At 44.4% G+C, this 60,948-nt stretch overlaps 1 long non-coding RNA gene across 1 annotated transcript; it reads left to right on the plus strand.

Moving 5' to 3' along the window:
* The first annotated feature begins 19,591 nt into the window (after positions 1-19,591).
* LOC147702519 (uncharacterized) lies at positions 19,592-57,878 on the plus strand. Its single transcript, XR_015297235.1, has 3 exons — positions 19,592-19,623; positions 56,395-56,510; positions 57,534-57,878. It is a non-coding gene; the product is annotated as an uncharacterized LOC147702519 (long non-coding RNA).
* Positions 57,879-60,948: the final 3,070 nt, after the last annotated feature.

Here is a 60,948-nt window from a genome sequence, read left to right on the forward strand (position 1 = left end):
CAGCTCCAATACGTTTCTGAAAAAATACACTTATTTCACAGACTTTAATCAATCTAATCCCGAGTCATTTTATTTTAAAATGACACAAAAGTCCATGTCCAAAGTTAGACTTACCGATACAAAATTGCTGTATTCGAAGTCCTTTCTAGACAGGTTGGCTGTAGATGGCTACGAGTTTTGGAAAGGAACAATTGACCTTAAATCGGTTTGGGGTACCAAAGGTTGGCAGGTACAAGGCACTGAGGCTTTGCACCGTGCATGTCTCATCCCGAATCACATGTTGTTTTTAAATTCATCCATTTTCCAAACAACATGCTTTGGATTGGCTACTTCTAAAAAATTAAATACACCGACCATCCCAGATTTAGAGGAATATTCAGGTTGGGGTAATTTTACTGATTTGTCCATTCATGAGTTGCAAGCTCTTTTGCACAATTCATCCTTTAACATTTCCAGTTTGGATTCCAAGGGTTGGCTGATGTGGCATAGGAGTGCTGATTCTTGCCAACGCCGTTTTCTGGGTTTGGCTGAAGGGTTCACAGAAATCAGACCCGATCCCCGTTTTGAAGAAGACTATACTGTCACAACTTATTATGTGGGGAAGCTGTGTCAGAATTGGTTGCAACATTCCACATTAGCTGCAGTTAAACTACATCTGTCTCAATTAAATGATAATGTGGATTTGAACGATTTTATAAAAGGCCCAGCTAAAGGTAGATCTAAACGATGGCTGTATGCGATTTACAATGAAATTTGGAAAGTTTCCCAAATTGAGGCTGCTAAACGCCTGAGAGCTATTGATCAAGCAAATTTAGAAAAGGTGCTTGCAGTTGTCGATAACAGTATTAACACGCTTTCTTCCCAAATTTACACGTTGAACAATATTGTGTCTTCTGTTGTTGACATTGTACATGATGAAGTGTCCATGTTATATCATGGTCAAAATCAATTGCGTTCTGTGATGCAGTTTGCTTGGACACTACAGACTCTGAAGTCTGGTCGAGTGCCTTGGAATTTTATGAACGTCTTATCACTATTTGCCCCATTTAATTTGATTGAAAAACAGCGCATGTTATCAATGAGAGATGCATCATTTTCTATGTTACTGTCAGGTTTCCCCGGCCGCTGGTAAATCACTGCCTGCTATGCGACTCTGTATGGAGTAAAAAACTACATTTCCCATGATCCTTCGCGCGGCGCGCTAGAATGACGCTGTGCGACCGGAAAGGATATCATGGCGTTTTCCCAGGGAAGCGCTGCCGATTATTTTGCTTGGCGAGCAGATTTCCTGCTTGTGTTTCCTGAATTCTAGCTGGCGTTTCTTGGAGGTGGTCTGCGGAAAGCTTGTTATCGCTATACCGGATTTGTGGATTATTGAGGTGGGGCTTAGGAAGCGCCCGCAACGTGAGCGGATTACCGGTATTCTCATACACCTGGACTATGGATTACTGTGGTGGGGCTTAGGAAGCGCCCATATCGAGAGCGACGAACATTGTATCAGGTTTTCATAACTTCGAGTGGTGTGCTTGTTTAAATGCATTTTCTGTGAAGCCTGGGGTTCGATTTATCGGCTCCAGAACTTCCTACAGGGAGCGCGTTGCTCCCGTCATTGCTGGACACCTAGGCTTAGGTGCCGCTTGTTCATTTCTGGAAAGTCACTTTACTGTTTGCGCTTGCAGAGAAGGATCTGTATAGACGCTGTGCTTTGCTTTATGCTGGGTTTATTTTTTGTTACTGTTATACCAGAAACTTACTTGGTGAACAAACAATATAGGGGATGTATGCGTCATATTGGGGTTGACACTTTAGCTTCCAGCGCTACCCAATTAACATTCTACTCACACATATCCTCGGAGAGGGAATCCTTCATAATAAACAGGAAAATACCGAATAGGAGTGTTATAGACTGAGTGTATGTCCCGGGCATTCTGGTTATCTTCATTCCCAGTTCTGGGTAGGTGTAGTTACATCTTATCTGTCTGTATAAATAGAGCCACAGGAAGGGAGTGGGACTGGGGTTTTTTATGCTTTCTTTTGTTGTGTCTTATAGTAGGAAACCAGGGGATTTAGAAGAAGCCCTTTATATCACTCCTTCGTTCCTGCACACCTGTAGGATTAGCAGGTGAGGTATACGTGTAGTATAGTATATAGTAAGTCTCCAAGCTGAGGGTTATCATATCACTCATCCCTTGCTTTCTGTATCTACAGGTTTTCGGATCCAGTTGCCCAGCAGTTCCCCTCCGGACCTACATTTTCCCCCGCTTGATCTCCTTAATAGTCTGTGACCTTGACAGCCAGACTTGGGATGATCTAGAGGTGGGCCCCTTTATAGCATCGATCCAATCCTGAGGAGCAACCACGAAAGACCTGACAGAATAATCGGCCCAAGAGTTTTGCTCCTCCCGGTTGAATTGATCCAAGGGATGGCCACCTTAGATGAGGTACTGGCCGCACTAGGCTTAGTGCAGGTGGAACTAGCCGCCTCCCGCCAGGAAACCGCTGCGTTACAGGCACGGATGGATGCCTTGCAACGGAACCCTTTTGATGCAGGGAACCCTGCCCCTCCACCCGCCTCAGTAGTGGTTGAAATGCCCTCCCCTGTTCCCCTAGCTCCCCCGGAAAGATTTCTGGGAGATAGAAAGAAGGTGCAGGTATTCATGACCCAGGTGATGTTACACTTCACCTGTAAGCCCAAATGTTTTCTTACTAATCAATCCAGGGTTTCTTTTCTTATTTCCTATTTGGGTGGTGAAGCAGCTCAGTGGGCGGTCCCTATCGTCAAGAATAACAACGCGATCCTTTATGATTGGGATTTGTTTCGTACTGAATTTGAGAAAACGTTTGATAGGAGAGCAGAAACCTTTTCCGCTGATAAGGAGTTGCTTGTCCTCAAGCAGGGCAATTCCGATTTAGTGACATACCTGAATCACTTTAGGAGATTCATTGCGGAAACTGATTGGCCTGAGGCCAAACAGATGGTTCTGTTCTACCAAGGACTCACAGACAACTTAAAGGATGTCATAGCCCAAGTTGAACCCCAACCTACCACGTGTGCTGCCTTTATTGACTTGGCCTTGCGTTTGGACCACAGGTTAAGAGAGAGAAAAGGAGAGCTTGGAAGAAAAGACAGACCCCTGTTGTTAGGGGACAAACCAGCCAGTGGGGATAAGTCTGAGGGAAAATCGGAACCCATGGAAATAGGAGTAGTACGTGCATCCCTCACATCGAGTGAAAGAGAACATCGACGCAAATTCGGGCTCTGTCTTTACTGTGGGAAAAAAGGACACTTCCTGCGTGAATGTCCAGTGAAGCCGAAGGGAGGACGCTATCGTACAGGACAAGGAGTGGTCTCCACAGTAGATAAGGAATCGGAAAACTCCACCGCTTGAGTTCAAAGGAAGGGGGGAACTCGAGCGCACACTTCATCCCTTCAGTAACAGAGGAGGTCTTAGTTGGAAACCAGCTGTTCTATGTGGACATAGAATTATGGATTGACCAAAATCCCAAGAATATCCGAGCCATGGTAGACTCAGGAGCGACAGGTTACTTTATGGATTTGGCAGAAGCCCGGAAATTGGGGGTAACTCCTATCGCTAAAACTGTCCCTGAAGAAGTGTTTGCTGTAGACGGTCATGTGCTGGAATCCGGTCCTATCACCCAACATACACCGGAGTACGAGTTGTGGTATGGGGGTTACCACATGGAACATCTCTCGTTCAACCTCATTCAGGCCCCTACCTATGGAGTGATATTGGGACTCCCTTGGCTGAAGAAACATGAACCCTCCATTAAGTGGAAGGAGCAGACTTTGGAGTTCTCCTCCCCTTATTGCCAAAACCACTGCATCAGAGAGAATCTCCGACCCTCTAGAGTGCTGGCTGTTACCCACATGGTCTCTACCGCCGCGGAAAAGGAGGTGGCATTACCCAGTTGTTACCAGGAATATGGAGAGGTTTTCAGTAAGGTGAAAGCAGAAGTGCTCCCTCCTCATAGGGAATACGACTGCCGTATCGACTTAACGCCTGGGTCGGTCATTCCATGTGGCCGAATATATGCCTTGTCTCAACCCGAAACAAAACATCTCCGGGAATATTTGGATAACCTCCTTGCTTTGGGGTTTATTAGACCTTCTAGGTCTCCAGCAGCTTCCCCACTTTTCTTCATTCCAAAGGCTAATGGGGAATTACGCTGCTGTATTGACTATAGGGCATTAAATGCCATAACCACAAAGAATCAATACCCACTCCCATTGATACCGGTATTATTGGAGCAAGTGAGATCGGCTAAGATCTATACGAAATTGGACCTAAGAGGAGCATACCACTTAGTGCGTATGCGATCCGGCGATGAATGGAAGACCGCATTCAAAATGAGGTATGGGCTCTTTGAGTACCTGGTGATGCCCTTTGGGCTTTGCAACGCCCCTGCCTCCTTCCAATTTTTCCTCAATGAGGTGCTGAGAGACTTCCTAGATATCTTTGTAGTAGTCTACATTGACGACATTTTGATATATTCCAACGATGAACCAGAACATCAAAAACATGTGTGTCAGGTGCTTGAGGCATTAAAGCAAAATCAACTATACTGCAAGCTAACGAAATGTGAGTTTCACGTTAATACTGTTGAATTCTTAGGGGTCATGCTCACACCATCAGGACAAATAATGGCGGAAAGGAAGGTACGAGCCATTGTGGAGTGGCCTAGACCCAACTGTGTTAAAGACATCCAAAAACTCCTTGGATTTGCAAACCTCTACCGGAGGTTCATCTCGCACTTTTCGGACATGGTAACCCCACTCACAAAGTTGACCCGGAAGAACACCCCCTTTGTGTGGGGCGTTGATGAACAAACTGCCTTTGATCGATTGAAAACCGCTTTCACGTCGGCACCGATATTAATCCATGCTGATCCGAAACTCCCATTCGTGGTAGAGGCTGACGCGTCAGAACTAGCTGTGGGGGCCGTTCTCTCGCAACGGAGGGAGAGTACAGGTTATCTCCATCCCATCGCGTTCATGTCTCGCAAGCTAAATACCGCAGAACGCAACTATACAATTGCTGAGAAGGAACTGTTAGCAATCAAGGACGCATTCACTGAATGGAGGCATTGGCTGATGGGCGCCTCTCAACAAATCACGGTATACACCGACCACCGAAACTTGCAGTTTATGCGAGCCGCTCGCCATCTCACCCCCAGACAACTTAGATGGATGCTTTTCTTTTCTGAATTTAGTTTCGTGGTTACCTTCCGTCCGGGATGTGACAACCGGAAGGCGGATGCTCTCACGCGCCAGGAAAGTCACCCAGCATTGATGGCTTCACCAGAGAACAGCATCATTGAACCTCAAAAAGTGGTAGGAGTAATACACACTGAAGAGTTTCTCCACAAAGTCAAAAGAGGAAGTCAAACCTTCGCTTGGAAGACTTGGATCCGTCTACATCCCGAATGGAAAGTTCGTCAGGGGTTGCCTAGAAAAGGGTCTCAGTTGCTTCTCCCCACACTAGCCTTGAGACAACAAGCCTTCAAATGGTGCCACGATCTACCGTGTGCTGGACACACTGGAGGGAAGAAAACCTTGGAGAAATTGCTTCGCACCTATTGGTGGCCAACCATCCGGCCTGATGTGTTTGCTTGGGTTCAACGATGTGACATCTGTTCACAGGCTAAGAGCGATCATAGACCTGCACAAGGGCTGTTGCAAACCCTGCCCACTCCTGTGAGTCCTTGGGAGAGCTTTTCGGTGGATTTCGTGGTGGGTCTCCCTAAAGATCACGGGATGACCGCTATAGTGGTAGTTGTGGATTATTTAACCAAGATGGGTCACTTTATAGCCTGTAAAGGGGTTCCCACAGCTAGCCAGCTCGCCCATTTCCTACTCCTTCATGTCATCAGGTTGCATGGACTTCCTAAGGTTATAGTTTCAGACAGGGGAGCACAATTCACCGCAAAATTTTGGAAGGTCTGGTGTGATTGATTAGGCATCGCCTCTTCCTTGTCCACCAGTTTTCATCCCCAAACGGATGGGCAGACCGAAAGGTTAAACCAGACCCTCAATCAATACCTAAGATGTTTTGTTGATACCACTACTGAGGCATGGGTGGATTGGTTGTGGTCGGCTGAGGTAGCCTACAATGATGCAGTCCATTCCTCTACTTTGTACACCCCATTCTTCTGTACTTATGGGTTTCACCCCAGATTTGCCCCATTGAGTGTGCCGGTCGCTGAAGCCCAGATTCCGCAGTTACAGTCCAGATTAGTGGAGTTGCGGAAAACAGTACTGCAAGCTAGAAGGAATCTTGAGAAAGCGAAGAAACAGTATAAGACTCAGGCTGACAAACATCGTAGGTGCTGCCCAGTGTACAAGAAAGGGGATTGGGTGTGGTTGTCCACTCGAAATATCCGTTTCCGACGGTATAGTGTCTTCAACCCTAGGTTCATAGGCCCTTACCAAGTGATTCGCCATGTCAACCCTGTGGCGGTGAAATTGAGACTTCCATCGCATTTCCGGATACACCCGGTGTTCCTGCTCAAACCTGCTCGGGGTCCTAGTTCTAAGGCCCCGGCGCCTGTGAATGTACAACAGGAGGTAGAGTACGAGGTGAGGTGCATCTTGGACGCTCGTAGAGTGAGAGGTAAACTCCAGTACTTGGTTTCTTGGAAGGGTTATGGCCCTGAGGAGGACTCTTGGGAACCTGTTGGCGCTGTTCATGCTCCCAGACTGGTGCGGCGATTCCATTTGTCTCATCCTGGTAAACCTGGTGGCAGTCAGTGAATGTTGTGAGAGGGGATGTACTGTCAGGTTTCCCCGGCCGCTGGTAAATCACTGCCTGCTATGCGACTCTGTATGGAGTAAAAAACTACATTTCCCATGATCCTTCGCACGGCGCGCTAGAATGACGCTGTGCGACCGGAAAGGATATCATGGCGTTTTCCCAGGGAAGCGCTGCCGATTATTTTGCTTGGCGAGCAGATTTCCTGCTCGTGTTTCCTGAATTCTAGCTGGCGTTTCTTGGAGGTGGTCTGCGGTAAGCTTGTTATCGCTATACCGGATTTGTGGATTATTGAGGTGGGGCTTAGGAAGCGCCCGCAACGTGAGCGGATTACCGGTATTCTCATACACCTGGACTATGGATTACTGTGGTGGGGCTTAGGAAGCGCCCATATCGAGAGCGACGAACATTGTATCAGGTTTTCATAACTTCGAGTGGTGTGCTTGTTTAAGTGCATTTTCTGTGAAGCCTGGGGTTCGATTTATCGGCCCCAGAACTTCCTACGGGGAGCGCGTTGCTCCCGTCATTGCTGGACACCTAGGCTTAGGTGCCGCTTGTTCATTTCTGGAAAGTCACTTTACTGTTTGCGCTTGCAGAGAAGGATCTGTATAGACGCTGTGCTTTGCTTTATGCTGGGTTTATTTTTTGTTACTGTTATACCAGAAACTTACTTGGTGAAGAAACAATATAGGGGATGTATGCGTCATATTGGGGTTGACACTTTAGCTTCCAGCGCTACCCAATTAACATTCTACTCATACATATCCTCGGAGAGGGATTCCTTCATAATAAACAGGAAAATACCGAATAGGAGTGTTATAGACTGAGTGTATGTCCCGGGCATTCTGGTTATCTTCATTCCCAGTTCTGGGTAGGTGTAGTTACATCTTATCTGTCTGTATAAATAGGGCCACAGGAAGGGAGTGGGACTGGGTTTTTTTATGCTTTCTTTTGTTGTGTCTTATAGTAGGAAACCAGGGGATTTAGAAGAAGCCCTTTATATCACTCCTTCGTTCCTGCACACCTGTAGGATTAGCAGGTGAGGTATACGTGTAGTATAGTATATAGTAAGTCTCCAAGCTGAGGGTTATCATATCACTCATCCCTTGCTTTCTGTATCTACAGGTTTTCGGTTCCAGTTGCCCAGCAGTTCCCCTCCGGACCTACATTTTCCCCCGCTTGATCTCCTTAATAGTCTGTGACCTTGACAGCCAGACTTGGGATGATCTAGAGGTGGGCCCCTTTATAGCATCGATCCAATCCTGAGGAGCAACCACGAAAGACCTGACATTACACATTGAAAAATTAGAATCCTTGCCCTTTTCTATGGCTGAGGTGACTGCTGCTACATGGCTTATCCATGGTGTTATTACCTTACCTTTTGCTTTGTATAAATTTACAAATTGTATGAAATATATGGCCATAGGGCGATAAGAACCATTAGGCAGTGCTTTCTTCCATGAGACATGGTCTTTACTATTATTATTATTATTATTGGGACATTTGTAGAGCGCTGTGATTACGCACACCGGCGTGTCCACGCGCTGAAAGTGGGAATAGGCAGAAGACAGGGAACACAGGAACTACGCGGGCCATTATTTACTGTAAAGATAGGTTTTTAGTTTTGCCCGGAATCTAGCCTCCTCTGGTTCCAAGCGCAGGTCCGTTGGCAGTTTGTTCCAGTTGTACCATACACTTACAGATGCCTAAAAGAGGGAAATGAAGTGAATCTGAATGGTGAAGAATGTACACAGTCGCCTGACCGCTCACTAATATGCAGACACATCCAGTTGCATGGTTCTTGTAATCAGGACAAACCTAATTTGGCCTGTGTTTTGAAAGGGACACCGGTTCCTGCAATAGTTCCCACGTTCACTTTATTGTCCAACGGTAGTTATTTACTTTTGAATAACGAACTGTGTTGTGGGTTACAGGTCGGTATCGCTTATGTGGTAACCGTTTCAGAGAGGGTGGTTTGTTGCAAGAATGTGTTATATCCACCCACGCATGGGAATTCAGATGTTTCAATTTGGCCACGAATACCAACCTTGAAAGCCGAGTTCAATGGTTTAAGCCGTATAAGAGCCCTATTGTCTCAGAAGCAAGTGGCCCTGAGCTCTGCCCGCGAAACTTATGTCCTTCACATAGCTAACACACGCACAGAGGTGCAGGCACTTTTAAATACTGATTTGCCGTTTCATTTCTCCGAGCTGGTTCATCAAATCTTCAATGCCTCCTCCACAATAGGCCTGGCTCATTTTTTTAAATTGGTTAGCAGTGGTCTCGTGACTACATTTGAAAAAGTATTTGGTATTATCCCTGCGTTCTTTCATTCTATATTCGCAAGCCTGTTTGGCGGATTTCCTGTTTTGCTGGCTTTGGCTGCAGGCGTTCTGGTGATATTTTGCTTTCTAAAACATGGATGCCCATCCTGCGCAAGGAAACGCTCAGCCCCTACTGATGCAGTTTCGCAACCGGATGCTTGATTACTATGGCTCCTTGCCGCTTGTGACTTTAAGCACGGCTTTTGGATTATCGTTCAGATTTTCCTATTTCACATGTGTCCAGCCCGTGTTTCATTGCCTGAGCTGTGATTTCGACTGGGCCATTGATTTGTGTCTCTGCTTACCGACTTCTCCTGACGTCAATTTCGATCAGCTGATGAGCCCCGTAGTTGCTCACGAGTTGGTTTGTTCTGGCGAAAGGGTTATGGCTGTGGCAGCGATGCATGGACTAATGGGTCAGTGGGACATATTCGCAGCGGCGTATGACTTTCTGGCACATAGCGTTCTCGAGAACCCACTGAGTTGTCCTCTGATGTTGCTAGAGGAATCTATGTTGGAAGAGCACGTATGTTCTTTCCCATTGCTTAATTGGATGGCTGAACTGTTTTCGGATGATGACAGTGATTTCATGTTGGAAGCTGTAGCTACCTATTTTGCATATTCATTCAACCCATGAGTGACTTTGAAGACTTTCATTATTATGGCACGTGACTTTTTAGTAATTCTGAATGGTGTCTTTTTTAGTACGAACATTCGACTTTCATATGTTCTGGGCCTATGAACTGGGAGTAGGCCTTAAGTTCGACTTTTATATTTTGTGTGGCCACTATAGGCATTCATACATATTTTTGTTTTTAATTTTTATATACATTTGCATACATTTAGCTTGGCTCAGTATCATTGAACTCTGCTTTCATGTTTTACCTTTCATATGGTATTAGCTTGTGTTTTCTCCTTTTTAACCGTCCTCTGATCATTGGGGGGGGGGTCTTATGGTTATTACGTTTCTATATATTGTGTTAAGTTAGCATGAGCTTATTAAATGTTTAAACGCAATATTTTCTTTCAGCTTGAGTTTGCACACGACACCTAATTGTTATTGTAGCTTTCAACCTAGACGAAAGATGTGATTTATTTGAGAATAATATGTTATTGCTCTAGTATCAGTCGTGCTTGGTACACTTGGTACAACTGTCTGCACACCGAGAACTGCACACTCTAAGAATAACCTAACACAAGGTTGCTGAAGGCCTGATCCTCGCACCACGTTAGACATAACACAAATAATGTTGCTGCCAACATTGGGCTCTACGCGGGTTTAAGATACAGTTACAGGGAATGAATCAACACACTTGATGCTTCGCATGCAGAGAGCTGGTAGCTGTTGATGTGATCTCCTCCTACTGAGAATTAGAGGTATGGGCCCGCCCTGCTAGAACCCAGATGAGACCTTCTTAGATATAATATAATATACTGAATAGGGTGCGCGAAATATAGGTGATACAGAATTCTATAGATCTTTGCATCATAACCTGCTATCACCTTTTACTTATTATGGCTTAGTGACTATGCTGCTAACTCTGATTTTTATAATATGTATGTTGATATTATACAAGACACTGCGTTTGAGAATGCTGCATTGAAAAATAAACATTTCAAACTTGCACGTGTGTTCTTTGCCTCCCAGTTTCGGTTTGTAATGATTATATAACGAAAGAGTGTTCATGTGTTCCACGATACCTGAGGTACCCTAAGTTCATGTTCTGGATTGTCTAAGTCATTGGTAAGTTATTACTACCGATGAGACACTGTAGCTAGCTTGGTAAGGGGATTTCTGGAACAAAGGTGAGTTTTGGGTCATCCTAACTCACCCAGGTGCTAGATCTCTGTGCACAGTTCTGTGGGAGAACGGAAACCCTGCTACAGTAGATAATAACAGAAGGGGTCCCAACCAGAATGATGACACTGGTGGTAAATCACTTACAACTAATCTAAATAACCAACACATTGTAAGTGTACTAAATGGAAATTCAAATTATATCCACAAGGAAGTGTCTAAAGAGAGTTCTGTACAGAATAAAGTTAAGCCTGTTTCCACCACCAATTGCGATAAGATCCCAAGGGAGAAATCGAATGAAGGGGTTAGGAATTTGCCTGTAATAGATACAACTGGAACTGGCAACCTTAACCCCGCAAGCAAAGCGCCCCTATCTATCAATCTGCCACCCGAATGTGGAGCTTATGTGGCTGTTCTGGTCAATGTACCTAAACTGGGAATAGAGCAGCGAGAAAACCATGCCGCACTTAAGAATAAAATCCTGCATTGGTTGTCGAATAATTGCGGCTTTCCGGCAACAGGGGCAAACCAGATACTACTTACACAACAGGTGGGATGGATCGGACCACTTAAGAAAAAATTTGAGGGTGACTGCATTATCATAAATTTCAAATCCCCAGTCTGGGCACGGAATGCCTTGGCAAATGCCCCCTTACCATCCCAATGGGAGTACAATATGACCCTCTTGCCATTGGGGTATTTTTATAGACACCTAATGATGAACACCAACCTGAGCACATCAAATAATAATTATAATACAGCTAAACACGCACCTACACTAGTACCTCCACCTTGTCCAAGTATCCCTTTATTTAATAGGTACCAGATACTGGGTTCAATGGAAGATAACGATTGACTTATTCCAGAAGAGGGAACAGTACGAAAGCTTATTCCAATAGGGGGCCAGGCTGTAGTTTCCCAAAAAGGAGTACAAGAGGTTAATTTGCCAACTGATTTACATATTAAACACCAAGACCACAGGAAACCCAAGTCCAAATTGGCCATAACTTTAGCTAAACAACAGAATTCAGAGGGGACGTTAGATAGCCAGATTTTGCCCAGTGTTGCAACTCAGGTGCCTATAACCATTGAGAGTCAAATTGTCCAGCATCCATCAGGTATCCCTACATTAATCAATGTAAATGAAGGTTATACAATCATGACATGGAACATAGCAGGCCTTAATAGAAAACTAAATACACCATTTTGAAAAGACCTTATTACATCAAATTATGATATAATATGCCTGCAAGAGACCTGGTATAAAGATCCAATCTATGTAGAAATGTATACATCGAATTGGATTAAAGCCACTGACTCTGTGTCGGGTAGGGCTAAAGGAGGTCTCATGATACTTGCTTCCAAGAAACTGACGGAAGGCAAAATAGTAAGTTGCGTGACAATAGATTCTCACTGTCAGTTAATGAGGCTTCGGTTTCTTAAGGGTAAAGATCTGCTTCTAATTAATTATTATAATAACATCTTTAATTATAATAGGGGCCGTGTAATTTTCAATTAAAAAAAAGAAATTGATAGGGCTCTGGAAGCGTCGAATAGACAAGCCATTATTCTTTGGGTTGGCGATTTCAACATCCAGGCGTGTCCATTGGCCCATACAAAAAATTGTGGGTTTACTAAGGGTCACACCAGAGAAGACATTGTTGGTTTTATGCATTTTGTTCATGATGAATATGGCACAGTATTACATTCTGTAATAGCCAAATATGACCTTGAACTTTTGAGTTGCACCATGAATAAGGACAAGACCATATGCCCAACTTTTACCGGTAGGGGTGCTGCTACAACTATTGACCATGTCTTAATATTGTGTAACAGTGACTACGCTAATCTTTGGATCACAGAACAGGTTGTCAGTGATCACAATAGTATCTCGTTGTCACTGTTATGCTGGGGTAATAGACAACCAACTAGTCCTAAATGTATCACCAATATTATCCCAACAAGAACAAATGGAATGAGGTTAAAATGGGCAGGCGTTGCTCCACAAAAAATTCATAAAGACGTGGTTACTAAATGCAGACAAGAAATAGACCAGTGTCTTAACGAAGGGGCTAACTCAGTGTCATTGATTTATAATTTTCTTAGGATTCATGAAATCATAGAAGGTCTTTTTACTAAGAATTTTAAGACAAAAGAACAAATACCAACTGGGTGGTTTGATAGAAGCTGCACCCAGGCCCTACATAATTTGAAGATGGCTCTAGCAACTAAGCCACGTGACAGAGCGTATATTCAGGAACTACCTTTTAACTACAAATGTACTATTGAGGTACGGAAAAAAGAATTACAAAGCGAAGCATGTGAGAAACTTAGCTTAGAAGCAGTAACTAATAACAGTAACTTTTTTGGGAGACAGTTAATAGTCACTTTTTAAAGGATGATTGCCGACCAGAACTAACCTCGTATGTAAATAGTAATGCTTGGACCGAACATTTTACCAATATTTTTAATCCAGATAGAACCGATATTTCCTTACATAATGATTCTACTTGGCCCATTCTACCGCTACTGATTAACATTGAAGAAGTCTATGAAGGGTTAGCAGATAGCAAAGGGGGTAAGGCCCCAGGGCCCGATGGGGTGCCCATTGATTTATATAAGAGCAAAATGGATTTATGGGCCCCGATTTTAGTTAGGATTTTTAATGCCACCGCAGAAGGCCAGTTTCTGCCATCTTGGGGCCAGTCATTAATCATTCCCCTTTTTAAAAAAGGCTCTAAATCAGAGGCCTGTAACTACCGACCAATATCGCTGCTGGACTCGTCTATTAAAGTTATGAGTAGGGTTATGTTGAAAAGGCTAGAGATATGGGCCCTAGATAACAAAATCCTTTCACCAGCTCAATATGGGTTTAGGAAGGGTTTAGGCACTTTGGGACAGTGTGATAACTTGGATTTTCTTATTAGTAAATATACACTGGCCAAAGGGGGTAATCTGTTTTTATGCTTTGCGGACCCTAGTAGCGCCTTCGATCTTGTGGACCACTCTATACTGTGGCAAATTTTACTGGATACTGGTGCGCCGAAAGAAATTGTATTTTTTCTGGCAAGGGTATATGAGAGATTATCCAGTAAAGTGCGCTACGGCCCGGCAGGGGAATGTACCCCTCTGCTTAATGTTAAAAGGGGCATCCAGCAGGGTTGCGTCCTTGCTCCACTGTTGTTTTAATTATTTATTAATCAAGTAGATGCGAAACTAAAACAGATACCCACGGATGCTCCCGCGATTAATGGCCAGCCTATTCCAATTTTATTATATGCCGATGATGCGGTTTTAATATTACGAACCCCTATTGGCCTACAGCGTCTTATCAATAATTTCTTACTATTTATTAATGGCAGAAAACTTTTAATAAATAAATCTAAAACTTTTGTCATGATTTGTGGAAAAACAACACCCAGATTATGTAAGGCTTTTTTCCTGGAAAATACAAAAATGCAATCGGTTAAATCCTTTTGTTACCTTGGTGTCACATTTGCAGGAAATGAAAAATGGTCATGCGATTTGAGAATATTCGCCATAACATGAGCAGGAACACCAATAGTATTTTCAGATTTTCTGCAAAAGTTGGAGCAAGAAGAATTAAAGATATGGTAACAATATATAATGCCAGATGTGTATCTTCTGCACTTTATGGTGCAGGAATTTTGGGCCATCACTCTGAAAAGTCATTACAGCAAGATGAAAATAATTTTCTTAAACGCTTGCTGAGTGTCCCACCATCGGCTTCTACAAATTTAATACATCAGGAAGTAGGACTCAATAACATTTCGGATTTAGCCGCTTTGCGTCCCATTTTATTATGGCGTTCTATATGGGTAAAAGAGGAGACCGCATTCACGCAAAGTATTATTAAGGCCTGCCTTGAGCTTGACCACTGTGTGTGTATTCCATGGCTAAGCTTCATCCAACAGTGGTTAAGTCTTTTATATAATTGTGATATTTATACAGAATCAGAGTACGTAGCCTCAATTGGGAAAAAAGAGTTTAAAGAAACATTCCTAGCCTATAGAAGAGAGACACGAGGGAGATTACCTATGCATTACCCCACCCTCGTATTTTACCAGCAATTAAATCTCAAAATGGTTTTCATGCTTATTTGGATGAAGTTACAAAAACCTCCCACCGTTTTGTCCTGACACGCCTAAGTCTAGGGATAGCTCACCACCTTGTGGCATTCCCGATTATGAAAAGAAGTACTAGCTCAGTATGCCCATGCGACAATATATCCAAACAAAGTTCCTGCCATTTTTTAATGTTCTGTAAATTTTACTACTTTTAAGGAAATTTTATCTGAAACCTTTGTTTTTAAAATATCATGTTCAGTCCACGAAAAAATGCAATGAGGCTAAGGAAAGTCCGGATATTTGCTTTTTCTTTGCATCCTATATTTTAAAATGTATTGCTGCTAGGAAATCCATTACTTTTAAATTTTATATGGTAGAATTAATTCTCTTAATCTATGATAACTTGGACTTTACACATAATCTGCACATAAAAAGGAATTCTAGTAGGCACATGACACCTTATAGCGCTATTTGCACATTGTATATAATGTCAGTAATTGTACATTTTATAGCGATTTTTGCACATAGTATATAATGTTAGAACTGCTGCTTATGACTGCACTAGTATGATATGCTCTAAATGTGTATCCTAAAAGCACTAGTCACTTTGTGAAATTTGCACTTTATGCCTAAACAGCTAAGCATAAGTAATTATTTTATGGTTTGACTGTTATGTACATATATGACATTACAAGAACTGTATAGTTCTGTAAACTGTTTTTGCGAATATTTGCACAGAGGTAACATACATAGATTGTTTTTAATGAATTGTTTCTCATGTTAAGCTTCACTTGATTCAAATAATGTTATGGTGGTTGCAAATGTGTTTTTTTATTTCACTTATATGGTTGTATCACAAACCGAATAAAAGCGTTTGAACTGAAAAACTGATTTCCCAGTCACATAGTCAGTTCCCTGATGGTGTGCAACTAATTTCACAAGAGCAATTTGGGCTGGCAACTATAGTCACTGCAAAAGGTTCCTTACAAAGTCTCCATTTCTAATTGGTGATCCAGCAGATGTCATAAACCCACGCTGAGACCACAGTGGCCCAAAGTCATGTACAACTCCAAAGCTATACTGACTATCAGTATAAATAGTTACTCTAAGCTGTTCTGAAATAATGCACTCTCTTGTCAACACTACAAGCTCTTCCAATTGCGCAGAAAATACACTTTGCACCATGAGGCTTCTACAATTCCTCCAACTGTACAGACTGCAAACGCAGTTTTCAGATTTCCATCATTGTCTCCCAGGCAAGATCCATCCACAAACAGGTGATCTGATTCGGGTAATGGAATGTCAGAGATATCAGGACCCAGCTTTGTACACTTAGTCACATCCAGATAATCATGTTCCAGTTCCTCCATCACATTGTCCTTTCCTGGGCGTGGCTTGATGCTCGGCAAGATGGCTGCACTGTAGTGCTGCTCTGCCGGTCGCCAAATAATATCCTGCAGGTATCCTGTCCCCACATGGCCATCCGGAGACGAGCATGGTGGGAATCGAATGCACGTCTGACAAACCGTACAAAAAGTTGCTTTTCTGGCCCGTGAAGCAGCTGGAAGGCGGCCGACTACGTAAGAGAAGCCCCGGCCGGGTGAAGATGGCGGTGATGTAATCCAGGGAGATCAGCTTGGCTGGGCTCTTCTTACACTTCGAGCCCGCCTATCTATCGCGGACCCCGGGGCGTGACGATGAGGGGCTGCGCTCGCCGACGGAGGGGAGAGGTGACGGCACGTCTGGTGCGGCAGACTGAGGTCGCAGATACCACACCAGCAGGTACGGGGGTGAGCAGCGCCGTGAATCGGGACACTGCGGCAACTTGAGCGCCCGGTTCCAGTCTGTTGTGCGAGCCGCGTGGAGGCCGCGATCTCTGCCCAACACCTGCTTACAAAGTGAACTACACTGTGCCCGACGAGCAGACTTACTTTGCCCCACGTCAACTGTGGGTCCGGCCGCGAGGCTCTGCGGCTATCGAAAGAGATGCTTTAATGGCGGTGGAGGCCTAGCAGGCAGTCGGGTGCTGGGTTGTCTAGTCCCGCCTGGCACCAGAGGCGCTGCGCTGTACACGGCTGTGATTTGCTGTGTAGGAGCTGCTGCGAATAAGGTGGGCCGGCGGTGAGGGGGCACAGGGAGCCAGAGTTGAATGAGCTCTCCTCACACTGGCCCAGATGGAGATCGCCTTCTGAGACCACTACACCAGCCTCCTGCATAGCTGGGTGCACTAACTGGGCTGCTGCCAAGTACCAGGAGCACTCAGGACTGACATTGTGCTCCCTGATGTGTTGGGCCTGAAGTTTGCAGATCGCGAGGTCCAGACAAGTGACGTGCAGCAGCACTGTTGAGCCATGACTGGACATGTGTAGATATACTTGGTGGTCGACATAACTGGCGTCTGACTGTTTCTTACGACAGGTCACTATGGGGAAGCCGGAAAAGAAACAACCATGCCTGAACTTCAAACAGCGGAAAAGCAGTAAATCATTGCACACCGCCGATTCTGATTCTGAACAGGAGGCATCATCACAGGGGACCCAGCATTGGAGAAGTCAATGGCCGCCATCCAATCTAGTTTGCAGGCCATAGACGGGAAGATAAAAGCCCTCAATGGAAGGATGGATCATTTCTCTGCGAAGCTTAACAAACAGGCTACAAGACTTGGTGAGGCTGAACAACGCATCACAGACGCGTAAGATGGACTACAGCAAGTGGCGTCCAAGACAGAGAACATCACGAAGATACTTGCAGTAATACAAGACAAAAATGAGGCCATCGAAGTGCGCTCTAGGCGCAACAATATCCGCGTCCTGGGCGTCCCTGAGTCGACAAATGTGGGGCGCCTGGAAGACTACATGGAAACAATGCTGCGCTATATTTGTGGCAGCGGAGAACTATCGCCTCTATTTGCAGTTGAACGCGCTCATCGATCTCTAGCAGCCCGGCTGCCGCCCGGCTCCCGGCCGAGGCCTATCATTGCGCGACTATTTAACTTTCGTGACCGGGACACCATCCTGCGTGTGACACGTCAGCGAGGCACCGTAACATATCAAAACAATGTACTGTCGTTTTACCCTGATTTTACAGCAACTGTTCAAGCAGCTAGGAAGGAATTCCAAAATGTCAAAAAAACCTTGATAAAGGGGCAGATTCCATATGCCATGCTCTATCCTGCGCGGCTGCGCATCGGAGACGCTGAGGGCGGTAAAATATTCACGGCACCAAAGCAGGCGATGGACCATGTGAAGTCCCTGCGACGGCGACGGAAGTCACCAGACCACACATCTGATATTGATGACTGAATAGTAAGGAGACCGAGAACTCATGCCCCATATCTGTACATACCCCCGGCGTTGAGTCTAGCAGGGGGTTCGGAGGGGACTGTGGTACTGCCACGAGGGGCACAATTTATGGCATATTTTGCTCCACTGTGTATAGATATGACACCAGCCATCATTACCTGCATTTGTAAGCCGAGAGTTGTGGTCTTTCTGGAGGGATGTTGGGGTGTACAAGGCTGCCAGGCATGTGTGAAGACTATTCCCCTTTTCTCATTTGCGTGTTGTATGGTTGTAGACTGATGCTTTTCATTTAACTCGGGCAATAGGGCGGATGGCTCTACTGGTGGGGTGGGGTGTATATGATGGCGGCTTCCTTCCTAATCAATCTGGGAGTAGATTTTGCCACTCCGTTCCCGCATGGGTATTCCCCATCTGATGTGTTTAATCATGTCATTCTGGTTGGGGAGGGTTTTGTCTTGGGGTCAGGTATTTGGCAATGTTGGGCTGCCGAAGTGAGTGGGGGGAGGGAGGGGATGGTTTTCTTTTGACTCAAGACACAGGTACTGCAGAGGTTTGTGTGCTACTATTACGCAATTGATTGCAAGCAGGTCTTCATGCACCAAGATGGTAGTTCGGTTAATATGTCCTATACCTGTTAACAAATAAAGGGGGCACTGTATAAATACATAACATGGAATGTCCGTGGGTTAAACTCACCTATAAAGACGAAGCAGGTGTTGGCTCAGCTAGACCGTCATGTGGTGCAGATTGCCCTACTGCAAGAGACACATCCGAGCAAATTCACAGAGGGAAAAGTAGCACGCAGATGGTCGACGTTCCGGTTGGCCTCCTCTCATTCCACTTATGCTAGGCGGGTCCTCATTCTCATTAAAAAAGGGGGTTTCCTTCCAGCTCATTGAGACATGTGTCGACACAGAAGAACGGTGGGCCATTGTACATGGCAGACTGGGACTACACAACAGATTTATCATGCCACTAAGCAGACCTATCATTATAAACCAAACTGAGATAGCGTTTGTATCTATAAAGTTATGGAGTGTCACTATCGAACTACAAATATTTCTTCGACTGATGTCATTTTGTAGTCCAAATCACCACGGGTAATGAGGACTTGTATAAGGTAGCACGCCTGTTCAAGATACACAACAGCTTCCTTGGAAAACACATGACATGGCCAAAATAATAAAGATTTTCGCCCACCAATTTTATTCGTTTATATGATGTAGCAACTCTTGTCTTGAAAGTACGGAACTACAATTTCTAACTAAATGATGTCACGTTGTAGTTCACGTCTTCTCGCGAGATTACGGACCGAAACACTTTGGGAAGTGATGCTACGAGGTAGGGTGACCAACCGTCTGTAAATTTCATGGACAGTCTGTAATTTCGGCCGTCTGTCCGTTGTCCGTGAAGGATTGTTTAACGGACGGCATTTGTCTGTAATTTTAACTGGTCGCACAACCGGCACAGCTGAGCTGGCCCCCACCTCCCTTCTTGACTGTGATGCTGCTGAGGTCGGGTGTAACAGACTCGGAGGCAGTACAAAAGCTCAGATACCCATCAGCATTGGCGAGGCACAGCGGGATGGCAACCCTCACACCTTCAGCCCTTGATGAGCTGTTAAGAGGTGCTTGAAGGTGACAGAGGGAGGGGCGGTAGCTTCGGAGCAGGGGCATCTATTCAGATGCAAACAGCACTGAATGCGTCTTGTATTTTCAATTGGTGTGAGACATTCCCTTTCGGCCCAGGGTTCCAAATATCCTAGAACCGCCCTGATTACACCGAGGCAGCACGTGGCTCACTTTACAGAGCTTAATTACTGTCACTAAATTGTAAACAAACCTCGATTCTTCAAACATGCAGTCTATATTGTAATAAAATAGAGAAATGGCACAATCACACTCACACTGATTAACAAAGTATGGAGGACAATCAGTTAAATCAGTTCTCTTCGGAGTATCTCCTTTCAGTACTCTACATCAGTGTGGGGGGAGGGGGGCAAAACTAACTTTTTGGAAACAGAGCCTGTCTTCTCGTTGTCTTATCCAGGAGGGGATAAGGAGCCCTCCCCCACCCTGGAAGAGACCAAGATGATACTAGAATACTGCATACCCACCCCTGTGTTCACCCTGGTGGATCCTGTTCCCCCTCCAGTGATGGCTCTTGTCCCCCCATGTGGTGGCTCCTGCCCCCCCCCTCCCCCCTGCCTGTGATGGCTCCTGTCCCCTCCTGTAGTGGATCCTGTCTCTGCCCTGGGTGGCTTCTGTCCATGTCCTGGAATGTCTCCTGCAGGAAGGGTGAAGTTCTTGATGGGCCTCTTCTCAAAAAGGCTCAGCTCAAAATTAATATGAAAAGGTGGGCGAGTGAGTAAGTGAAGGGATGGCTGGATGAATTAGTGAAAGGGTGAATGGATGAATGAAAGATTGAATAGATAAATAACGGGAGGGGATGGATGGATTGATGAGTGAGTGGAAGGATGGAAGAGAGAAGACGGAAATAGCTGGATGTATGGGTGGAAGGGTAGCTGGATGGGTAAAAGGGTGGATGGATGAGTGAAAGGATGGATGAGTGAAAAGGTGGGTGATGAGTGAGTGGGTGGATGGATGAGTGAAATAATTGATGAATTGATAAGTGCAAGGGCGAATGGATGGACGGATGAGTGAAAAGGTGGATGTAAGGATGGATGAGTGAGTGAAAGGGAAGGTAGATGGACAAAATGATGAATAGACCAGTGAAGGAGTGAAAGGATAAATGGATGATAGAAAGGATGAATGAGTGATAGGGTCAATGGATGGATTCATGAGCGGATGAGTAGATGGATGGGTGGGTGGATGGATGGATGGATGGAAGGAAGGGTGGGTGGATGGATGGATGGATGGAAGGAAGGATTGCTAAGTAAAAGTCTATGGAGAGAGAAAGGGAGGATGATGGATGACTGAAAGGGTGGATGGGTGGAAGGATCAGTGACTGGGTGGATGGATGAGTAGGTGAAAGGATGGCTGGAAAGGTCAAAGGGTAAATCGCTGGATGGATGAGTGAATGGATGGATGGGTAGAAGAGTGAATGGCTGAGTGTACAGATGGATAGGGTGAAAGGGCGGATGGATGGATGAGTGAAAGGATGGATGAAGGGATGGATGAGTGAAATGAAAGATGGAAGGATACATGATGGATAGGTTTGCAAATGGCTGAATATGTCTAGATATGGCTGGGCTTACTTATATACAATTGCGCAACCTCTGATGTGTCTGTAAAACTTATCCAATTGTCCTGCCGTTTTGTCCTGAATTTTGACCTCCTGTCCTGAATTTGTGTCCTGAATTTTGACCCTTTGTCCTGAATTTTTACACTCACCGTCCTGAATTTGCACCAATGCCAGTTGGTCACCCTACTACGAGGACGAGCGTCTCCTTGCCACTTTGCGGGCTATACAATCTTAAGATGCATGCAGCTTACACACCCCTTTGTGGGTAAGTTCCTAAGTTTGTTGAAACATCAGCTGACGCTTAGGAAACTAACACAGAGCAGGCTTGATAGGTGGAATAATGAGCGCTCTGATTGGCCACTACATCTTACTTGGTTTAATCTAGTTGGACAAGCAGGCAGCTGAATTAATAGTTATGCCTGTTAAAAGACAGCCTCCGCCTCTCGTCAGTTACCTCCCCCAACCTTAGGAACTGCCTGAGGTAATGACGGAGAGGTAAGGAGTGGCTGAATCTACAGGTCTATTTGCTTAACCTTTGCATCCTAAGGCAGATATAGAAGGAAGAGAACACATCTGTCTTCATGTTTTGATTACTTAGTCAGAAAGGCTGTAGGTGAGCCTGGGAGAACGCAGAAAGTTAGGATTTACTCTGAAGTTAAGATCATCACTAGGTACTCTTTAGCAGTGGAAAGTAGCAGTTTTTCTTTTCCCTCACAAGAGAGCATCCCTTTTTCTTACCTTCATAGAGCGTGGCCTCCCTTATCCTGAGCTTGGTCCAGGCGAGGTGAGGCAATATCCCCAGTCATTATGGGTGAGTAAGGAATCTTTGGTGTCCTTTATATGTTTGACTGTCTATTTTTATATGGAGTAATACCCAATGTACTCACACCACTTTGCATTCTATTGTAGGTGAAAGATACACCATTTGACATGGAGGAATAGAACACATATCCTTTATGCTTTTGCTTTATTCACAGTTTATATTGCTTTCTGTGTTTGTAGTACGCACTAGCAGTGGCAAAAAACTTTATTAGAACAGAGGCCCTGAAGAAAGCCTTGGGAGGAACCCCCCCCCCTTTTGGCAGAAACATGTCGGCCCTCGAGCAGTTATTTGTTGACACTGCTTCTTTGCGCTGTTATTGTTTTTAATTGGAAAGAGGCTTACAGCTATTAAAGTTTCTTTGCTGTTCGTTTTCTATTCTATTTTATCTCACACACACTCACTTTTTGCACTGCACTTGGTCCCATTTAGTGATCACACGCATGGTCTACAGGTAATTGTGGGCTTGATCCCAGCCTTACATGGTGGGCCTGGAAGCAGTCTCAATGATCTAGAGACACACCAGCCCAACCTTTGGATGACCAGATGATAACATTAGATCACTAACAAGATTTTGATGGGAATCCATCTCTGGATTTTGGGTTTCACCTACTTTTGCTAGTGGTTGGATGCGTTGGGTTGCTCATCTTATGTTAAGACTCTATGGTCACTTACCTTGCACCTTTGTGGCTTCCAGTCTGACTAGTTTAGAGTACATAGTTGACTCTTTCTTTAGACCCCCAGGTTTTGTGTGTTTTTCAGACTGGGACTTGTGACAGTCACGATAGTGAATATTTACGGCCCTGTGGTAGATGAGACAGCACATTTTCTGCAATTGTTTAACATGTTGCGCACATGGCCGGAGGCTGAGATCGTCTGTGGGGGCGACTTAAATACACACCTAGATCCCCTAGTTGATAAGTCCAATCCCGCGGGTGCGCGCATGGTTAAAGTAACACACTGTATACGAGATTACATGCTGGAGGCGGGGCTCATTGATGTCTGGAGGTCCTGCAACATGAACGTTTTAGAAGGCACACATATCACACCTGCATTTAACAGTTGGTCCAGACTCGACTACTGGCTACTCAGCAGAGAGGCAAATGGGTGGGTGGAGAAAGTACAGACGCTTCTGCGCACCCTGACGGACCACAACCCAGTGGTCCTTGACTTAACACTTCCTGCTAACCCGCGTCGTCCTTCTCACAGCGCCGAAGTCGCGCTGACGGGCCCAGGGGCTAGGAACGCTGCCACTGCTACTTCTTACTCCCCCTCTGCCCTCATGAGCCTACAACCGTCTGCCAGTCCTCTATCGCCCGATATCTGGGCTCGGATCTCATCACTTGGCATTGCCGGAAACTCCCCCCCCCCACCTGGGGCCGTACCTACCATCCACTTCACCTGCCCTTGCCGAGTCACAGATCCGCTTATTATATTTAAACACTCGCTCTTTTGTCAGACATCAAACTGACATTTTTCATTTACTCATGACTGAGAGGCCAGACGTTCTCTTATTATCTGAGACCTGGCTTACCGACGACTCCCTCCCTGACATCCTGGCAGCATTACCCCCAGATTACTATCTGTTGAACACCAACCGCCCGGGGGGCCAATCCGGGGGAGGGGTGGCAGCGGTAATACGCAAGAATTTAAAGATCATTGCCACCGCTTCCATGACTCTCCCTGAAGTGGATAACCTGGTTCTCAGTCTCGGGACTGAGGTGGGTGCAATCACCCTTATGGTACTCTATCGCCCCCCTCACCCAATGCCTTCTTTCCCTTCATCTTTTATTGAACAGCTTGCTACTCTTGCTACCTCCTCCCCTCGCATAACCATTGTTGGCGACTTCAATTACTGGTTCCATCACAAGGATGCTGGCCCCCATGCCACTGAACTGTTCGAAGCTCTCTCGAGCATGAACTTTACTCAATTACTTAAGTCTCCCACTCACAGTGGCGGTCACATTCTTGACCATATCTGGGTTCACGGGGTCAAGTCCTCCTGCCCGCTCACCACACCCTGTGTGTGGTCTGACCATTTCCTGATTGACACCACAATCACGGCTGTCGGCCAGATCAGAATCCCCCAGCGGGAGGGCGGCACCGCCCGCAAGTGGCGGGCCGTTGACTCCTCTAAATTGCTATCCCACCTGTCACAAACCCGCCCCCTCTTCCCCAACGATATCGGTACCGACGAGCTAGATGGTGACATCTCTGACTGGCTCACGTCAGCTAGCGATATCTTTGCCCCCTTAACCAAGTTCCCCCGATCCCGATATAGCAACTCCCACAAATGGTTCAACCCCCAACTCAAAGCCCTTCATCTGGAACTCCGCCAATTAGAGCGTAAATGGAGGAGGGACTACTGCTCGTCAAGCAGAGATACCTATGTGGCGGCCCGCAATAAGTATAAAATAGCCATCTCTGCAGCTAAAAAAGCCTATGCCTCAGAGAGAATTTTATTAGCCCCTTGTAAGTCGAAGGAAATCTTTAAAGTCCTCGACGAATTCACCTCTGACCCCAGGACGCTCCCGACTCAGGCCCCCACACAAGAATCCTGCAACGCGCTTAGCACTTTTTTTATACAGAAAATTGTTTTGATTAAGGACACCATCCCGGTCACCCTCCCTGGCGCTGATTTTGTCTCTCCCCCTCAAAATGTTCTCTCCCTCATGCAGTTCCCTCTCTTAGACCCTGTATCCCTGGCCACTCTGGCCGTCCGCATCAAGTCTGGATCCCCAGATGGCCGCTGCCCACCCTCCATACTCAGGGACATCTGCCACTCCTTACCCGACTGCATCCTTCCTCTGCTGAACTCCTCTCTCTCCTCGGGTACGGTGCCCAGCTCTTTCAAGGAGGCCGTTTTGGTACCTCTATTGAAGAAGCCTGGAGCTGACCCCGCTGTCCCGGCGAACTATCGCCCTATCTCCCTCTTGCCCTTCTTTTCTAAAATCCTGGAAGCCCACGTCACCGCCTGTCTTTCACAGTTCATCGAGAGCTCCAACTTTCTCGAGGCCAATCAGGACGGCTTTAGACCCGGCCACTCTACGGAGGCTGTGATCTTGGCCGTGTTGGATGCTCTGAGAGACGGCACTGACAAGGGCATCCCCCAGGCCCTGGTACTATTAGATCTGTCGGCCGCTTTCGACACGGTGGACCACAACATCCTTCTCCACCGTGTCGAGCAGGCCGGCATCCAGGGCCTGGCGCTGGCATGGGTCAAATCCTTCCTGACTGGGAGGTCTCAGACCCTCAGCTTGGGCACTTTTAGGGCTCCCAGGGAGCACTCGCCCTGTTGGGTCCCCCAGGGCTCCTCTTTATCCCCTCTTCTTTTCAACCTCTATCTTTAACCCCTTCTTTTTTCTCTGAGGCAGTGGGACGTCACCGTCTTCAACTACGCGGACGACCTGCAACTCATCTTTCCTCTTAACTCCCCCTCTGCTATCCCTAATTTCCAGGCAGCTATGTCCCATATCCTCCAGTGGATGTGCCAGAACCAACTTAAACTCAACCCCGGGAAGACGGAGCTCCTTCTCCCTGGCAGGAGCTCTGCCCACTGGGGTCCACATTTCTGGCCGGCAGCACTTGCCCCCCCCCCCACCCCTGTGGCCTCGGTGAAAAGTCTTGGGGTCACTATTGACTCCGGGCTCTCCCTGGGGCCCCAGGTGGGGATGGTGGTCTCTTCCTGCATGCACCAGTTGCGTAGGATCAGGAAGGTGGCTTATCTTCTTACACCTGAAGCCTTGCTGTAAGTCATCATGGCCCTTGTCCTCTCCCGGTTGGACTTCTCGAACTCCATCTACCACGGTCTGCCTAAATCATCCCTCCTCACACTGCAAATTGTGCAAAACCAAGCGGCGAGACTGGCCTTCGGGATCCCGAAATGGCAATCTGCCAAACCCCTCCTCACCAAATTGCACTGGCTCCCTGTCATCTTTAAGATCGGCTGCCTTACCTTCAAATCTTTAACCGGTCCCTGCCCCGCTTTCCTGAAATCCCTCGTTAGGCCCTATTGCCCCTCACGCAATCTCAGATCATCTCACCTTCACCTCCTGTCTGTCCCCTCTATCAAACTCTGCAGATCTGGAGGCCGGAGATTTGCATACCTGGCCCCCAAATTCTGGAACTCCCTTCCTTCCCCTGTCAAAGTTTCCAACTATCTTCTTCAATTCCGCAAATCTCTAAAAACCTGGCTCTTCCCACAACCCAGCTAAGTTCCTCTGCCCCCTAAGCATCTGATCAGCGCCAGGAAACCCATGGTGACAGTGCGCTCTACAAGCACCCCTTAACATAACATAACATAACATAACATGGCGCTTCCGGGCTGATGCCTTATCGGACCCGGTCTATTACGGAGACAATTCGCACTGCTATCTCCCAATACTTTGAATTGAATACGGGTTCTGTCGATAGTCAGTCAACTCTATGGGAGGCTTTTAAAGTCACGATCATGGGGGTGTGTATAAGTACTTTGTCGGGTATTCTCAGGGACCTGAGGTGGCAACTGAGCAAGCTTGAAGGACAGATAAGGGACCTAGAAAGCCAATATGTTAGGACGCCAGCACTTACCCTGCTCTCACGCATTCAAGAACACGTGGCGGAATACAATACTGTGGCGGCCTCAGAGGTAAAATACATGTTTTGAAGGTATGTAGCTAAGGCCTATGGAGAGGGTGGACGTCGGGGCAAGATGCTAGCTACTAGACTCAGGGACAGCGCTGATAGTCCCCAATAGAGCAGATAACTGATGACTCTGGCACGTGTCACCACACTCAACATGACATTGTGGAACAGCTCCGTACCTTCTATGAAACCCTATATACATCCCGAGGGGGAATGCCGGAGGCAGTTAAGGGGGAATACCTGGAAGATATCGCCTGCGTGTGGCTATCGGACGTACACAGGAAACACTAAGACCTGCCCATAACGGAAGAGGACGTAAGGGAGGCCATACTATCCCTCCCGAATAACAAAGCTCCTGGCCCGGACGGCTTGACTTCGGAGTTTTATAAAACGTTTTCAGATCTTCTGATACCGCATATTTTGGTAATGTATGCGAAGGCCCACAATACGGGCTGTCTTCCCCCATCTCTGCGCCAAGCGCTTATAATTACCTTGTTAAAGAAGGATAAACCCCCGCTAGAGTCATATCGACCATTATCGCGAATTAATTTGGATGCAAAAATGGTTGCGGAAATTCTGGCCACTAAATTGCAGCCCTTAATGCCACTGCTCGTGCTCCCGGATCAATCCGGCTTCATTCCGGAGCGCCCTACCTCTCTTAATCTCCGCGCGATCTTTGCAATGTTTCATGTGCTCAACCCAACCTTACCAGCCACCACAGTTCTTTTAGACGCTGCAAAAGCTTTCAACTCTGTTGAATGGAAATACATGTCTAACATTTTGGGCAGAATGGGCTTCCCCCCAATCTTTATCCGTTGGATTCAGTTGCTATATAAAGATGCCTCTGCAAGAGTGCGGGTGGGGGGTTTGACCTCTGAACCGTTTGCTATAACCCCCGGGACCCATCAGGCTGCCCCCTGTCCCCTTTTCTTTTTGCTATCATGCTTGAGCCCTTAGCGTGCAAGATCAGACCGTCTCACAGAGCCGTTCTCCTGAACTTTCATTATCGTCCGGTGGGCATCTCTCTCTACGCGGACGACATGGTCCTTTATGTCCACGAGCCACAGCGCTATTTGTCTCCTATTATACGGGAGTACATTAAATTTGGGCTCTTCTCTGGCCTCCAGTTCAACTGGGAAAAATCTGTATTTATCCCGTTAACAATTGTCACACCCCGCCCCAGGTGGAATATCCGCTACTGTGGTCAGCAGACCCGGTTAAGTATCTTGGTGTTTGGATACACAGGGATCCTGAGGTGGTAATTCGGGAAAATTATGGTCGCGCATTTTCAGCACTGGTACAACAGATAGATCGGTGGGTTTCTTTGCCCCTTTCACTGGCAGATAGAATTGCAGTAATTAAGATGGTAATCCTCCCGAAGTTTTTATACTTATTCTGCAACATTCCCATCAAATTGACGAAACATTTTTGCAAGACAATCCGGACGCAACTGCTGCGTCTTGTGTGGGGGAACAAGCAGTCAAGGATTAGCTGGGCAACACCAACGCTGGCATATGAGAAGGGGGGGTTCAATGCTCTCGATTTCTATGTTTACTATTTATGTAGGCAGGCCCAATACGCCTAATTTTGGTTCCGTACTCACAACTTCATTCCTCATGTGGCAGTGGAGGAGGGTGATGTGTATCCAGTCCAGCTGCGTAGTCTCCTTACACATACCAGCAGACACACTCCCAGGTCAGAGATCAACCCACTAGATACCACCATACAGGCATGGCAGGAAATTGGGAGGAGGGCACATAAGCCTCCTATATACGCGCCGGCTTTGCCTATTGAGGGACATGCAGTGCTGTCGGTGGCGGGAGAATCGGGTTCTGTTAAGGCCCTCAGAGAGGCTGGTCTTCTGCTCCTGGGTGACTTATACCCGGAAGGGAGGTACATTTCGGGGGATGCGTTGAACTACATACAGAATCCCACGCCCCTTTTTCTATTCACCTGCTACAGGCTTTAGCGGGCTGTTAGGGATCACTATCTTATCTTTCCTGAGGAGCCGGAGACTCTGCGTTCGCTGCAAATACTGCTTGTAGCTTCCTCTAGGAAGAAGCTGCTGACAAGGTTATACAATACTGTGCAGGAGGAAACTACATGGGGTGAGTGGCAGCAGAGATCGCTGGAATGCGATCCTAGATACACAGATTACAGAGGATATGTGGGAGCAAATATGCATGCTAAAGGGTAGACTGACATCCAATAATAACCTGGGAATCATGCATCTGAAGTATTTACACCAGGTCTATCACACACCAGATAAGCACAAAATGGGTCTGAGAGAGTCAAGTAGATGTCAGAGGTGTGGGTGCAGTGGGGCAGATTTCCTCCACCTTGCGTGGACCTGCAATATGGTGGAACAATACTGGGTGGAGGTTGTGAATAGGCTACAATTAAGGACGGGTCTGACAATCACCTGCACGCCCTTAGAATGTTTGCTAGGATATGTGCCGAGGTTGAAAGCCACAATGGATCGATTTGCAAGAGTGGCGTTACTATTGGCAAATCGGCGACTCCTGTTCACTTGGGATGGTAGGTTACACCCACAACCGGACCTGTGGATCAAGGACATGGTATTTTGCAGGGAGCAATTGGAACTTTATGCTGAAGAACTTCCTGTATCCTCTCGCCCGATATCTGGGCTTCTCTAAGGGAATATTTGCTGGCCACAGCTGAACAGTCGGATGAGTAAAACAATGGTGAATTGGGATCTAATGCATTACCATCATTAGACATTGCAGGTTTACGATGTGACGTCATTGTGCCTGGAAAATGTATACTGCCACAATAACTGTAGACTATCTGTATTCTTTTTTATTTTCAGTCCTGTGTCATAAGGAGCCATAGATGTTTTTTTTATATTTCTTTTTATTAACATTAGGCATTTCAATCAGTGTACAGTACAGAGAGTGAATCTTCCCACAATTATTACAACATGTCAATAATACTTTTTGGGGATACAAGAAGGAGGGGGGGGTTGTAAACCTTTATTTACACTGGTCACGGGGATGCGGGCACATTCGGTGTTAAGTCAACTGGAGGTACACAGATGTCACCCCTGTATCGATTCCATTGGCCCCAGACCGTTTCCCACTTGCGGGGCCTACCTCTAGCCAGATAAACTGTTTTCTACCGAAACATGCACCAGTCCATACTTTCTTTCCAGTCCTCTAGCTTAGGTGGTGTCTTGGACCCCCACTGTTGTGCTATATTTCTTTTCGCTATCATATCCCCTAGAGTAGCCCACCTCGCCTGTGCTATGTTCAGATCTGTGGGTTCCCAGATGTTGAGGAGACATCTCCTAGTCTCCGGTGACACTGTTACTCCCAATACCTCTTGCATAACCTCCTGTATCGCACCCCAATAATCTACCACATAAGGAAATTCCCAGAGGATGTGGAGGAATGTGCCCACTTGACCACAATCTCGTCTGCACAAGTCATCTTCAGATAGTCCCATCCGGACCAAGCGTGGGCCTGTGATATACACCCGGTGTAATATTTTCAAGTGGACTAACCGCAATCTTGCCGGGATCGCAATCTCCCTCGGGGAGGACACAGCCGATTGACAGTACTCATCGTCAAGTTCAATACCATCCCTCATCCATTTATCTCTCAATTCTAGCAATAGTTCTGCTCTATGATTTATCAACTTCCTATAAATGAGGGAAATAGTTTTCTCTGGCAAATGACCATCCAATATTGTATCTTCCAGAGGTGAGGCCTCAGGTACATCCTCCCCGACCGGGATCACCGATCTCAACGTATGTCGAACCTGCGCATTGCGAAAGTATTCTACACCATTCAACTCAAATTCAGTTTGCAGTTCAGTGAACGTCTTTATCCTATCCCTGGCCCAGACATTGCCAAGCCTAGCAATCCCTATCAAATTCCACTTGTGAAAACCTTTCGTGTTCCACAGTTTACCCAGCTTCTCCGAGTCGAATAACGGAGTGGCCAGCGTGATGCGGCTCTTCCATCCCAAAGAGTTGGTGGCATCATGCCATATCTTGACTGACACCTTAGTGGGTCCTGTCAAACTAACCTCCGCCGATTTGGTATAGCCATAGATGTTTTTTATGGTTCGAGCTGTAGCAATGTTTTGCAGGTTTCTGAGTGCTGCTAGTCAATGTAGATTGCTATCCTGGACCTGTGTATGATCTGTTATATGAAATGCTGCATGAATAAAATAATTTTAAAAATTGTCCTTTCCTGGTATGGGCATCAACGTCACCGGATTCAATACCATGCAACTTTTCAATGTCACATTTTCTGCACCCAACAAAATCTGTTTGTATTTAATCAAATGGCTATTTGTTAAATACTGTGTTCAGCTACCAGTAAACAAAAATTGACTATCTTAATGTAATGGGATCGGAAACAGCACCTGGCACAAATCGATCACTGAAAATCATTCAGCTTCACATGGAATTTGAAATAAAATTACGGCTGGAGTTGGTACCATGAGACAACATGGTACTTTCCATTTGGATTCTGTGAGCCCTTAATCAGTTAGTTACATAGACTCTCCATTATCTCCTTCATGAGTCCTTGCTCCATCATTGTCCCAATCACAGGAGTAATTCCAGTAATTGTTTCTGGTGACAAGTTATATTGTGGTGTTCTCGGAAATTCAACATTTGGCTTGAGTGTTATTTTAATTGAGTCAACACCTTTGATCAATCCAATATCTTCACCTGTAAAGTCCCAAACTACAGGTGAAACAGTATCTCTCAATTCATTGGGCAAATTCTCACTTGTCAGGAGAGGACACATCCCTACAGCTGTTTTCTACTGAGCAAGTTTGAAAAGCACATTCTCATCATTTGTATGGAATTCAATTCCACGAGGAGTGCAATAAATTGAACAATTCAGTTTGCACAACAAGTCTCATCCCAATAGATTCACCAGACTTGTATCACATACAACAAATCGATGTCTATCTTCAAATTATCTTATTTTAACCCTTACTGGTTCTGAAACATGACTGGACATCTTTTTATTCGTTACTCCAACAGCTTGGATTTTTTTCTCCCAAGAGAGGTAGGTTAGGGACCTCTGCTGTTCTTACAGTAGAGTGGGTAGCAACTGTGTAAACAAGGAATCAGATTGGATTCCCATCCACTTCTCCATCCACATATGGTCACTTTGGTCTACTTCTAAAGCTGCTCCCAAGCACACAGTCTTCCTGCCCCCTCAGGCGCTGTCATGCTAATGGGTCCTGATCACTGTCATTCAATTCAATCGAATAGTGCTGTGCCACATTCTCGTTCTGATAGGAATCTTATTCATATTATTTGAACCTGGACATTCTGTTGTGGCATTGGAGATTGTGGCATCTGCATCCGTTGGCATCCAGCAGAATTTTACATTCTTTGTCTCTGCACATACTGTGTCTGATCCATGCTGGTTCCTTGAGACTGTGCATACTCTACATTTTGCATCTGATTCCCCATGTTATTCACCACTTCCTCACACTCGTGTTTCCAATGTCCAAGCTTTCCGAAAGCGTAACACGGATTAGACGTTTTTCAATTGAGATGCTTCAATTCCCGTTCTTGGATCTATTGGACCACCACGTCCTCTGCCCTGTGACACAAATGTCTGCTGCTGGAATGCATTAACTCCCTGCATCATAGGTACTTGATTATAGTGCCTCTGTACCATCCTGTGTTTTCAACTCCCATCAAATTCGGACCTCTCTGAATTGATTTCATCTGGGCTATCATTAGCATCTCTTTCAGGAATTGTGTCTGCACCACTATACTGTTTAAAAATCTTGCACCAATCTCTCATAATAGGCTTGCATCAACTCTTTTAATTCATGGTTAATTGTGTCAATTTGTAACCAATCAATCTTTTTAGGAGAGACTCTTGTTACCTCTTGCTGGTATTTTCGCATTATATCTAGTGACGGGCTCCTATTCTATCATCCCTGGGAGGTTCTCCCTTCGGCCAATCCACTGTGATTTACACTCTGCCCACAAATCTGCATGAACCACAATTTCAATCAATGTATTCAAATCAATCCACAAAACCTTTGTAATCTTCACAAACTTTCCAACTTGCCTATGCCATTCCATTGGCTTCTCTCCGAGTTTTGGGAAATCATCTGCGAAAGGCAAAATGTCTTGTGTATTCCAGGGTACATGAACATAGCCCCCTCCTGGTACTTCTCTCATAGGAAGCATATGTGCATTCCCTATGCAGCCTTCTAATCCAAACGGAGATGACTGTTCCTGTACTTTCTTATCTTTTTTCTTCTTTGCCCACCTGCTTTCCTACTTTTCTCGATCTTCCCATTTTTTAATACATCCCATCATTTCTTTTATTTGCTGTTTCTCTCCTGGTACTCTCATATATTCAATGTCTTTGTCAGTAAAATTCATCCTATATGATCTCTGAAACCTCTTTAAAGTATTTCACATGTATATATTATTTTTCTGTGCCTATTCTGCAATCTCACATGTGCTGTTTTTGCTCTTCGTGATATCTTTACGAAGGACAGTAGTCCCTCTTCTTTATAAGCCTCTAATCTCAGAGGATGGAGTGTCCCTTGAATGAATTCTTCTAATTCTACTTTTAGCCTGCTCACATCTCAGCAAACCCTTTTCTCAGGTTTAGCAATTACTGTAGAACTAGGACCTGCAACCAATTCCGAAGAACCAGTTGGACTAGGAACTGAAGTTGGGAATTAAACCAAATTCTGATTATTTGCAATGTCATGATCTCTGAGCCAATGGTCGAATTCTTGAGAAGTTATCTCTATTAATTCTCTTGTATTATTCTTATTCTGAGACCCATTCATGATATTTTCACTTGTTTCAGGTTGGGCATTGAAAATAGTGGATTCTGAAACTGGAAAACCCGTTTGTAAAATTCGATCATTAACATTAGTACCCAGGTTGATTAATTCCATCAGCTTCGGACTGTAAAAACTATTTGGAATTCTGTACATCTTTCTCTGTATTGGGTCAGTCAAATTTTTTGATTCTGTATGGCATTTGTATTCACAGTATTGTCAGTATGCATCGAGACCATAGGTGTAGAAACCAAGAGCCATATGTATCATAGTTCCGTTTTGCGATTTCTAAAAAGCGATTTTTAAGGAATCGCTATTTAGAAATTGCTAAACGGTATGTATGAAAAAAACAATTTTTTTTTGCGATTCCTTAATCTTCCTTATTTGCGAATTCGCAAGTTGCGAATTCGCAAATAAGGAATAATTTCCCATTCATTCCTATGGGCCAGGAGGCCCATAGGAATGATTGAGAAATGCATTTCATTTTGCGATTCGCAATTTGCTAATCGCAAAATGAGATTGATTTCAAGGGTGCAGGGGTGTCTCAAGGACACCCTGCTGCACCCCTGAAATCAGCATGTGTGTGCATATGGGCATGTATGTGCGTCACATGCCACATTCAAAAATACCAATTTGTGCATTTTTACAAGAAATCGCAAATTACCACCAATTGAAAGTTGGTGGTAAATTGCGATTTCTTAAGCTCAATTCGCAATAGAAAAATGCTTCATTTATAGCATTTAAGGAATCTCAAAATTGCGATTCCTTAAATGCTATAGCAAAATAAGGAATCGCAGATTTATGCGATTCCTTATGATGCGATTTTTTCATACATATCAAAAAATGCAAAATTTGTTGGAGCATTGGGTACTTGTTGGTACGACATCACTTCCTGCTGCTTCATTACAAGGAGGTGGGTGAGTCAATAACATCACATTTAAAAGATCATCATCTATGTCATCCTCTTCTTCGTCCTTCTCTCGACCCTTTCTATCTGAATCTAAATGTTTCTTTTTCTATTCCCTGTTGTTTCATCATTTGCTTCTAGTCCTGGATATACTCTAATAGCTCCTTTGTGACTGCAGTGATTCCAGTCCGGAGTTTGCAGCAGACCCGAGCAGAGCTGAGCAGACCGCGGGAGCAGTAGTGGCGGAGTGTCGGGAAGGAACGTCGGGAGGCCAGGAGACATCGATCCCGACCCGAGACGCCGAGAACCAACTGGCTTCGAATCCTGCTAGCCGCCGCCGGCCGTGTAAAGCCCCCAAAAAGTGCGGGCAGCACGAGGGGCCGAGAAGTGCGGGCTGCACAAGGAACTGAGCTCACGGCTGAGGGTTCGAGCGGCAGCTTTCAGGTAGCCGGAAAGCCTAACAGCCTGACAGCCTGGGAGCCCGCGATTTTCAGCGGAATAACAGCGACTTCTTGCATCAGCAGCATTGCTTTGTCCAAGCCTGCTCCCCCAGGATCAACACGGCCGCTTGCTGTCCTGCAAGACCGAGACTGACCGGGTAGGTGTCGCGTAAGAAGTCGTGCCCATTGTGAGCCCCGAACCACTGTGTGAGCCACATTGGGGCATCGGGGGCGGGGGCCTCTGGTGCTGTCAGCAGTGAGAGGCAGCTAGCGGAAGGAGGACCGAGGCAATGAGGGTAGAGGCAAGCATTGAAGATTCAGCCAAGCCCTCATTTCACAAACCGCTTAGATAGCCCACATCGTTGCTCGCCACACATTTTTAAACACCATCTGCCAAGAGTGAGGCATAACGCCACACAGCGAATTTGGAGGGGGAAAACATTTGCTGTACAGAGAGTGTTGCACCATTTGCATTAACAGGGGAAAAAAAAACCTCTTAAAGCAACACCGCAACAATCATTTCCCATTAACTACTAACTCTCAGCAAGCTCCCTGCCGGAACCAGAATTCACTTAAACTACGGACGTCAGCCCAAAGATCCGTGAGGAAAGGCCCCAGTTGGGCACTAACCTAGCTTTGACCAAACCCGACTCATTCGTTCTCACCGCCTTCAGAGCAAACACGTTCAAACTGCCCTGCAGGTTGCATTAATTGGCTGAGAAATTTAGTCTCAATCCGATTTAACATAAACCGCGGAGCTGCGGAGCCACGGTGTTTTGCTAATAAGTGTGAAGATACCAGTTCAGGTTCTAGGCCAAGCTCAGGGCCGCTCAAATGAGATCGGGGAAAGTCCGCCAAGTGGCAACAGGCAAAAAAATAAAATAAACTAAGTCCCAAAAATCCAACGAGGGAGACTCACTCTTCAACCAAACAGCAAAGGAAATAGGCTCAAGGGAGAGGTTGGTTTCAGCACCGACCCCGATAACTACAACGCCAAGCCCGAAAAACAAAACAGGGATCTGCAAATTCTTCTTTTTAAAGGACCCAATGGCAGCAATATACGCGCCAACAGTAGAAGCCTCCCAGTTGCCAAGCCCAATTCTTCCTGATAAACCAAGAGCTATCCCCCCACAGACACCGGCAAACCTTAACATCTCATCACAAAGGGAATTATTTCCGCAACAAAACATGGCATGCTTCGGTGCGGGAAAGCTTCTAACCACAACAGCTCAGGTGTACCAGTCAATGTCCACAACTCCCGCCACAACATTTGAAGTGATTGCTAAAAACTTTTAACTCAAATGTAACCGGGACAGTCAACAATGCTGTATTGAAGGGGGGGACTGAGACACCAATGGAGGAAAAGAGAGAACGGAAAAACCTTAACAGCAGCTTTGCAGCTTACGATGTAGCCTCGGAGGGACATACAACCGCTACGGATCCGAAGGATGAAAATCTTTTAGCAGGCCCCAAGGAACAAGGTCTCTTAAACATAAAAGGGTCAAAGGACGAACAATTTAACTCAATAAAACCTGCAGTACAGGCAGGCCCTACAAAAGAAGTTCGCGCTAAATCATTTTCTATGTTAAATCACTCTAACTTGGTGGAAATCCTGGAAATATTGGAAACCAATTGCCAGGAAAAAGAACCCCAAGGAAAGGATCCATAATTAGAATCAAGTAAAAGAACACCACAGAGCAGATCCATAATGGCTGCATCCACACCTTTAAGCCCACTAGGCAAGCCAGATCTCCAGCATCCTCTATTAGCGGAGGACAGTCATATTCCTACAAGAGTCAAGCAAATAAACCTTTCACCACCAATAACCATTTCATCCGTTAGTAGGATAGATCTTGGGTCTGAGGTCTCGGCGAAGCACAATGAAGAATATTCCAACACACAATGGACTCAAACCCTGACTCATACTTTGGATCAAGCAATAAGGGTTTTGAACTTCCAGTCAGACAAAATGGATGTTCAAATAGAACTCGTAAATCTAATTGCTGGCCATATCTCGGGTATAAACACCAAAATGGATTTAATAACATCCCTACTAACAGGCAGGGGAAATATGGACCAGCTAATAGACAACAACAAACAACCATCCAACTGTGGCTGCGGCTCAATTATAGAGAAACTGGTCATCCTTCCTGAAATCCTAAAGGATATCCTAGGGGTAGTAAAACAATCCTGTAACAGCAAGCAGTTTAAAAAATCCCAAAAAACTGCCGATCTAGAGGAAAAAACTAAATGCACTAAATTAACAACAGAGGAAATCAGTAACGTCAACGACGAAACAGAGAAAGTGGTGCTCGAGGACCAAACGGATACAACTTACCTCCAAATAGACGCCTTACAGAGCTCCTTGAAGACAGCGATGGTCGCCAAACCTACAAAACGGGAAGGAAAGCGCGCAAGGAAGGCCTGGCTCAAATACAACAAACAGCCAAGCCCAGCTTTGGAGAAAATCTTCCCGTTATTTACAATAAAACCAGCTCAAGGGATAAAGAATAATCCCCTCCTGCGTGGGGCAGCACAATTTGCTGTAGATCAATCCAAAGCCACTCTGTCCCCCAAATTAAAACAACAAAGTATGACCTCTACTCCAAAAGACAGACCAAGCCTTCCATATGGATGCAGGATCCTTTCCAGAGGTCAATGCAGGCCAGAAATCTATTCAGGAAGTGCAGCAACTAGAAAGAAATGAAGTAATTGTCAAAGGAGAGGGGCGAGAAAAGTCATTTCCTACGTCAGGCAAAAGAGAACTCAGGTGTAACAGAGGTCTAAGCATAGAAACACAGGATTGCCCCCAAGAGGCTAGGAAAAAAGGGCTAGAACCAGAAAAGAGGAAAGCCTCCCCAGTCAAGAAGCTCCAGGCACTAACATCCCCCAAGGCTCAAAACTTTATCAATCCAATAGAGGTCACAATAACTGGAAAAGCCCGACATTGCAAGCTCCATCATTTGGATCTAAAGCCGGGGCAAATAGGGAAAAGCAAAATTTAAAAACCAGGAATAACGGAATGGATACCGGAGGAGGCAAATGCTGTCCCTACGGAGCGTGAACCACGATCCAAAAAGGAAATCCCATTAACAATAACTCATGAAACCGGAACATACTCCTGCCACAATGACCAAAACCAGTAAGAGGGGTTTGAATTGAAATTGTCATTTGTTCCCGAATACGCAACCAAAGGAAGACAAGACACCTTAAACAGAGGGAACCTGTTGAGGCTATTTAAAGAAATTCCAGAATTAAAAGGAATTCGCTCTTGAGATCTAATAGCCATAGAATTCAAACAAACCCCAAGGATGGGAGCCGTAGAGACTCTGACAACCTGGTCCTCAAAGGACTTGGTGGATAAAATACACTCAATGAGCGCAAGTCTGGGGAATTATGCTGAAGGTTCATAAACGCCCAAGGTACCCACATCCCCTCCTTAAAAATCTAAAACGGGGATACACCGGGGAAAAACCACAATACATGCGCACGTGGTGCACCTTCCAACTCTCCCGCTATGCCTCACAATGAGAACAGGCCTAATACAATGGAAAGCCTTGGAAACATGGAGGGCAGACCACAGGAAATTAGGGATTGGTCTTGGGTGTCCAAAATATTAATTAATAAGCATACCTATTGAAGATAAGAAAAGTATTACAGGAGAAAGGAAGCCGGCCCCTAATATGGAAGACGTGCGCCCAGCTAACATCACTTTCTGCTCATGGAATGTCCACGGATTTGGTGGCGCGCTCCCGGAGCCGCCGGCCGTTTGCATTGCGCGTGCGTGCGCCGGGGTAGCAAGTTCGGAGAAGTGACAGGAAGAAGCAGAGCCGGGGTTTCCTGGGCATCGAGAAAGGGGTTATTGTAGCTCGTAATTGCACGCTTTCCGATTCATGCCCTCACGGATTTAAAGACATGGCGCAGGACTACGAAACCTTATCGTTCTTTATTCAACAAGACATAATCCTGCTCCAGGAAACCTGGAATCTGATTCCAACTTCAATCCCAGGATTCATAGAATATATTACCCTGGCTGAAAGATTTTCAAGCTTCGGGCACCCAAGAGGGTGCCTATCAACTTACACAAAAACTGGGCTGGTCAATTGAAGAATTGGACTCTGGGGCTAAGTGACCAAATTAAGTGGTAAACACTCGTCCAACAAATCTAAATGGCAACTTTTATTAATCAATGTCTATATCCATCCTGAAAGAAAAAAGCAGAAAGGAAAATAAACAATTTTAATGAATCTAATAAAATCAATGCAGAGAAGTCATCAGCACTGTGAAATAGTTATTTCAGGAGACTTCAATTGCAACCTTATAGCCAGTACTCTGCACGAAAGTAAAAGGCAAGAAAACCAGGGAGCCAGAACATTAGTGAACGAACTAGAATCTCTCGGTCTGACAATCCTGAACGGCAAAACACCGGGAGATATTCCAGCCGCTGCCACATATTTGAGCGGAAAAGTTTTTTCAACGATAGATTTTACCATCATCAGCAACAATTTGCTCTCACAAATCGACACTTTTAAAATCACCACACGAGTTGAAAGTGATCACCTTCCTCTTATCTTAAGAATGAATATTAAAGTAAAGCCTGCCCAAAAAATTAAGTCCATCATGCAATACCCTGAAAAGTTCAACCTTCGAAAATTAAAATGGCAGGGAGTGGCGCCACAAGCCATACAGGAGACAGCTTGGTAATTCTTGGGCAAACAGGGCCCGCAAGCAGAAGATGATCGTGTCAAAACCAGGGAACAGCTGGCCCAGTTATTAGTCCAAAGATTCCCTGCCACACTGGGTTGTACTTCAAGGATGGCAACCAAAAGAGAACCCTGGTTCAATAATGAGCTAAGAGAACAAAAAAGAGGGATTGCAAGAGAGGTGCGATTACAATCACGAGCAGCAAAAAGGGGTCGGAAAACAGAAGCTGTGTGAACTGAGGAGCAGTTATTGGAGGAACCTGGGGAGCGCGAAAACAGCATACAAGGGGACCATCTGGATACAATTATTGACCGCAAGCAAAAAGCCCAACAGCAGTGACTTTTGGGGCATAATAAACAAATTATGAACTGGCCCAACACTACAACAAGAAGCGGGAATCGGAGAAGAAACATGGATTCACCACGTACAATCCCTGTACAGCAACACAGTAACGGTTCCCGCAGAATGGCCTTGTGGGCAGCATCTCGAGCAAGATGAAACACAATCAGCACCCGACCCGGAACACGCGGAAGGCAGAGTAATACGATCAGAGACATTTAGCAACGAGCTGAACAACCTGACCAACGCAAAGGAACTAAGACGTTTTATATTAAAACTCAAGACCGAGGGAGCGGCAGGTCCAAATGGCCTTCCTAATGCTATCTTTAAGAACGACCCAGATTTTTGGTCCTCCCATCTCACTCCCCTCTTCAATGAGATCTACACACAGTCCACCGTCCCGGCTTCCTGGAAAGGGAACATCATCCACCCCATATTTAAAAAGGGAGACGACCGCAAGCTGGGAAATTACAGACTGATCTCATTGATAGACGTAGAGGCTAAGCTCTATGCTTCTTGTCTGCTAGTCCAGCTCCAAGACTGGATGGAGAAGAAGAATATAATCCCTAAATTCCAGACAGGTTTCAGGCAAGGGATGGGTACCACAACCAACTTGACCATTCTAGCACTCTTAACTGAAAAAGCGCTAAAAAAGAAATCCCGGCTATTCGCATGTTTTGTGGATTTGAAATCTGCCTTCGACCGAGTAAGCAGGAGTCATCTTTGGAAGAAACTTAGTGTTTGGGGTTTGCCAAGTGCAATGCTCAACGCTATTATTACCCTATACACGGACACCTGGGCAAGAGTAAAGCTGGGCGATGGGTACAGCACAACCCCAAGCATCCACACGGTGCAAGGCATGAAACAAGGCTGCGTTTTAGCTCCTAGCCTATTTAATTTGTTTCTATCAGACATTGCATCGTATATTGAAAAAGCCAATTGCCACCCGCCAAACATGGCCAATGAGTCAGTTGCTATCTTACAATACGCAGACGACATTGCTTTGTTAATCCAAACTCCTATCGGCTTACAGAGATCAATAAACAATCTAGCAACCTATTTGGCTCAGGAACAATTGGAGTTAAACAAAGATAAAACATAAATTGCTTGCTTAGTGGATCCCCAAAAAAAACAAGTTTAAATGGACGGCTAATGGGGCAATTGTGGAAGAGCAGCACTCATATAAATATCTTGGCGTAACAATTGGGCAGTGCGCATCTCATCAGGAACATAAATTGGTATTAAAAGCTAAAGCTCAATTATTACACATACAGATTACTACGTAAAAAATTGTACTGCCCGAACTATATCCATCTGCTAAAAGTTATGGCCGCACAAATCCAGCCCAGCCTGTCGTATGGTTTAGTCCCCTGGTGCTGCAAGGAAGCGGACCCACTGAACGAGCTTCAGACAGGATTTACAAGGCTGTTTTTGACCTGCCAAAATCTGCCTCTCCTTCTCCGGTTCGACTGGAATTCGGCCTCCAGCACCAGAAATTCCGGGGAATGAGCGGCTTTGTTAAACCCTGTCACAAATTCCGCTTCTCTAACCCAGACACCTTGAATAGATTATGCTGGGACGAAATCAAGCACCAGATGAACCTTGAAACACCGAATTCCTGGGGAAGCTTCCTGAGAACATCTCTGGCCGAGCTGACACTACAAATAGTATGGGAAAGCGGGGATGATAGAGTAAGCTTTGGTAAAGCTGCAAACTCTGCAGCTAAAAAGAAATCTTTGCTGGCTGACAAAAAAGCAATTACCAAGTGCCGGCAGGGGTGGACAGTCATCAACTCGTATAGAACCCTAAAGCCACAAGCATATCTATCTGCCCATTTCAGCTTGCAGGTAAAAAAGAGCTTTACATACTTTCGAATGGGTGTGCATGACTCAAAAGACCTGCATCAATCGTGGAAAATGTCCTTCCATTCTGCGAATTGTCGACTATGTGGTTTTAAGTGAGAATCCTTAACCCACTTATTATGTGTCTGTCCAGCAGTCCTGGACCAAAGGAGACAGCTTTTAAAACACATCTTCAACGATCTGAACATTCGTTCAAGCAGGCAAGCAGTGATATGCTGACTGGAGGGCAAGTCCATCATCTTGGCCTGCCGGAGGGTCAAATACATGTCAATGGTCAGAAGACTCTTATGGCAAGCCGATGGAGTGCAAATAAAATAAGTAGGATCCATGCCACCATCATTGTTCCCTGTAGCCAGCGCGGGTGCGCGCACGCTCAAACTGCATTCCCTCAGTGCGCACATACTTCCACAAAGCGCGCACTTCAGTTCTCCTTGTGAGACGAAGTGACCATTTGTGAGCAGATGGGAAAAAAGGTCAGTTTCTTGATGCTGAAGGGCTTTTGCAGCGAGTTTACAAGGTCGAGTGGAGGTGCAGAATGCGAGTGAAAGGCTTCCTCTTGGCTGCACGTGTTTTGCCACAGAGGAGAAAACTCTGAACAGTCAGCTGTTCAACATGCTGCTTGCTCTATTAGTGTGAAGAGGTGGGTGTCCTGTCAGGATTTACCAGCTGCAAAGTTCAGAAACTGATGTATTTTTGACAATGACACTGAGAACACCTAATATATGGAGTCTTTTGTAATGCGCAGGATAAAACTGCCCAATGTTTGTGCTGTATAAAATAGCACAAATTGAAATGAGGATTCTGTCCGTTACCAAAATGTATTCACATTGGTTAAGAAAGCAGCTAGCATTAACCTTTGATGGCGTAAAGAAATACATTTCTAAAGGCTGAATTGTATGGTGTGAAACTAGAAAATCTCTTCTTGGCCAAATTGTGTGAGCCTAGGCAAATACATTATTTTACTGAGCATCCCTTTCGTTCGTTATCACTTATAAGAAAACCTCAATAAACAGTTGAAAAAAACCATATGAGAGCATCTTCAAATACTTAAGTTAAAGATGTACGCTATTACCCGGAATATTTGAAAGGAATGACAGAAGCTGAGGATCACTTTCTTTTCAAATTTGGTCACCAAAAGTACTTCAAGAAAATTAAGCTAAAAGTTCTGAAGGAGGCGGCTAAACTCTGGATACAAATCAGATTGATTTTAAAAATCCCCTATTATAGTGCAATGGCACCGATATGGAACTCTCCCGGAACTCCGGACTGTTTAAAAGATGTCATGGCTACCCCCTTAAAACAATGTAACATCGAATATTGGGGTCAACTTTTGAATGGAACAACATTAATATCATGGGAAGAACTGAATAAGATCTCCAATAGAAGAATATTCTAATTCAAATTTTATCAACTAAACAGTTGGGCAAAGACACTACCAAAGTACGATAAAGATAACAAGACCGTAGAAAAAGAAATGATAAAAATCTTACCCATAAAAAAGGAGGTAGCAAAATGGTATTGGACTTTTATAGACAATGAAGAGGAAAGCTCCCAGATGGTAGAGCAAATCTGGAGAAAAGACCTGGCTTCAGAAGATCTAGTAAATATATGGGAAGATTCCATAGAGAAATGTTGGTCAACATTAAAAACAGCGGCACTAAAAAGAAATCATCTGTACACCCTGCATAGAGCCTATTGGACACCGAAAAAGCTTTCAAAATTTAAAAATGCGGGAATCAAAAAATGCCCTAAATGTGGGGAAGAGAAGGCGGATGATGTTCATATGTTCTGGAGTTGCCCATCTTTGAGAACATTTTGGGAAGGAGTTGGTAAGACGTTGAACTCAATATTTCAAAAACATCTAAATGTAAGTACAACTCTTATTCTCTTCGGGATTGATAACACAACGGGGGTAGTTAAACTAACAGTAATGGAAGCAAAATTACTCTTTGTACTAATGGTGATAGCTAGAAGGGAGATCTGCATTAAGTGGATAGGTCCTCATCCCCCGACACATGTAGAGTGGTTAAACTCAGCTATCAAAATAAATAAATTAGACAGAAGGGGAAAAACTAGTAAGAGGTTCAAGTATTGGGAAATCATGGAGAAATATCTGACCTCCGAGGATCGGGCGTAACACACTGTCCTATGATTAATGCGAAAGCGTATTCTGTGTTATGAGTATGATACTCATAGAAGTAGCCAAGGTGGCTAGCTCCCTCCCTCTCGACTACAGATATGTTAATATGTAAATGGAAAAGGTTCTCCTCTGATCAAGCAAGACAAGGGAAAACTCCCAAGTAAAGAGAGACCATTGGGCAGTGACGGTACAAAAAGGAAAGCTTCAGAGGTAGAAATCAAACTTTCCAAAATACATAAAATTTTCGCAATATGAGGATTACAAAAAAAAATAAAAAAAAATAAAATAAATAAAGATGTACGCTGCACAAAAAACTTCTCTTGTGCTTGATTAATTGGCTTATAAAGTTACTCCATTTATAATAAAAATCTAGGTCATGTATTTTGCTTGCACGACAACTGATGTGCCTCTTTGTTCATTAAAAAAATTGTCATCAGGAACGGGCAGGTATGTTTCTCAGTTCATGTTAAAAAAATTCCCACTTTTAATAAATTCTTTTGAAATAAACTGATATGCCATGTTGAGACGGTTCTGTGTGTAAAAAATATACGCTATCTCAATGAAAACGTATCATATTCTAACGTGATGTTTGTTGCAATATTTAGATGTCAAATATTTTCAGAACTCAGCTTGTGAATGGGATATTAGTGCCAGAGCCGGCACTTTGTTCAGCTCTCCCTGTTAATCTGTTGGCCTGCGAGCCTCTTCTTACTCACCACTTTGCCGTGGGCTGCAGCCAGTAGTTAATTTGTGTTCCCTCTCCTTCCATGGAACATAGTGTTAGCTATTTTATGATGTCTCAAGTGTGCTGCCAGCGAAAGGAAAAGTCATACATGTTACCATGGCTTTAAGTGGGATGAATAAAATAGAGAGTCTCTAAAAGGGGCCTGGCAAACAGAAGTGTAACTGCTACTGTGCTACTGGGGTTTGTTAAAGGTGTAGTGCAATCATCCCCTTATCTGTAAGAAATACATTTTCATTGTCTTTAGTTAATTAAGGTGTTTTGTATCTCCATCACACTCTTTTGCATATATTCACAGTTACAATTGTACCATTGCATTGTGCGCTCTGCAGAGGGACCAAGAATTTGATACACAGTAATTTGAACAACATTTGGACCCATTGACAGGCATTGTGCGAATCCCACACCACCGTTCCAGATTATTGTCATCAGTAAAATACAATAATGCCACAACCTTCTGAGTCCTGTCCTTTTCTAAACCTGGGGTGTAGGTGCCACTAGCGTAAACTATTCATGTCAGATCTGCATGTATCTGCATTGCACAACTGTCACAAGTCCCTATTAACGGTAGCTGTATATGTGAAATGCACCTGTTTTTGCTGTTTTTGCAATAAAAGTTCGGAGTGGTGATAGCCACAGATTTATATAACTGAGTACAACGCTCCCATGTATGATCATTGCCTTGGTGCACATAGACTTGTCTGCAGTGCACAGCGATCTTACACTGCCACACACTGAGCAAAGAAATTAGAGGGAACATTGGCCACCATGCAACAGTTGTCTCATCATAATACTAAGAGGACAGAACGCTAATCCAGAAAACGACCCTGCTTACCTGTAGGCCTCAAATAGACAGTCTAGAACATTAAAGTCTTGAACACTGGGGCTTCATCAAAATAATCGTCTTTTTTATGGGGTCTGTATACTTTTAATCAAGCTGTTCTAAATTTTAAACTGTAGCCCCTACCGGTGTTCTAACATGCTGCTTAACTGATAGTCCACCTTTTGTGTTTTCTATGCAAGAGAAGGGGAGAGACTGCACCAAATAAGTTAAAGAGCTATTAGGGTTTAAAGCTAAGAGAATGACTCTGTAAGCAGGAACATCTATACATGAGTTTTTAATGAAAAGCATTTGTATTCTTGTCAAATAATTACGGTATCATGTTAAATGCAGGTGTATTTTAAATTGGGAATGTAATTATATATTTTTTAATGTTTTTTATCCACATCGGGGGGGAATTGTAATGATTTTAATTAATCAAACAATAAAATAATGACGACTACTCCAATAACATGTAGAACATCTGCTCTCCATATTTTCTGTTGAGCATCCCATCTAGCTTCGGCCTAGTGATCCACTGTTCTATTGTATTCTACCTTGATATTTTTCTCTACCTTTTGTTGTGCTATGTGCTCCCATGTGCTGAATGCTTTGAGGACTGTAGGCCTGCAAGGATCCTTCATCTTGTATATTCTACATCTCAGAATTCTCAAATTGAATGTTCCATTTTGAGGGAACTGTAAAACCTCATCTCTCTTAGTCAATAAGTTCCAGTATTCAAGCCATAGACATGGATGTAATCCTTTGTCTGACATACGATCCTGGTGTACTCTTTGGCCGCACCTATATCTTTGTTTAAAGCAAAAACGGTATCTTCCCTTTTAACTAGTTTCATAAAGCCTGTAAGAACTTCGGGGCATATTACCAAGCAATAGCGATAATTATCGCTATTGCTTGGTTAGAGACAAAAATTTATCGCCGACCTGCGGCGATTTGTATCGCAGATAAACCTTGGTATTACCAAGGTTTATCGCAAATGCGATAAAAATCGCCCGCAATGCATGAATATCGCTGAAAAGTCAGCGATATTCATGCATTACCGAGCTAATGCTCTTAGCCATGTTATCCACCTCCCATTGGATAACATGGATAAGAACTGCTCAGGGCAGGTGTTAGCTTTTGGAGATATTCGCGCTTAGCGCGAATATCTCCAAAAGTTGGTAATAGGAGATAGCGATGTTAGCGACTGTTTCCAGTCGCTAACATCTTGGCACGCCCACTTTGCATGTCATTAGTGATACATTTCTCTGACATGCAAAGTGGGGCCCAAGATGGTCGCTATCTCCTACTAGCTGTCGCTAACTGGTGTTAGCGGCAGCTAGGTAATAGGGAGATAATTTTATCTCCGCTTTCTTGGCTTTTAAAGCCAAAAAAGCGGAGATACACCCCCTTGATAATATGCCCCTTCCTTTTTCCTAGTAACCGTTTACAAATGACTTCGGTAAACTCAAGAAAATGTCTCCCTCAATTCAATCTGTTTGGAAATTCCAACCAGTAGCAGAGCGAAACAAATTACATAGTTAACCAATCCTAGCGTGGCTTCACACCAACCAACTAATGTCAGTGCGGCTCACTTTGACGTCAATCTTGCTTCTCTCAGCAACTCACCCTTCTTCTTAATTTTCTTTCTTTGCGCGTTTTCTTCAACAAAAATTAACACTACAATGCAAGCAACACATAAACTGTCTGCCCTACTAAAGGATATTCACTCTCACAAGGTAATTTAAACTTTACTACACATTTGCTGCATTGAGAACATAGACCCGCAAAACCTGACCCTCAATTGATACCATCAATCTCCTTGCGCCTGAAGATTAACTACACCCATTATTTTGCCACTAACATACCAGAAAACCCTTACCAAGTGTAGTCGATGATATCTCGTGACCTACAATCAAAACCAGCAGACAACTTACTCAGTGTCTTCTACACTGAAGACAACCTGTAGGCAATATCTCGAGATCTCAGGCCACAACGGATTTGTTTACCACTTTACTTCGCACCAAAGTGTCATAGTCATACTTGGCCTTTAACCCTGTGGAGTTTAACCACTTCACTCCGATCAACACACAAACATTTCAACAAATCCACACTCTTTAAGCAAAGCAATAGCAACGCACATCCCCTATTGATACTCACACCTCTCTTGTTGCTGCTACACACCAATTCTTATCCAGAGCGATTTTCCATTCGCCTTTTTCCAAATTTTTTTCCCTGCTAAACCAAGAACCTGGGCCTAAAATAATTTGGGTATTCTAAAATTCACAACTTTAGTCCGAACCTTCATACTACTACCAGATTTGCTGGAGTATTTTCTATTATTTAATTTATTTTGGTTCACTGTGTAGCATCACTTACAGCAGAAATACTTACTCCTTCCTCTATTCACCCTAACCGCCCTGAGCCCTCCTACGATTAGAGTGAACTCCTATGTAGTTCAATAGCTCAAAACTTCTGATCCATAACCTAACAGCTTAATTCTTTCTTGATTCATATTTTTTGTGACGATAGGAGTGGTGATTCTAACCCTCCATTCCCAATCATCTCCAACAATTACTAGCTTAGGACCAAATCCCACCCAAAGCACAGTTTCAATGAAGAAATATGGACACAAATGATAGTCTGAATCTATTTAGAATTTGAAAGTTATATTAAAGAATCAAGATTCATTCTTATAAGCAACTTCTTTAGCATTTCAGATAAAAATATAACAGTTTTAATAAGAGCACTCAGCATTTGTGCAGAAATAGCTTAAGTCAACTTGCAGAGGTACAAGGTCCTGCCACCCATATGGTAGGATGGTTCTTCTGCTAACATCAATACCCTACTTCGATCCAGGGAAAGGAAGATTTAAAGTTTCTTGGGACATTGTTCATAAAGCTAAGAAAGGAAAAGTTCAGGTTTGGCAAGAAAGGTTCTCAGTCCAACAGCTACTGACTGTCGCATCAGTGTATAAGTCCAAAGGAAAATATTTTGAATCCTTACAAATTAGTCAGCATAGAAATAAATGAAGTGCACTAAAGCACTGCAATAGCCTTTAAAGAACAAAGTGCATGAAAGCAAATAAATCTGGTGCGCCTCCAAAAAAAATGATTTGAGTGTGCCCCTCTTCTGGGGTATCTTCTTTTAGAAGTTCATTATCAAACGTGCCTGTCATGTAATGTCACACTAAAAAAATCATCTGTTCAGGATGCACATTAAGTCATCTAAAGAATAGCAACATCGGCAACGTTTCTGAATGCATGCTCTGACATTAGAAAGATTTGCAAGTCCACATCGGCTGCCTAAGAGAAATAATATACCAACATACAGCGTTGTAGGTAACACAGGGGCATATTATCAAGGGGGTTTATCTCCGCTGTTTTGGCTTTAAAAGCCAAGAAAGCGGAGATAAAATGATCTCCCTATTACCTAGCTGTCGCTAACACCAGTTAGCGACAGCTAGTAGGAGATAGCGACCATCTTGGGCCCCACTTTGCATGTCAGTGATATTTATCAATAATGACATGCAAAGTGGGCGTGCCAAGATGTTAGCGACTGAAAACAGCCGCTAACATCGCTATCCTATTACCAACTTTTGGAGATATTCGCGCTAAGCGCGAATATCTCCAAAAGCTAACACCTGCCCTGAGCAGTTCTTAGCCATGTTATCCAATGGGAGGTGGATAACATGGCTAAAAGCATTAGCTCGCTAATGCATGAATATCGCTGACTTTTCAGCGATATTCATGAATTGCGGCTGATTTTTATCTCATTTGCGATAAACCTTGGTAATACCAAGGTTTATCTGCGATAAAAATCGCCGCAGCTCAGCGTTAATTTTTTCACGCTAACCAAGCAATAGCGATAATTATCGCTATTGCTTGGTAATATGCCCCACAGTTCATGGTCCTGCCGTTCCCATGGGAGAGGAATTATGTAGAGACACGAAATATAGATAGAGGAATAGCTAAAAGGGCTAGCTAGGCTGCTAGTGGACCCCCAGTGTCTGTTGCAACTGAATGCAATGCATTGCTTGCTTGCAGCAAAATAACGTTCGTGTCACAGCCGTTACTCACTGAATTCCACGGGTCAGATTCCAGATAAAGTGATGACGAATGTAGACCGCGTGAAGTAGTGTGGCTCACTGGTTAGAGGCGGCAGACCCGAGAGCAGAGGACGGCCCGGGACCAGGGTTCGATTCCCGGCACGGCAGGTTTCTGGACCAGGGTCAGCGGACTCGATAATTCTCTCGCCTCGGTGCCCACTCTGATCAGCGATCACACTCGGCAACTCTGGGCATTAGCTTGCCTCATCTTCACTAACGGCCCCACCAGACCGCCGGGGATGCCTGGTCTCACCCTGGAGATACCCATTAAGGGACCATCTCTCAGGGAAACCAGGAAGGGTTTCGCAGCGGTCGAAGCGCATTGGGACCCTACGGGTAAGTAGTGCGCTATATAAATGCCTATACATTTACATTTACATTTACATTACCGCTGTGTTCGTTGTAATGCTCTGGCTAGATATTGGCAATAGAGAGCCCCCTATTCGAGGTATGAAGTGCGTTCATTGGTGCAGCTCCACTCACTGCCAACTATATTGTAGTAAAGGCCTCCAAGACAGTAGGTAGAAACAGGTAAGCTTTATTTCCAAAGTAGGGAGCAGCACAGAAGATGATGACGTAGGAACTCCTCCGCCTCAACTGACTCCAGAATCAAAATGAAACATTCTAATGTACAGAACATAAGGAAACATTGTTTTATCACCACTGTGAGACATTGGCCTGGTATATGCTGTCCACTAGTTATAGTGGACACCTTGCACCAGTCCAAACAACCCTTATTGATGATTAGTTTAAAGACAACCTTTACTGAAAGCTATCCTAGTGGTAGCTATGGAGAGCAGCCTTCAGGCTAAGTCTCAAAGGAATGTAAAGCAGCTTGGTTTACCAGATTATAACCTCCTGAATGACCAATTGAAAGGAGAACCACACAAGGTATAAATAAAATATATTTATTTATTACTAAACACGCTCTACTAACCTCTTTATGAGATTAGAGAACAAGGCACATAATTTTACAGTACTGGACCGACAGTAAATAGCACAATACACCATGGGCTCCAGGGGGAGACCGAACCATTTAAGAAAGTGGTATAACAACCGCGACTTGACTAGACACAGTGCCTAGACCACGTAGAATCGCTGGGACCCCAAGGAACCACAGTGGACCCAGTGTGAGAACACAGCTGTAAGATCCGTACAACTCTATGGGAAAGTCGCAGTTGGAATTTTAAAGATTAAGGACACTTAGGACAGAACTTTGATCAAAACCTTTCAAACATAGAAGGTTCTAAGGCCAGCACTCATGTGAGCACCGGAGTACTCGTGTTACCTAACCCAGGGAAGCCGGTTGCATAGGTGTCAAATAGTGTTGGGAATCTTTGTCGTTTTCAATGGTGTGATGCTGCACAGTGCTGCTGCCATGAAGAGGAAAAGTGTCTGGTGTGATCCAAGCCTGGATCAGAGATGAGAAGAACCTGAAAGCAGAGGGGACAGAGTCTGGGTCACTTCAGGGTGAGCAGGGGGTCGGTAGACGAATGCTCACTGATGCCAATTGCTTCAGGTGAGTTGACGCAATGCTTGACTCTGCAGCCACGGGGACCAGGATACGTCGATGATTTAATTAATTAATTAATTAATTAATTGTGGGTTTGTAATGCGCTAGAATCGACTCCCGAAGGAGTATCTCTGCGCAGTAGACCGCTGGGGAACCCATCCTGGCTTTCCTTGTGAGATGGTCCCTACTGGGTATCTCCAAGGTGAAACCAGGCATCCCCGGCGTATGTGGGGGGCCGTTGTGGAGATGAGGCAAGCTAATGCCCAGAGTTGCTGAGTGTGATCCTTGGTTAGAGTAGGCACCGAGATGAGAATTATCGAGTCGGCTGACCCTGGTCCACGACCCTGCCGCGTCGGGAATTGAACCCTGGTCCCGGGCCGGTATCTGCTCCCGGGTCTGCCTCCTCTAACCAGTGAGCCACACCACTCCACGATGACGAACAACTGGAGGTGAGCTGTCCCACAAAGGATGTTGGGTGCTGGGGGGTTAGTGTTCGGGTGAAACACCCACAAACCTTGCCAACTGCAACCCATGCGGTTAGAGGAAATCAGCTTCGGTGAGGACCAGCAAGGTCCCGGGGACTCTCCAAGCAATGGAGAGTCAGGGTATGTCTGTAGCAATCATAAAAGTCCTTGGGAAGTTAAAGTCACCTTCACAGGGACCCCAGGCCAACGGACCAGGGATCAGAAAGGGACCTCGAGAGGAATCACAAAATACCAGCCTATGGAACACTCTGGGAGTGTGCAGGCCGGAAATCTTCGGTGGAAACACTGCTCAGGGTCAGGACTACAAGTAGCCCAAAGCACCGCCTCAGGGGTCGCCGGAAAGCATATGCTGCTGCAAAAGAGCACGTGCACAGGGGTTCGGTTGCACAATCCCCACAAGGGATACGGGCCTCAGAATTGCTGAGAGTGCAGATCGACCTTGGATACCTAGAGAACCCATCTCCTGTGATGCAGAAATATTGGGAGTCCTCAGGAGCTTCAGAGATGCAAACCGGTCAGATGCGTTTTGGTGCCTGCTTAGAAGGGGAGTAACTCCTTTACTCCAAGGGAGATTCTTCAGTCGTCCAGCGTCGTGCAGATCGTCGAAGTACTTGGTTTCAGTAGCAGAGTTTAGTTCAGGTAATATCAAAAGTCCTGTAGTCAGGGGTTACTACTTTATACCCAAGGAAGGGGTGGGACAAACTCTGGGGACCCACCTATGGGAGGCTCAGGACAGAAGGGTGGCTACACCCATGTCCTTTGTCCAGTTTTGCGCCAGAGCAGAAGCAAATGGCTCCTGCAACCGGTTTGAGCTGGACTATGCACAGGGACACCAAATGTGCCCCCAGTGCAGACATCAAAGCACTCTGAGAGTGCACCCACCCAGCCCAAATACACTAAATCCTGTCTGAGAGGTGGTTACACCTTCCTGTAACAGGAAACCTATTGTCTAGCCTTTCCCTACCAGAGTTTTGTCCAGCAGCAGGAGGGCAGACTCGTGTCTGTGGCTGGCAGCATCCATCTTGTGATGCCAGGATCTAGAAAGCTAATACTGGGTGTACCGGTGTTGTCATATTTCTCCCTCTAGGAGGGTGGAATCATACCTTCCCCGACAATTACTGGCGGAGAGGTATGATTCCAAGGTGTTTGACACCAAACATGACATGTTTTCTTGCAGCCATTTTAAAGATAGCATTTACTGCAAGGTTATAATGCTCTTAAGAGTATATGATTGGCTGCATCGTAGAACAACCCCTGAGAATAGATTCTGAAGGCTGCAGAGGGGCTCTGCTCATGCATGGGCACCCCCTCACACAAAAGCCAGCACCCTGCCTTCAGGAATGTTAAGGCCTGCCATAGGGGTGACTGATAGGTTTATATGTGCAGTGATATAAGGTAGATATAGTGAACCTATATCTAAGTAAGGGGTGCATGCACTACCTTACACAGGCTGCAGTAGCAGACCTATTGGGTCTTCCAGGGGTGGCATAATACATGCTGCAGCCCTTGGGAGGCTTCTGGGGTACCTATGCCTTGTATATATAGACTACCATATACTAAGGAGTTATAAAGGTACCCCAGAATCCAATCTGGAGTGTACCTAAAGTACATGAACAACCAATTTAGGAAGAAAGCAGATAGTCCTGATTAGCAGGATCCCAGTCAAACTAAGTCGAAAACCAGCAAAACACCAGGAAAAAAGTGGGGGAACCATGCAGTGAGATTCCACCTTTATACAACCGCCTGAATATTTTCTTTTACTTGTCAACTTCATTTAATGCACTCCCATTAAGCGTTATGTGTTTGCTTGTGTTCGTCTTGCTATCTGTATTCCTAATTTTTATAGACACTTTTTCGTTGCTTATTCTACAAAAAAAGATAATGTACAATTTATCACCCTCTTTGCCAGCATAAATAACAAGCATTTGAAATGCAATAGGTCTCGCATGTATGGCTATTGGCATTGTAAATGGCAATGCCTTTTATGTAATGCGATTTGAAAACATAGTGCTCGAAGGCAGTAATTAAAGCCTATAAGTCAGATACAGTGTCCCCTTTGGACAATTTATAAACTAGAGGAAACACTTTCAACCTCATCAAACAGCAATCAATTCAATCCATTCAATTTAAGCAAGAGCGAAGATGATGCAAACACAGTCAGAAATTAAAAATGTATACAATTTATTCTAACATTAATAAAAATCAGATTCACAATGAAAGTGATTATACATATATCCTATCACAATACATACAAATAATCATAACACAGTGGGAATAATACATAAAAAAATTCCAATTAAAATAGAATGGGACACAGTAGTCAGACTTAAGTTAATCACACTCCAAATTTGTATAAATATCTGTAAGATGGAGAAGTTGTATAGTCCAATGACTTAGCGTATCACAATTCAAAATGGCATCGACGCGTTTCGGTTTTGGCAACTTGATTTACAAGCCAGCACCTTCATCAGGATTAAAAACTATGGATTCCCACAATATATGGTATATCTGCAAAATAAAAAATGTACAACATAAGATACATCATCTCTAACTGCTAATTGCATCATCATCTGCTAAAACTACTCATACTAGACATCCAATTCTACATTCGAACCAACCAGTTATACCTTGACCTTCAGATTCTCAACTTTTGGTCAGACAATGAGCATCTAGCTTCATATAGATATTTATCGATTTAAAACATTTACATCCTACAAAGGTATATGATGATGTTGTCTACAAGGACATTAACATCCTACAGAGTTATATGAAGATATTTCCACATATCATAGTAGACATTCTCAAAGATAGGTTTAGTATATATTACAGTCAAGTTCCTCCATCTTGTAGGATTAGGGACCTTTCAGAATATTTCCATTCTCATATTGAAACTATAATGAAACTCAATTTTACCTCACTCTTAGATGGAGCAGAGCATTCAAAATTCCTCTGTTACTCGGTCCCGGATTTCGTGATCAATTGGCCCATTTTCTCGGTAGGTGCCTACAAAATTATTTACAATATCAGTCAACTTCTATTAGACATGATATATATTGCCGGGCATTATTATCACAATGTTGGTAATGCTCACCTATTGAGAATTTCCTTTAAAATCCGTCACACGGTGGCTCGCCGGAGTTACACCATAAATGCTTTTAGGTTCTAAAAATAAATCCAGAGGTAAGTATCTAAAGCCCCGTGTTTATGATGATTAATTTAAAATTAAGGGGCAAATACTATACATATATACTAGCGTACCGCTATTGGGTGAAGCCGGGTACACTCGTTATATAGTACATTTTTTAATTACAGAACATAGTATACTGGCCACCGTTTAGCTAAGAATAGAAGACGTTCAATTTCATGTCCCCTCTAGTAAACCTTAAGTAAGCAAGATAGACTAAATTGACCTATCGCTGATGCTGGGCAAAAATACATGTCATCTATAAATATTGGGACTTTATGAACCAGTATTATTATATGAGCGTACGTTTTTTTACACATTCTAACGTAATAGAGGACAAAAGACGAAAAACTATATACCTAAAATTGGTAGTCGTTGCACGTAGAACTACGTTACAGTGATGGCTTTTCTGTCCGATAAAGCTCAAGTTGAGGAGTAGTGTCAACTCCCGTTAAAAAGCTAGACACCGCCCGCAGTCTGTAACAACAAACACAGGGATCAGGATGTAAGCACGTATATATATACATCCATCAAACTGCTAACGAGCTAATCTACATACCTGCTCACAAATTCGGTACCGCTGTCAGTATGGGTGTCCGTGCCACGATGTCAGTAAACACTAGAGGACTCTTTTTAAACGCAAAAAGGGCGCGGGAAGGCTGGCGTCATTGAACCCTGAAAGATTCTCTTCCGGTGTTGAAGGCTCTAGAGATAGATGACGGACCAAATGTATACATAGTTAATCATGGTCCACGTTACGCTGTGTATTTAATAATCAATTATATAAAGTGTCCCGAAGTTTCCACAATACTCAAACTTCAAGACCTACGATATTCATAGTTAATTTTATCGGCATATAATAAGCACGGTCGGTAATCGATTTTCCTAATAAAGTAGTGGCCATAATATCGCTTATAGTTTGCTAAGTCGATCCTATAAAACAATGTTGTAGCCGGTGCCTACGCGTTTCGAGGGCACCGGCTACAACATTGTTTTTACAAGGATAGAATCCATGCACTTTTGATACGAATAAAGAATTCATTACTCTACCACTGAAGACTCTTGATTCACCTGGATTGCATGAATATAATGCTCTGACTATATGGTGTAGATTTCATAAAGAACATTGTTTTTTTCTTGTTTATTATACTGTATAGAAATAGATCCTTTACACTTTCGTAGAGTGCTGGACATTGTGTGGAATTTTGTATGTTTGAGACTTTCTAGTCTCAGGGAGACCTAGGGGTCTGGATCTCCTGTCCGTAGCACCTAAAAATTAAGAATATTACTGTGACACTAGTGGATAGGTGCAATATCCTATAGCCTCAAACCCCTGTGCTTGGTGTATACAGTTTGATGGATGTATATATATATATACGTGCTTACATACTGACCCCCGTGTTTGTTGTTACAGACTGCGGGCGGTCTAGCTTTTTAACGGGAGTTGACACTACCCCTCAACTTGAGCTTTATCGGACAGAAAAGCCATCACTGCAACGTAGTTCTACGTGCAACGACTACCAATTTTAGGTATATTGTTTTTCGTCTTTTGTCCTCTATTACGTTAGAATGTGTAAAAAGACGTACGCTCATATAATAATACAGGTTCATAAAGTCCCAATATGTATAGATGACATGTATTTTTGCCCAGCATCGGCGATAGGTCAATTTAGTCTATCTTGCTTACTTAAGGTTTACTAGAGGGGACATGAAATTGAACGTCTTCTATTCTTAGCTAAACGGTGGCCAGTATACTATGTTCTGTAATTAAAACATTTACTATATAACGAGTGTACCTGGCTTCACCCCATAGCGGTACGCTAGTATATATGTATAGTATTTGCCCCTTCCTTTTAATTAATCATCATAAAGATGGGGCTTTAGATACGTACCTCTGGATTTATTTTTAGAACCTAAAAGCATTTATGGTGTAACTCTGGCGAGCCACCGTGTGACGGATTTTAAAGGAAATTCTCAATAGGTGAGCATTACCAACATTATGATAATAATGCCCGGCAATATATATCATGTCTAATAGAAGTTGACTGATATTGTAAATAATTTTGTAGGCGCCTACAGAGAAAGTGCGCCAATTGATCACGAAATCCGGGACCGAGTATCAGAGGAATTTTGAATGCTCTGCACTATCTAAAAGTGAGTTTCAATATAGTTTCAATATGAGAATGGAAATATTCTGAAAGGTCCCTTATCCTACAAGATGGAGGAACTTGACTGTAATATATACTAAACCTATCTTAGAGAATGTCTACTATGATATGTGGCAATATCTTCATATAACTCTGTAGGATGTTAATGTCCTTGTAGACAACATCATCATATACCTTTGTAGGATGTAAATGTTTTAAATCGATAAATATCTATATGAAGCTCGATGCTCATTGTATGACCAAAAGTTGGGAATCTGAAGGTCAAGGTATAACTGGTTGGTTCGAATGTAGAATTGGATGTCTAGTATGAGTAGTTTTAGCAGATGATGATGCAATTAGCAGTTAGAGATGATGTATCTTATGTTGTACATTTTTTATTTTGCAGATATACCATATATTGTGGGAATCTATAGTTTTTAATCCTGATGAAGGTGTCGGCTTGTAAATCAAGTTGCCAAAACCGAAACGCGTTGATGCCATTTTGAATTGTGATACGCTAAGTCATTGGACTATACAACTTCTCCACCTTACAGATATTTATACAAATTTGGAGTGTGATTAACTTAAGTCTGACTACTGTGTCCCATTCAATTTTAATTGGAATATTTTTTATGTATTATTCCCACTGTGTTATGATTATTTGTATGTATTGTGATAGGATATATGTATAATCACTTTCATTGTGAATCTGATTTTTATTACTGTTACAATAAATTGTATACGTTTTTAATTTCTGACTATGTTTGCATCATCTTCGCTCTTGCTTAAATTGAATGGATTGAATTGATTGCTGTTTAATGAGGTTGAAAGTGTTTCTTCTAGTTTATAAATTGTCCAAAGGGGACACTGTATCTGACTTATTGTCTTTTGGAACCCTACCCCTTTGGCTGCTGGGGTCCCTCTCTTTTATTAGAGAGCAATTAAAGCCTACCAATTAACACTCGTACCAGGGGGTGACGCCATGGGAGGTTACAAATTCAGACAAAGTGGTACTAAGGAGGGACTATTAACCTAATTGACCAATGAACAGCCACAGTTTACAGTGGTACAGCGTTAGCTACTCACAGTTCCACGGGTTGACTACTGAGTAAACTGTGCAGATTTTATTTAGAAAAAAAGCCACGTCACTGTGGGTACTCCTGTCCATAGAGTCTGGTTCCAGGCCACACTGGTCATCATCGCTACGACTTGCAACTCTAAATAACTAGTCGATTTGGTGACTTACTGGTACAGTATCTAAATCTACTACTAGTAGTACTATCGCCCCAAAATCTCTCAACCAAGTACAAATAACACTGTCTGGCCATTGGTTGCGCCTCATTAGTACAGTTTATCAACCAGATATAGAAATAAGCAACAGCAAGGTGACCAGTCTAGCTTTGCAAAGGGCCTTCCACTGCACAGCAACACGTGTTGCTAAATTTTTTGACCCGTTTGAGCTAGAATTTTTTTTTTGTTAAAAACTGTAGATTATGCGGCAGATGATGGATTGCCTGGCAAATCAATAACTATGCAAAACATTTCAGCTGCCGCGCAATCGCATAATTCCAGTGGCCCTGCCAATAGCTAAACCAATCCAACTGTAGGAGCTATAATCCAAGATGCCGCTGTGTTGTGCCGCACCAAAAAAGTTATAATAAACAGCCCCAGCTAAAATTAAAACAAACTATTCTGTGCCATATTGATAAGGCAGCCTGCAAAAACAGTGTGATAGACAGCTTTTCTATATCCAAACCAGGCACTATGAAAGGCAATTCACGCACCATGAATGAGATTTGTGTGTACACAGATGATATATTAATGTCATTCCTAACAGCGATTGTGGGGGCTTAGATTCCCTTAACATTGTTTGTGTTTTCTACCCACAGATACTACAAGATATTATTCAATTGTATGTATTTACTAACGCATGCTTATTAGTTGCAGCATTTTTCACCTTAATAAGGTTATTTAGGAATTGCGTACATAGGGCTGGTCTCTGTGTAGTCCTGACGAAGAGCATTGGGGAACGCTCAAAACATGTTGACCAATACTAGGCACATCTAACCCTTTATAGCTAGGTCTCCTAGTGTTTTTACCCCATTTTAGCCTATGCCAACTAGGAGCAAGAATAAAATAATTTCGCCCACTAGCCATGTATTTTTAAACTCACTTTAGTCCACTCCACTCCACTTCCTGCACTACACATAAATCTCACAATAGTGCTCCTACGTAATTCGCAAGTGTTAGAATTGGGGGTCTCTGGTTGGCACAGGTAGGCACTTGTGACAAGCAGGGACCCTCTCCTCTATTCAGGGCAAGGGAATTACCCCTTCAGAATAACCCCTGCTCACCCTTTAGGTTGCGTGGTGCGAGCGGCCAAGGCTAATCGTCAGGGCGCTGCCAGTTAAGCATTTATGACCACACACAGTAAATCCAATGATCCCCCACAAATGGACACCAGACTGTAGTTTGTATAAAAAATATGTGTACTTTATGTAAAAATATAGATTAGGATGCAAGTATCATCACAAGACCCATATAACGCTTTAGAATTGGGGCCACAAGATTTAAAAATGGCAAGTGTTTCTTTAAAGTTCATATAAATGCTTAGGTTGCTTCCATCTGGTTCCAATCACATTAAAAACAGTTCCACCACACACAGGGCACTATTTCCAGGCGCTGGGGCAAGGTTTGTTAGGGCTGTGCGCTTCGTAGCGCTTCTGTACGCGTCGTTCGGGCGGGGAGAACAGGCCTTGCTGATGCCCACGCGCCTCGCGGTACTCCGCGTACGGCGCAGTCGTTTTTACTGAGGGGTACGAGTCGTACCACTCCTGTGCGACTCGTACTCCGGAAAGAACTTGAAGGCTCCTGTCAGGGTACGCGCCTCACGCATGAGGCGTACAGTGCTGGCAGGCAGAAGCGTATTGAAACAAAGGAAGGCGCACAGTGTCTACGGGGAACCCAGAACGTTGCGGGCCCCAAGCCCGTTGCAGCAAGCTTTGTAAAGTACAGTACATTGAAGTGCGCTGCTCTCCGGACGCGACGTACACTCCTCGATCAGCCTCCTTTGCAGGGGAGCGTAAGCGGTCAGTGCGCTTCGTGGCACAAGCGTATTTTCGGGTCTTTTCAGTCAGCGGGCGGCTCCCAGCAGGCAAGCGCGACCCACGGCCTCCAGTACGGTCCGTACTGGTGGTCACTTCAGGGGGGCGGTGCGGCCTGTATCACAACTTGGTGGGCAAAGCGGGGCGGCCGGGTACGTTGAGGCGTACGGGCGGCCGGCCAGGCGTAGATCGCGCTCCTAAGTAGAATTCCGGCGGGAGGGGCGAGGGAGCACCCAACGCACTCCAGTAGCAGGCAGGGTGACAGGGAAGCAGGCGGCCGGCCCGGCGGGTAGAGAGAAACTCGGACAGAGAGGGGCTCTCAGCGGGCAAGGGCGGCCAGGCTCCTGGGTGTCACGGCCCTAGGAGGGGGCGAGGGTGCACAGGGCTCAGCTCCAGCGGGAAGGGGCTCACGGCTCAAATTGAAAGACGAGCAAAGACACAAGGAACCCACTGGTCCTGGGGTTCCGTTCAGGGGGCAAGCTCAGACAAGCTCTTGGAGATAGTTTTCAGCACAGCAAAGCAAAGTCCTCTTTGGTCTTTTCCTCGGCTTCCTCAGCAAGGCGCCACTGCAGGTCAGTCCTTCAGCTTCTTCTTTGGTCCTTCTAGTCGGGCAGAGGTTCGTTGTGGGAAAACAGGATCTAGTTTCTTGGGAACAGGGCTCCTACTTTTATACAGCATTTCTTTTGTCTTGGCAGGCCAGGGGGGCCTTTGCATAGT

This window comes from Lissotriton vulgaris, chromosome 7 (genome assembly GCF_964263255.1).
Source record: "Lissotriton vulgaris chromosome 7, aLisVul1.2, whole genome shotgun sequence".
Lineage (NCBI taxonomy): Eukaryota > Metazoa > Chordata > Amphibia > Caudata > Salamandridae > Lissotriton > Lissotriton vulgaris.